The sequence below is a fragment of the Pinus tabuliformis genome, chromosome J, assembly GCF_031772625.1.
Source record: "Pinus tabuliformis cultivar Carrire ecotype Pingquan chromosome J, CPIR1, whole genome shotgun sequence".
Taxonomy (NCBI): Eukaryota; Viridiplantae; Streptophyta; class Pinopsida; order Pinales; family Pinaceae; genus Pinus; species Pinus tabuliformis.
In genome coordinates this window covers 15,246,659-15,318,747 of record NC_142295.1, presented here as the reverse complement: position 1 = coordinate 15,318,747, position 72,089 = coordinate 15,246,659, and positions in this window count along the sequence as shown.

Below are 72,089 nucleotides of genomic sequence, written 5' to 3'. Positions count from 1 at the left end.
CGCTGTATAATTGGATTTACACAGGGTCGAATTGTATCTTTATTCAGCCATTTCTGTAAACAGAGTGCTGGTATGAATGTTACTGTGATTGGATTTATGTGAAACAATATTTGTGGGATTTGAGAGTAGCATCATTCTGTTTAGAAACATAGTTATATCATCTAATATTCTCAGATTGCTATATTAGTGTAGAACATGTACATACAGGTGATGGTTGTTGTTTCGTAAATCATTAAGGATTACTGTTCCATTTGATTATTGCTGTTTCATTTTACTGCTGTTCCATTTACTGTTGTTCCATTTCTGTTTTGCTGTTCCATTTTACTTTCCGCTGATTTATTTACTTGCCTTTGTCGTTTTGGTGTGAGAGAAGGTCTAAGGCTGTAGTGAGCCTCAGCAAGACGCTGCTTAGCTCCCAGACCTATAAGTCCATGCTCTTATTTCCCTTCTTTAATCAGATTCTAGAGGGATGGGATATTGCTTCCGTACCCTTGACTGATCAACTGTTTTGTGGGTTAGTTTAGTTACAGCTTAGCATCTGTTTTCCTTTCGATCATCTGAACACTGTACTACTAAGCATTACTCGGACAAATAGCCTCGGATTGAGCTACTTCTTGCAATTATAACAAAACGTTCCTGGATTGACTTATTAATGTGGAATAATTAGCGGTGTGAGAGACCCTAGTTACAGCTCTACAGATGGGAGATCGCATAATAATTCTGTGAAAACTAGAGCTTTCTTTGATTTGGATTTTAAAAATTCCAAATCAAACTCTTGTAGGATTGCTATCCATTTTGAGTATTTTCCCCCCAGTAACTGTCGCGACAATATATAAGTCATGGGGTTGCAATATGACAGAATGGTAGTTTTCCGAAAGAGGACATAGTGTCGAAATCTCTGTATCGCTTGAACATCTGCAAGTGCTAGCTTTTCAACGTAAGAATATTTGCTTTCTGTATCGTTTAAGTTTTTACTTAAATAATATATAGGATGCTCAATTCCATCGACTTCCTGAACTAAAACCATTGCGATGGTTGTATCTGCTGCAGCCAGATACAGGTTAAAGTCTCTTTGATAATCAGGTGCGTACATTAATGATGCTTTCATCAGGGAATTTTTCAAATCATCAAAGGAAGCTTGTGCAACCTGATCCCAGACAAAGGGTACCTCCTTTTTCAAAAGATGTGTATAACCTTTAGCAAGTTCAGCGTAATTTGGAATGAACCTCCTCAGAAAGTTTGCTTTCCCTTGGAGTTTCTGAATCTAAAGCAAATTTGAAGGTGGAGGCAAATTTATGATTGCCTGGACCTTACATGGGTCGAGACGAATCCCATCCTTGGAGACTACAAAGCCAAGTAAACGACCAGAACTGACGCAAAATACACATTTGTGCGGATTGAGTCGTATCTTGTAGTGTCGGCAACGTAGAAATATCGCTCTTAAATGCTGCGGATGATCAGTCCGCTTTCGCGAATGAGCCGGAAGGTCGTCGAGGTATGGTTGAACGATGTTTTTGATGTCATGGAAGGCATAATTCATTTCCCTCTGAAACGTCGCCCCTGCGTTCTTTAAACCAAAGGGTAACTTTCGATATGCGAATGTGCCCCACGGACAAATAAATGCAGTCTTTGACTGGTCCTGTGGGCGGATATTTATTTGATTATACTCGGAGAATCCATCCATGAATGAAAATATTTCGCATCCGGTGCATTCATCAATTATCTGGTCAATGAAGGGCGTAGGGTAGTTGTCCTTTGGACAAGCTTGATTTACATCCCTATAATCGACGCACACTCTAATTGTTCCTTGTTTTTTCATAACAGGGACAATGTTCGATACCCAATCGGTTAGAGGAACCGGGTAGATGAAACCAGCATGGAGAAGTTTTTCAACTTCTACCTTAATGGCAATGGCTTTCTTGGGGTGCACCTGCCTTAGTCATTGTCATACTGGTTTGACATCTGGATACATCTTAATTTCATGTTCAACGATACTCGAGTCAATGCCTGGCATTTCACTGTATGACCAAGCAAAGACATCTCTGAATTCACGAAAAAGAGCGTTATATATTTCCAGTTCTGAAGGAGAACAACATTTGCCAACATAAATATTCTCTACAATATTTTTTTTGGTCGAGATATTTATGGCTATAGTCTCTTCAATGTTGGACAAGTTTCGCTCGGAATCCACCGTATTTATAGTATTTGATAGAAAATCAAAGACTGAAGGATGATAAAGGTCACTTTGAGTATCTTCTCCACAATCCGGAAGAAGAGAACGATGGTGGGAATCATTCCATGGTGCCCCTTCAATTACCATAGATTGGACAATTCCTTCGTCGGTGACATGCACTCGCGACCAAGGATCTGAAGGAGTACCATATTCTCTAGACCTATCTATCCAAACGCTTGATGAGCGTTGATTTGGGTTTGCCTCCCATGCTAGAAACATTGATTGCTATAATATTTCTATTGGGCTTGGGGGAAAAACCACTGCATGATCCATGTCGATATCGTTTTCTGAGATCTTTGTAGAAGATATCATGTTGCAGGTTCCTATCGACGCTACTTCCGCCAGATTGATTGGAGGTGGGAGAGCGAAAGTTCCCATTAATATAGGATCTTTCAGTAGGCCTACTCTGATATTCTGAAGCGAATGGGGGCTTCCATGGATCATGGGAATGCTTCCAGTAACTTGAGAACCATTGGGGAGGAAGTTTTGTTGATCGACGATTGTAATCCCTCCTTGAAAGGGAAATGCAATCTTTCTAAAATAGGTCGACACAACAGCTGCCATGGCATAAATCCATGGTCTTCCTAGTAGGATGTTGTAATCAAGATTCCCATCGATGACTTCAACATCTATTTCTACCGTTTTTCCCCCTCGTTAAACTTTCAAGTTATTTAGGATACCATATGGGGTATATGTCCTTCCGTCAAATGCTTTTAATGTCATCGAAGATCGCGACAAGGTTGGAGATCCTAAATTTTTCCAGCAACTCATCGACATAATGCATGTAGATGCCCCCTCATCAATAATTGTTCGATGAACAGTTTTGTTGAGGGCTTTCACTTGAATAAGGAAAGCTAGTTGAGCTGGTAACTGAGGATCGTATCCTTTATGATCGAAGGATACAAGATTGGAATCCTTTGGGTCAATCCCACCAATGGCTGATAATAAAGCCTGCCTTTGGGATGGGCAATTTTGTAGTACTTCAAGAGTCGACATAGCGGATGGCGATTGGGCCAAATCTTCCACTATGTTATAATGTTGTGCCGCTCTAGTGCGGGGATTAAATGTCGACTTGTGTACTACTCCCTTTGGCGGTTTTATCGTTAATTCAGGAATGGTGGGTGGCACAACTTCTGTCGAAGTTGTTGTCGAACTACTCGGTTGATCTTTATCCTTGTTGTTCGACAGCTGTGGATTCCCATAATCTTTGTTCCTTGTCGATATCAAAGCATCATTTTGCTGTTTTGAAACCGACAACATTAGCACTTGAGACGGGGAAGCATTTCCACTTTCAACCAGATTTGTTCCTGGATTTGGAAACGGATCAGTTAACACTGCGGAGGTTTTTGAATTCTTGAAGAATTTTTTAACCTCAGCTTTGTCCGATGATCCTCATCGCATATAAAGCATGGATATTTTGGTTTCTTATTTCCAGGAGGGTTTGAAGAATATTTTTCAGGCGATGATTCCTCCTGTTTCTTCTTCTTACCTTTGCCTTTCTTCTTGCTCCTTGGTTGTTTGGTTTCTTTGCCTTTATCTGTCGATACGGCATTTACTTCCGAAGCAAGAAGTTCGTCTTTTGCATTTTGACCTGAAATCTTACGGGCCTTTTTGGATGTAGCCTTTGTCGATTTCGTGTCTGTCGTGCCAATCACGCCATCGCCGGCATGAGAGTCATTGTTTGATTTAGGAGGAGGAGGAATTGAGAATTCCGGTCTAGGGGCGTCATGTATTTTGTCGTAGAGTGTGCCGGACTGAGTATAAATCAAGTCCAGATATTGTGCATGAGCGATAACTTGCTCTTCTGTTACGACTCCCCCCTTTGCCACATCTTTCGTGATGGAAGGTAGTAATGACTTGATAAACCATTCAGCTAATAGTTGATCGGGGACGTACGTTTTTACCATCCTACGACGACGTCGCCACTCATGTATATGATCAGATATGTGAGTGGCCGTTGTCTGTTTGAAGTTGGTAAGGAGTTCTGTTCCCGTTTCGTACCTTATCGGTAATTGAAAATGGGTTAAAAAGGTTGTGGCTAAGGTACTGAAGTTGTCGAAAGAAGCTCTAGGAAATTCAATGTACCATTTTGCCGCTGGACCCGTTAACGTCCTCTGGAAGAGGCGAAGTCTTATCGAATCATCATTTAGGGTGTTTGATGAACACCATAGATGAAATGTCATCACATGATTCGATGGATCTTCACCCGGATTTCCATTAAATTTAGGAATATCTGATGGAAGTTTATGCGGAATCGCTGGCCACCAAGGGGCGTAAGAAATTGGATCATTTGTTAACCGATTTAAATCAGGTAACTCTAAGGTTGCCACAAAGAGTAACTACTGATTCAGGTTAGGTGAAGCATACCCAGGATAAGATGGTATTGCCTGAGCAGTTGGTCTTTGCATACCAGCATAATGCATTTGATGCTGGTATGTTTGGTAAGGTTGGTGGACATGACCATTGTAAAATGGTTGATTTTGACCGTTTTGAATGTACGACTGTCCACTGTTCGCAAAGATTTGCTGCTCAGAACCTTGGTATACTTGTTGGAATTGTGGTTGTTGGTATTGCACCAGCCATGGTTGTGAAGCCATGTGCTGTTGCGCTATACTAACCGTTGGACCAAGGTGAGGGGTAATTGTACCCGTCTGGACCTGTGTCACCCCACTAGTCGGCGATTGTGGTTGAGTCGCAGGGTCAAGGGGTTGTTGCATTACAACCTGAGAAACCTAAGGTTGGCATACAATAGGCAACATTTGAACTTGTGACACCGTCACAATAGCTGGTGTAGTCAGGATATTCGACATAGGTGCGCATTGTTGCATCGAATACACAACTCTTGGTTGTTGAGGTAATATAGGTACCCAACCACTTGAGGTAATTCCAGTGTAACCTGAATGTTGTTGTGAACTCCCGTATGGATATCCTCCCGGAGGGGGTAATGAAAGGGCATACTCCCCCCCATACGGTGGTAATCCGGAACTCAAGGGGATTGTTTGCCCTTGGGGACCAGACTGCCCAAATTGACCTCCAAATGGATCAATTTGTTGAGACTCAACATAAGAGTTTCCTGATATTATTCCGGATGAACAAATAGGAACGGACCATACTGTCGTAATAGCCCCTGAGTGGGCTCCTTCTAGCGGCTGAGAGCTAGTCGGGATAGCTGGTATGCCGATGAACATTGTCGGAGTGATAGTAGGAAGTTCTGTCATCGCTGTGTCGGATGACACAGTCCTAGATGTTGACAGTTGTTCAGACATTTGTAGTCTATCCAAAAGATTACCTAGCGATTCTACAGGAGCTTCCGCTGGTGGTAGACTAACTTCCGATGAAGAAGGATATAGAGTGATCCCGACTCCAAAGTGCGTTGGAGTACTTGTTTGAGGATCTTCTACAATTTCTTCAATTGCAATCAGACCAGGTGGAAGGGGAAGACCGTCAGGTCCGTAAAATATTTCTGGTGCCGAAGAAGGTATGGAATCGACAGCGATAGATGTTTGAAGAGCAAGACTCTCCAAACCGATTGTAGATAGAACTGGTTTGGTAACACAAGTGTTTACTCTCAGACTAGGATCAGTATCACTGTCCCTCCGTGGCTGTTGAACTTCTTCTGTAGAGGCAGGGATTCCAGAAATGTTTGGAGTAACCGGAGTCTCTGATGTCGTTGGAACATCTGTTCTAACTTTAATAGGAGATTTGGAACCGGTTAAACGAGTTCACTTTGTCCATACTGGTTTCAATTCCGGAGACAAAGACGGTTGACTCGTAAGCCTCCGTGAACGACGGGGTTTCAATTGACTTTCTTCCACGATTGCGGATTACTCGATCAACTAAAATAAAAAGGGGAAGTATGTTTCCGAATTAAATGAATTTTAGACACTTTTGACACAAATTGTTTTTTCAGTTTTTAAGAGTCGAGAAAAAACAAAAGATAACTCTAGTCTCCTTCGATTTTTAATGAGCCTGAAGTGACAAGTGCTTAGATGGACCTTTTCCGTTAAGGAGTCTGAAAAGGAATGAAAGGGACTGCTCTGGAGATCTAGGTAGAGGGAGTACCAAACCAATCACAAAACTGCATAATACTTTTTACGGTACGGCAGTCAATCTTCCCGAATGCTGTGTTCAGTGCATTGCGATCGATAGGGCGGTCGACACGGCTTCCTATGGATAAAGGATTTAAGCCTATAGGGGTCTCCCAATATATACTCAACGGTACGTGGGAGCACAAGTCCGTACTGGCACTTATCGTCTCAAAGTGGAGGAATCACCCAACCATCACTGAGGACAACAGTTACCAGGCTTTACGACGCCGGAATATGTCTCTAGCCTAGACCTCTAAATGTTGTGCATTAAGTTCCAAAGCGTTGTTAGATTCATTGAATTTATTTTAAGTTGATCTTTCTTATGAAGTTTTCCTTTTGGGTTCACCACGAGATGTAGATGTAATTCCTAAAATGCAATCTAAAGATGATAAGCAAACTTTTATCTCTTTTCAGCAATGAAAATCCTAGCTACTAGGGGAAAAGAAAGACACAATCTTTTCACAAAGAGCAAAGAGCACACTGTAAATGCACTTTCCTAAATCAAGCCAAACAGAATGTCAATATGCAAATTCACATGTGCATGTATTTGTTTTCGACTCTCTTAATATTGATGCTAAAGAAAGTTGATGTACAAATCTGAATTTGCTTTCAAGCGTCAAACACAAACAAGCTTCTTTTCTAAATCAAAAGATAAAGACGATTACGACGCTTTACGATTTTGAAATAAACACTCGTTTTTGACACTATAAAAACACAAATTTAGACCAAAGGCAAAAGTAAAAGTATAGTCAACCATCAACAACAATCAAACTTTCTCCTATGATCGAAATCGACACTTGCGACAGATCTAAATCAAAGGACGACAGTACGACTATTCCACTTTTGCAATGGAAAACTGTAAACGACTCAACAAACACACAAAAACGTCTACAGTATTTTTGTACAAAGGAGGCGTAATTACATCAAGGAAAAGGGGTTTTTAAACAGACACATACACTAATCACAGGCTGCAAAAATCAGAGACAAAACTGGAAAGAATGAAGCACAAGAACCTCAGCTGCACAGGGCTAGTCTGATCAGCGCACCTGTAACACAGAGAAACTGGATTGCAGCGCAGGTTGCCCTCTCGGGAACTGCGCTGAAATGCAGGAACTCTTCACAGTACCTGCGCTGGGGCAAAAACAAGAATTCTATCCGGGTTCTGGGTCACGGTTTACAGTTTAGTCTTTGGTTTTTGGCCGAGTAAAAGCAATCAGTAATGCACAATCAGAGGGTAGATCTAAGGAGGGTCTAAGAGCTATCACAAAGGGAAATCAGATCATTTGTGAATCAGCTGTTCAAATCATAAACAGATCCAGTGAATGGATTGAAGTAGCAGATGTCTACTTTGCATTTGTTATGGAAAATGCAGTTCGAATGCTACTTATAAGTTTATGAAACAAACAACAAAAGATACACAAACAAACTAATTAGACAATCGTCCCCAGCAGAGTCGCCATTTTGTTACCGGGAAAAGTGTCTATTTAGAACTGCTCTATCCCACTAAGGTGTGACAGCTGCCTTAGAAACAAACAGAGAAAACTACTTTTGTATTTCCTTTACGAATTAAAGATAGAGGGGGATAGAAAGAACCGACATGTGTCCTGCGCTAATCCTTTGATACAATCCCTCTCTTCTTTGACAGCTTCCAGATACCTGCTCCCTTACTTGCCCAGCTTCACCAAGTTCCTGTAAGATCACAGAAGAAGAAAACTACACAAAGACATGGATCTATATTCATAAAAAGGTTAGGATCAGATTTAAGCTAAACATACAAATGTAACAAGCATCAATGATACACAAGCATGTAGGAGAAACTCAAATAGTTTTATTGATATAACAAGAAGATCTAGGAGGAGTTACAACCGATGATTCTTGATCCAGCATCAACCTCCCAGCAAAGAAGCCCCTTCTTCACCTCCAACAAAGCATAAATCACCCAATACTCTGATCTCTATCTCAAAACCAACAGCAATTCTTTGCAATGTACAAAATTCCAGCCTCTGGATCTCTGGGATGAGGGATCCGTATATAGATGTATGCAAGGAGGATGAGTCAGCTTATGATTTGACTAGTGTCTTCTCTCTGTCAGTTCTTGCTTCCACTTGGAGACTAAGAGCCTCTTACTCATCCTTGGTCAAACTTAGTGAGGCAAGTGTCATTGGAGAAGATTCTAGAAGCTTCCATTGTCTTTCCACCTCGCGGAATGGCACTGCCATTTGTCATTTCCCGCTCAACGCACCCTGATAGTGCATTTAGGTGCATTGCAACGCACCTAGCTAGTGTATTTAGGTGCTATGCAACGCAGCTAGCCAGTGGAGCAGCTGAAATGATCCTGATTTGACTGATTTTGAGCAGTTTCTGGTGGAGAACTTCTGGGAGAAGCTGTAATTTGTTGACCTTGTTTCTTTAGGGGTCGGAACAACACTTTTAGGGACTTAGGATCCCTTGGTTTATGGACATTTCATGCTTGGAGTTGCAAGGCACAAAAATGTCTATAACACACACTGATGTGGAACATCAAGCGTTCCAATGACCATCCAAATGTAGGGATTGCAGATATCCAAGCTGCGCTAAACATGGAATTTGGTAGACCAAAATCAGAGACACAATTGATTATCGAGTTCAAGGAAATCGCGATGCTTCTAGGCGAGACCCCCTGGGAGTTGGATTAGATACTGAAGGGTATGATTCGTGAAGCTAATATGACCTTAACAGTTGGGAAACACCGTGCATGGTTTGTAGCGTCACTAATGCCGCATCTAAGGACCGCACTGTCACAGCAGAAGCTATCTACTCAGGTTGAAGCTTTGGATATTGAAATGAGACTGCATGAGACCCCAATACAAGATCCTACCTTGGGAGTCCAACAGATCCACGTGCAATTGAAAGACCTATGTCTGGAGATGCACAGTTTGAAACAAGATAGGACAACTCATCGAGAGGCGCGCGAGGAGGTATGGTGCATAAAATGCAAAGGCCAGGGACATGACAAGGACTATTGCCTAGTCTTCGGGAACTACTTGGCAGGAGGAGGGCCAATGCCATTGAGACTAGAGGCACAAGAAGGACTGAGCGCGGTGCCTGCATTATGGTGCATGATTTGTTAGATAAGAGGGAAGCATGCTACAGATAACTTCCACCTATTATAGAAGTATACGCAGACGTCCCAACAGTTGTTCTATAATTTCTACAGGTCAGTAGGCCATGATGAGCGCACCTGTAGAAGTTACAAAATGATGATGTATCAGAATCCTACCTACAAAGTTCAGATCAAAACACGAGCCCTTGATAAAAATGTAGGGATGACCCGCACTGGATTTCAGGGTTGCAAACAAGGTCGAGGCAGAATGGGACCAGGAAGGGGTGATAGACAGCTGATTTTTTACAATTGTAAAGGGCCAGGGCATTACACCCACGATTGTACAAATTTGATGAGAGCATCATGTTTATATTATACCCATTTTGATCATGAAATGGAAGACTACCCCACACTGGTAACCAAGTTGCGTGATAAAGGAACACTCCAGCCTCCCCCAACTCAGAACATGCAAATGATAAGGTCTGAGCCACGTAAGGAGGACCTGAATGTAAACATCATGCTCCGAAGCAGTATCATGATAGGAGATGACAAGGGCAAGCAGCCCGAAGAAAGTGTCTGGGTTCGCAAGGCTCCAACAAAGGAACTAGAGTTCATTTTGGATCACATGAAGGAGACATTCATGGAAGCTAAGAAGAGCTTCACGGAGGTCTCCACTTCAGGTAGTAAAGACAAACTAGAACCAAAGATGGACCCATTAATGCTCACTACCAAACTGGAGACATGCATGAAGCTGTTGCACCATAGTAAAGTAGTGAAAGGGTTGCAAGAACTCATCATTAGATGTGCTGGAATAGGGGAACCACACGTAGTCTGAAAGCTCAGGAAACACACAACGCGAACAGGAAGGGAGATGAGATTGACTGTTCAAATCAAAGAATATGAAATGGGTCAAGTGATTTTGGATCTAGGATCAGACGTGAATGTCCTACCAATGTAGACATGGGAGCACATGGGCAGGCATGCATTGCAATGGTCTCTTATTCAATTGCGAATGGTGAACCAACAAAAGATCCTATCAATGGGAAGATTGCAGGGAATAACGATAGATATTGAAGGTGTGAGTGTGCTTGCATATTTCAAAGTGATAGAGATTGTTTATGACAGAAATCCCAATCCCGCGCTACTGGGAATATATTGGGCCACTAATATGAACAGAGTGATAAATCTAAAGAAGTGCAAAATGATTTTTGAGAAAAAGTCACTGCGCGTAGTGGTACCTTTAGACCTTGCAGAAGGATCACGCTACATAGTGCTAGTGTGCAACAACAAGAGCAACAACAATCTAGACTGTATCTACAAGATAACTGCTCAGGAATAGGATTGGGTGAATCCTATAGTTGATGGCAGGATTTTGTGGAAGCGCGAAATCTCATGCACATCAAATTCAGACGAGGAAAATGAACGATGGCAGAATTGGTTACACGAGGTAACCACGCTCAATTGCAACATGATGGTAAGATCACTATGCTGCATGACCACAGAAGTAAGGGATCTACCTATGTATGATGGGTTGATAGTGGTGGATGATTTCTTGAACAAATTTGAAAGAGAGGTGCCAGAATAGCAGCGATTCGATGCTTTGAAATGGGTACTGTGTGCTATGCCTAGAAGGTGGTGGGGTATGCACCAGCGGAATTTTAAGGATTGACGAGGATGCAGAAGGATGATGCACCTACGATTTGGGAAACCACAAATACAACTAATAGACAAGTATGACGTACGGGATGATCCACGTTCACACCTCATGAAATGGACCAAGGTCTACGGGAAGAGCCACAACCTGAATGGGTGCATTTGTTTTGTCATTCCCTAGATGTCATACCCATGAATTGGTATACTGAGATGGAGCTCCACCATGGCACGAGTGAATGGGATACCTTGCGCAAATGATTCTTGTTGACCTTCATGTTTGAAGATCGTTGGTGGGATATTGTTGATGATGCGCTACAAGCAGTAAAAGAAACTATCTTCAAAATACACCAGGAGCCAATGAAAGTGCTTTAGCCAGAATGGGCGTCATAGCTGAGCTACGCGCTGGAGTGTTACAATGTCAATATTGAGGAGGATGATGAGGATCTACGAAAAATTAACATCCCAGAAACAAAAGGCTGTCGCGAGGTTCGAGGACCATTGATTGAAGACCCTGACATCACAGTGCCACTAAAAACGAAGCAGGTAAGCATGGACCATAGGAAGCTAAATGACGCCTGTGTACATGACCCATTCCCGACATCGTTCACAGATGAAGTATTGGAAAATGTTGGCAGACAAGAAGCATACTCGTTCACGGATGGGTTCTCAGGGTACCACCATATCAAAATCGCACCAGAAGATAGGAGCAAGACGAACTTCACAACAGAATGGGGTTGCTTTAAATACATCGTTATGCCATTTAGATTGAAGAATGCGCCAGCCATCTTTTCGTGCATCATTGTTGCCGCATTCAAAGAATACATCCACAAGTTTCTGGAGGTCTATCTGGATGACTGGACTGTCTTCGGATTGGTTAAGCACCACATAGCAAGCTTATGCTTGATGTTGGATACTTGCCGACGACACCAAATTGCACTGAACCTCAAGAAGTGCACATTCCTCATTCCCTTTGGAAATCTGTTGGGACATGTGGTCTGCAAACAGGGACTAATGGTGGACCCTGTGAAGATTGTAGTGATTCTAAATTTGAAAGCACCACGAAGTGTTAAACAACTCTGCACTACCTTGGGACACACAGGGTACTATAGGAAGTTCATCAAAAACTATGCCCAAATCACTGCGCCGATGGAGAAACTATTGAAAAAAGATGTCACATTTTGCTGGAATGATGATTGTATGAAGAGCCTAGATGTCTGAAAGGGGAAGTTGGCCTTCGTGCCAATCCTGGTCTTCCCAAAATGGGATGTGGAGCTTCATGTCCATGTTGATGTATCGTGTATTGTGCTGGGAGCAGTGCTCACACAAGAGGTTGGAGAAGGCTTGGATAATCCTATCGCATTTACAATTCATAGATTGTCCAAAGCTAAGAAGAACTATTCCACAATCGAGTGCGAGGGGTTGGCAATGGTGTACGTGCTCCAAAAATACTAGCACTATTTGCTCAGAGGACATTTCAAGATGTATACAGACCATTTCGTGCTAAAGTACTTGGTCAATAAGTCTGTGTTGGGGGAGCGCATATGTAGGTGGCTCTTATTGTTCCAAGAATATGACTTTGAGGTCATGGTCAAACCTAGATGCCTGAATGTAGGATCGGATCACTTGTCGCGTATTTAGATGGGTGAGGAACCTACTAGTTTGGAGGAAGGATTACCTGACGCACATCTCTTTGCGGTGCACGTCACAAATGGGAAATTCAAAGATATAATCCACTTTCTGACAATAGGGACTGCGCTAAAGGAATACTCTATCTAACAGAAGAAAGAATTGGTGGTGCGCATGGCGGGTTTTTCTATCATCGCAGGGCACCTATAAAAAATGGGAAATGATGAGATATTGCAAAGATACGTACCTGAATTTGAACGGAGTCAGATCCTTGTGGAAGCACATGGGGGCACTCTAGGAGGACACTATGTAGGATGCGCGACCACACAAAAGATTCTTTGTGCAGGGTTGTGGTGGCCAACCCTTCACGAGAATTCAAAAGCACATTGTAAGGCTTGCGATATATGTCAAAGGACTGGAAAACCATCGCGGAGGGACGAGATGCCATTGAAGCCACAAATGACACTGCAACCATTCGAGAAATGGGAAATTGACTTCGTGGGACCTATCAAACCTTAGGAAAAACAGGGCGCATGCTAAATCATCACCGTGACGGAGCACCTGACACGATGGGCAGAAGCACAACCAGTCAAAGACTGTACGGCTGCTATGGTTGTGAAGTTTTTGTTTGAAAACATGTTGACCTGATTTGGCTATCTGAAAATCTTAATGAGTGATCACGGAACACATTTCCTGAACAAAACCATCAGTACCCTCACAAAAGAGTTCTAGGTGTATCATCAGAAAAGTACACTGTATCACCCATAAGCCAATGGAACTGTAGAAGCATTCAACAAAATACTAGAGACTACACTGACCAAAGTGTGCAATGCGCAGTGAAGCAATTGGGACTTGTGTGTACCTACAGTGCTATGGGCTTATAGGAAAACATGCAAGAAACTGACAGGACAAACACCTTTCTGGTTAGTTTATGGCGTGGAAGTTGTCATGCCGATGGAATATATCATACCTAATATGTGCATATCAGTGCTCACAGGGATGATGAACCATGAAGATTTGGAAGAAAGGCTCGTGCAATTAGAAGAACTTGAGGAGGAACGATTCTTGGCTGGATTTCATTAGCAGGTACAAAAGCAGCATGAAAAGGCCTGGCACGACCGCCATATCAAGTTTCACACCTTCAAGGAAAATGAGTTAGTGCTGTTGTACGACAGGAAGTTTGAAAAATTTATAGGAAAATTCAAAATGCATTGGCTGGGACCATACGTGGTTAAGGAGGTCACAAACGAAGGTGCGGTCCAGCTAGTCAAACTAAATGGAGAACCCTTCCCATGCAAAGTGAATGGCATCTGCTTGAAGCCCTACACGGGTGGGTCGACTATCTGACTAGCCGACAGAGGCATAGTATTCGCGCTCTGAGGAGCCAGACAAAGGCGTAGGACTATAAACATATGCAACTGATACCGGTAGACATGCAGAGAAGCACCCCAGACATGGAGGTCTCAGAACAGAGGATGCAACAGATTCAACAAGCAATGGCTCAGTGCGCTGCCGACATCAGCATAGTTCGAGGACAGTTGGAGGCACTCCATGCCAAGATTGCCACGCCGACTGAGTGACTCGAGGGCGAGTCACGATGTTTGTGTTGGGGGCCTATTGGGCATGGAATCCCCCCAAGGAATGTTTTGGGGCTCAAATCCCATGTTTTGACCAAATGATGTTGTAAAGCCCCGCGAATTGCGAGTGCGGAAGTATGTTGGAGTCATAGGGTTGTTTGCCCTAGTTTGTAATGTAATGTTGGCCTACCCATGGTCCGTATACCATGTGATTGTATAAATAGAGTGAGGCTCTAAGTGTAAAAAAATGAATGGAGAAAGAAGGGGAAAAGAGAAAGAATCTAAGTGTCTAAGTGTGTCTTGGGTCGTAGAGTAGGTGAAGGCTCTGCAGCTAAGTGCACAGAGGCCTAGTAGTCTACAGCTGAGTGCGCAAGGCAGAGTCGAGTCTGTAACCGAAGGAAGATAATAATAAAGAGAAGTTTTATCTTAATTCCGTGTATCTGTTCTTGGGTTGTTACCTGTTTGATATGATTTACAATTATACTATTTATTTACTGCGCACACTTGTATGAATTATTTATATGGCTAAGTATACTTTACGCATGCAAATAAGCTAAGTTAATCAAACAACAGTGGAAATACTAGTAAGGACTTGGGTAATAATAGCGTTTGGCCCCCCGAGTAGGGCTGTGCAAAAGCAACATCTCACGCTGCGAGGTATGGGTAAGTGCACATAGCGATGTGCGCACAGGGTCGAACCGTGGACCACTTTAAATAATCAGGCACCTCCACAATGCAGAAACTTGGTTCTAGCACCCTCCCATACTACTTCAGCTGAGACCTCAATCCGAGCTCCACAGACTGTTGCCGAAAGGGCCAGTAGTACTGGGATTTATTTGGCTAAATCACCTCTGAACCTGGGTCAGGCCCTAACAAGCCAACACATTCAATATGATGACTTGTCTAGGGCATGTAGCAACTGAAATAGGGTTTGATTAGCTCTATTTGTACTGATCTAATCATCAAGAATGATGTGCCCAAATAGACCTATAACACATACCCAAAAGCTTATTATACAATCCTAGTCGTAGTACATCCAAATGTGCTGTTGTAGGCGTACCATTTAACTCAAATGCACAAGCTCTTACCCAATGGTGAACACTCTTCTTTGTACCTGTAGCCAACTGAACCAACCAAAATTATTTATGCACTTCTTTTCTCAAACCACACTTATCCACCAGGTTAGGACTAATATAACTATAGTTAGATCCTAGATCAATCAAAATAGAAACAACTTGATCATAAAGCTTACTATCCATCTCAATTATAGATTCCTAATGATCTGCCTGCATATTGTCCATAGGTGCATAAATCCGAGGACTGTTATGACCAACATCACCAACTGTATGCACCTCCTAAGAATTATATATCTGGGGCATACCACCTTGATACCGTGGACAATCCCTCTTATGATGATCCTTTCCATATATCCAACACTGCAATGGTTCTCTACCACCACCTCTAACCTACTGCTCTCCATATCTCTTATCAGTTGTATTGAAAATCTAATAAGGGACTACATTTTCTTTCTCACTCACATCTTGAGGTATTCCTCACTTTGGTGGCCATTTTCCTTTAGCTTTCTCATTTCCTTTCAAGTCACGCTTATGCTCAACTTTGTGCTTCGACTACTCATAACAATTTTTCATCTTTCGAATGGCCTCCTCCAACGATCTAGGCTCATTGAACTGAATTCGGTCTCTGTATGATACTGGCACTCCATTGATGAATCTTTGAACCTTAACCTTCTCCTCCTTGAGGTAAGGCACATATCTCAACAACTCTAAGAACCTAATAGTATATTGATCATCTGTCATGGAACCCATCCTCAACTCATAAAACTCCTTAGCTTTGTCATCAAAGTATCTCTCTGACAAATACTTCTTCTTGAAGAGACTCTCAAACTCATGCTAAGTCAAATCATCCTCATGTATACCTTTAATATTCTTCACATATTTCCACCAAATTTTTTCTTTACCTTTTAGACTGAAAGTGGCTATCTTTTCTTTCATGTTTTCTTAATACTCAAGCAATCTGAAGAACTTCCCCACACCAAGAAACCTTGCCTCTGCATCCTGAGATTTCTTCATCTCTCCATCAAATGTAGGTGTCTTTTCTTTCTTAAAATCATCCGGAAAGTATCCCCTATCACTCCTCTTATAAGGATGATAATGATCATGATGCCTGTCCGAACCAAAACTAGGATAGTACATGTGTCCATCACCTCTCCTATCCGGAGTGTCTAGCAACTTGCCATCTTTGATCATGTCATCTTTGTTTGACCTATGACCGCCATAAGACCTGCTTCCATATGCTCCATTAGTTATTTCCTCCTCATGGCTGATCTAAAGTGGTCCATGTCGCTGCAATTCTAGAAAAATATGAAGTAGTATTGCATTAACCTCTGCTTGATTCTCCTGTGGCTGCATGATTTTTTCATTGTCTTCCTCACAACTCCTTATTTCTTCCTTCAAGCTTCTCAATGTATCTGTCAAATTAGAAGAATTCCCAACACCACGCTGCTCATCTGATTCATAGGGAGAGTCTTTGTAGTCTACCATATTACTAGCCATTTTGATCTCTTTCCTGCAAGTCATACTATGTCACCCAAAACCAAATCACAATAATTCAATGTACCTTAGTATACTTCGGGGAGGATACCTTGTTTGCAAGATTAAAAAATCAGCGTGATACATGTACGATATAATCATGACATCATATAAAATATAACACAAGCATGAAACCATATGTCCATCATTCTAGCTAGATTATAGTCATTAATGCATGACCATATCAACTACACATGCCATGACCTCATTTGTGACAACAGAAACCATATCACTATATATTGATCGTACACAAACATAAAAATCACGTACCTAATCATACACCCATGAAAACACACTTCACACAATGACATCCTTATTCCCATGGCGAAATCATTATGACCATGACCAACACCATGCATATGCAACAAGAATTCAAGGATGAATGAAACATGTGCAAATGACATGAGTGCATGACCAACACACATCCCATCTAGTTCGAGGGGTGAACCATGCTCTAATACCAATCTGTAACCAACCTCCTCCCACATCTACCCAAGTAACTAGCCAACTAGGGTAAACATGTGATGATAGGCTACTATGATAGGATTCAACCTCCTTAATGACCTTAGAAAAATGGAATCGATGGAAACACATCAACCATACCTTCCACTTCAACACAAACACACCCAAGAGGCAACCCATCCACTCGGCATCTTTCCCCTAGGTCCTGTTATCACCTAGTAATTTCCCAAGGTTAAAGAAAGAGATCACCGGGGTAACCACAAACCACTTTTGGAGATCATAACCTAGCCTTCTTGATGCTCAGAGAGGGCTCTCTCTATATGATTTAGCTTTGTTTGATGGGATTTTAGGCTAGTTATGAAAGTTCAAGGGGTTTTTTATTTGTATTGAAGATTGGGTGGTGGGGTTCTTTAAACAGATGGATAGAATGATGTCTCTAGACCATTGGGCTATGGAGTCAAAAGAAGGGCAGCATAACTGGATGAACTCACTAAAGGGAATGTTCAAAGCAAAAGATAACAGAGTAGAGTGTAGGTCTTTAGGCCATAGGGGTGAAATGGTTTAAACTAGGGTGAGAGAGCAATTAAGAATTCTCAGACTGGGATCCAAATGAGGAATAAAGGGTAATCATAAACAAAGGGCAATTAAGAATACTTTGCTATAGATTATAAAGAAACAACCCAAACTAAGGAGCAATTAAGAATTCCTTAACTTAGATTCTCAGTAGAAAACATGTATTTTCCTAACTATTATAACATAGTGTAATTAAACAAATTATTAGATAATACTTCAGTTATGGCATTCAGATTCAGATAAACATTATGGAAACTTTAATAAAGATAACAACAATGTGATAAAATACTTGTCTGCACTTCACTCTACACATGAATCCTTTGAAATATCTGGTCTTTATTCATCAATCCATCTTTCTGGCTCAATCAATGCTCCAATGGCTTTTCAGTCTTTTGATCAAGAAGTCTATAGAAATGTCTAAGAATCCACCCTACATACTTCGAATTGTGAAGTATTTATACTAAGGTTTTATTACAAATATCTTAAACTAACTTGAGATTTAATCTAGGAAATACAAATATCTTCTCGCAGGAAGATAGAGACAACTAGTGAACTTCTTTCATGTTGTCCCTTTTATTGTGGTATTGCTGGCTTTTATGGTTTGATTTTAGCTCTTTATGCTCTTTTCTATTTGAATTATCACGCTGGAAGTTTTATTTACTTCTAGCTTCCATCTGATACTCTTTGACTCTGATACTCTTTCACTCTGATGACCTATCTTTATCCTTCACTGTGTTTTTCCCTTTTACAGTATAATTTAGCTTTTTACTGTGTGTTTCAACAGTAAATTATTTTGTTTTATGTGTATCAACATCGGGAAGTGGATATTGATCAAGTCTCAGTATGTTTTATTTGTTTGTCTTCTAACTACATCTTCGGTCTGGTTCCTTTGTTCTGACTGTCAATGCTCTGTATGAGTGTTTTCCTCTCGGCTCTGTGTGTAATTGTCTTCACCTTTGTTCCTTGTATAATGGTCTTCTTCTTCTGAATATAGGATTTTAACAGTTTTCTTGTCGAGTCTTGGAGTAAACAAGTTCTACAACTAGTATCAGAACTGTTTATCCAAGCTCTAGTCTTCAGCTAATTACCTGTAAAATTAAACAATTATTAAGAAAACTCAATTAGCTAGACAGGCACTTGATGGCTTTATTTGCACAGGGATGCTTGGGGAAGGGGTCATGGTAGTGTTTTGGACGTGAATGGAGGTGGAATTACATCGCAAAGGTTCAGGGTGGCACTGAAGGGTTTTAACGAGTTTATACTGTGAAACGGGCAAAAGGAAAGAAAACAAGGTTTTCAGGGTTTAAAGTCTTAACGGGAAACTTTTTGAATATGGCACGAATTTTATATTTACGAATAATATGCAGTTTATCGGGTTGGTGGGGAGGTGGTATTGGGGGTCGTTGCACCAATTATGAGGAAAAGGCGATTTATCAGAGGGGTCACCTGATCTAATTTAGAGCGGGACACATAACATTCAGGGGGTCGGGGAAAATTGCCTTATTGGATGGGTAAAGGTCAACTATCAGGCTCAACCTATATCGATGTCATCCATTAGATTTGGGCACTTATGATCTGATGGTAGTCGGGCAGAGAAGATGCACAGAGGAAATGAACAGGAGTTGAGGGGGGGCCCAGGGGTTTTAATCACAACAGTTTGGGATTAATTTAGGAATTAATCCCGGGTTAAGCGATCGGGCGGGGCTTAATTGCGGGATTAGGGAATCAGGTGAGGTTAATGACGGGATTAACTTAGGTTTATTGGGATTAGGTAAATTAAGTAAGGTTGTATCGGGATATGGGCAATTTATATAGTTTTTATTAAAACTAAGGGTTGGGATATTTAATTTAGGGGTTTAATTAATATACGGGAAAAGGTTTATATCGAGAATTATATAATAAAATTAATAATTAGTATGAAAGAAATGGGCAGAGTGGGTTTTTCCTAAGTAAATAGGTAAAATGTAACATTTTCGCACTTAGCTTTATACGTAGGATAAAAGGCTTTTTGTGGGTTTTTGAGTGAAAAGGGATTTAGATGGGGGGTTTTCACTTTTCCTAGTTAAATGGTGTTTAACTATAGGAAAAGGGGTTTTCTTAGGGTGATGAGGGGAAATGGATTGTATGAAGGGGGATTCTAGCACTTGTGTCCATAAGTCATTAAGCCAAGGGTCTAGTCCCACCAAAAATCAGAGAAATGCTCTGAGCCTCTTTGACTTATAGGATTTAAAAGTACTAGAACATACTTGTAGATAGGATATTAGTAAGTAAAGGGGAAAAGTGAATGAGGAGGAGTTAATCACATGAACTTTTCAACCTTTGTCTTTGCTTCCATAGTTGACCATACATGTTGAAAGATGTATCTAAGCATGATGCATGTGTTTCGATCCAATTAACTTTGTAGTTCAATAGCCTTTCTTCTACTTACCCATTTCTTACCTCTAACATGTTTTCTTTATTTCTTTGGGTGCATGTAGGCTAGCAAACCCTTATTCATCTATTTTTCTTTTGAAAAGTAATCTATCTAATTCTAACCTTATATCATCCAAGGGCTCAGATTAAGCTTATGAGCTCCCTTTATTTTCTCTACCTATCTAATAATCTGCCTAGATTTAACTGCTTGGTTAGATTTTATTTTCTATCTATAAACATAAAATTCAAAGCATGAAGTAACCAAGATTAAATAGTTTGATTACCATCGATTGTGGCATGAATAACAAGTTGCACACAATCATTAGTATGCATAAGAGTAAATAGTAGTGGCATTTATACTTTCACACTTTCATGGTCTCTTTTGTTTTTGGGATTCATATATTTTCAATTTTTTTTTTACCTTCTCTTATTCTTTTTGTCCTTTGATTTTTCTTTTAGGACATACCCTCTTCACATTTTTTATTTTTTATAATATGGAAGACATTTGCAGAAAGCAAACGTATGTACAATATTACAATGCTTAACCTTAGTCATTCAAAATTACGATTCCTATTTGTATAGGAACCTAACAATGGCTCCACATGGGGATGGCATCTCCTTGTGAGATGTCAAGAACACCGTCGACTAGTAGCCTGATCCATTGGGCCAATCCCAAACATGTATATGCTCTGTTGCATAATCTTTGTGAATGAAACTCTTGAATTGAAAATACACGCTTTTCTGCAAACTGAAATCTGATCTAACATAAACTTGATGTTGAAAAACTGAATTTATTCAAACTGAAATCCTACCTACTTACTCTAATCAATTGTGCAACTGCTGGTTAGGTAAAATGAAACAACCAATGCAACTGTTAGCACCTAAATCTGTCTTAGGCTGAAGAAGGCAAAAATTAGGGTAACCACAAACCACCCTCAGTCTGGTAGCTAGCCCTACTAGAGCAGGAGAGGGCTCTGTCCGAGTCACACTCAGCGAATGGATAAGAAAAATGGTCTGAGATGACTTACAATATGATGTTTACCTTAGGCTAGTAAGTGAAAAAGGATTTTGCAAAAGATTTTTGAAAGTGACTGAACTTTTGAGATGAATATGGGACTGGCGCTTAGCAAAGAAGAGAGAATTGAGAATGAAGGCGCAGATTATTCCGTGAGGCAAGGTAGGCGGGAAGTGCAGCAATTCTAACTTAAGGTGACGCGGAATGGAAAGATCACCAAAGATAGTGAAAAGGGCATGGTCACATGAATCCTTTTCAATAGAAGAATAACACTACACATGAAATTTTCCCACAGGCAGAGAAATATAAATTGAATTCTACCTAATCTCACTTAGAAAATTTCACTGAAATGAAACATGAAATGAATTATGAAACATAACAAGATACATATGGAACATAAGAACACATTTTCTACACTCACAACCACAAGAATCTCATGAAACATAGCCGCTGCCTTTCATTAAACTCTCTGTCAAAAATACAGAGTGCAGAAACAAAGTTTCTTTCCCACAGTCTCTCAGAAGTTACAAGCCAGCCAACCCTTTGCAAATAAAATGTATAAAATATATAGAATATGTGGAGAAGAGATGGAATGCCCAGGGGTTGGGAAGTTACTCAAATCATTTCGAAATGGAGATGGAGAGCCAACCATCAGCTACAGGTGTAGCGCTCTCAAGCGTGACATTTGGCTGTGGTGACCCTTTACATTCTTCGCTACTTGGATAGATGCCCACCTGGAGAGAAAACTATTTAAAAACCACCTTTGGTGCCGAAAAACCAAAGAGTGGATGACCGGGCCCACTTGGAGAGGTCGCGACCCGAAATTTCGCGAAACGGGAGCAAACTGGGTAAAATTTCCTCTGTGCGCCGCACGCTTTTCTCTATGCGTCGTGCTACTTTGGGGCCTATTTTGGGGCACATGTTGGTGTCCAAAATGTGCCCAAGTGGGCTTGTTGGAAAGCGTGGCCTGTCCACTTTCCAACCCAACTAGAATTTCTGAATTTAAAGCTCATTTGCCCCTCCAAAACTTCATTTTCCCAAGACTGCTTTCTATGTGTCCAAAAATTGGCAGAGAGGCCATTTTTGGGTTTTTTTGACCTTTAGGAGACCCAAAACTTATCAAAATTTCTTGCCCGAACATCAGTAGACGTATTTTTCGATGCTGAATCCAAATATGCAAACCTTTTCTCGATTGGAGTGCTAGAATTTTAGCGCCGCGTGGGGTGCGCGACGCATGGGGAGAAAAGCCCTGTTTTTGACCAAAAAATTTCCAAAAACACAAAATTGCCTAAATTTTTTTGAAATTTGGGCTGGGGGCTCTCTATGGAGTGCCATGCTGAGCCAAGGAAGCCTCAGCCAAGATTTTAAGCCTATATTTCTCTTTTTCCCGTTTTTCCCTTCTTGTGGCTTTCCTCAATTTTGCTTTCAAACTCCTTATTCGGGCTCTCAAACTCAAGTTCTGTGCCCTGTAATGACGAGCCATGTGTCACAGTAGTGTGTTGTCCTCGTCAGCCTTGTTCAACATGTTGTCCAGGTGCATGTTAACTCTCTCGAGAATAGACTCACGATCATCAATAACATGTTGCTCCATTGAAGTGAATTCAATCCTCCTCTGCTGGGCAGTTAGGCGATCCTCACAGATGTTCTGCAGCTCCATGATCACATGTTGGTCTTCCAGCTATTTGTTCCTCTGCTCCAAATACCTGATGTTCCAATTGGCCATCTCCAACTTAAGTGTCAAGGATTGAATCTCTGTCTCTTGCTCCTGGAAGATCTCTTTCAGGTGTGCATTTTGTGGACGTGTGTTTGCATCATCATCATCATGAAGGAGAATGAATCCGGTCTCTCGTTTACTTGGTGGCACACCTGAAGGCCCCTCCTCATGCTTGGGCTTCTTGCCCTTGTCCCATACCTATATTGCCGAAGTAAGAAGCGAGGCCCCTTCCACCCTGGTTGGAGATAACACTCGCTTTGCTGCTGCAAACAAAGACTTGGTGCCTTTCGGATAGCCTCTCTGATATGTGATGGAAAATGGCACCACAGTGGTCTCATGGCACTCATGCTAATGAGAAGGACCACCTATCTCATGCTTTACCTCTGATACTACCTGTGGGGCGCTGAAGAAGTCACGGGAGATGAAGTCCTCCCAAGCAATGCCCTGTAATCCCAATTGATGGTCCACTAAAATCTGGATAAGAGCAAAGTGATAAATACTGTTGAGCTGCTGCCGAGGGGTCTTGTGCTGCATGAACTTTCTCATCCTCTCTATGTTCCCGCAAATGAAAAATGGGAGGTTCATCATATGCACCCTGGTAAAGTGCATGAGCAACCTGATGTGATATGCATAAAGGCGAGAAAACCTCCCCTCACAACTGAAGTATTTCATGATCAATTTCATGAGCGGAGCATACTCATCTCTCAGAAACCTGAATGGGAAAACTCTAGTGAGATGACTCAAACAACTGGCCTTAATGTAAGGCTCATAAAGTTCCCTCTCCACCTTCATCTTCTTGTGCCACTTTTCTCCAACATTTGGTATGCCTGTTGCCACTGATATGGTTTCGGGTGTCAATGTGAAAGTGACCCCTGCCAAGATAGACTGACCTCCATGTAGGTGAAGTGCAAAAAGACGGGCCAACTCATGATGAATTCTGACATTTTCCACCCTCTGACAAAATTCGAAACATGCTAAGTGGTGGAAGCAAGACATAGCGAGAGGGAATGCCTGCAACTCAGTGGGGTGTTTGGTTCATCCCTGACATGTCTGCCACTCCTTGGTCTCCGGGGAGCCCGTTCTCCTGAAGCTGTGTCACTGTGGGTCTCCCCGTCATATTCTGAGGAATTTTCTGATGCCATTTATGCTGCTTGTACCCTAAATTTCTTTGCTGCTCTCTGAACCCACTGAACTGGTAGATGCTCTGCAAATCTGTCACCAAGGGGACAATAAAATAGGGAGTATCAGGAGGGGAATGATGAAATAGGGATAGGGTTTTAAAGGGGAAATTTATCAGGGATTTGGGAGTGTTTGGGGTGCGGTTTTTTGATGGGGTAGGGTTAAGGACATTTTGAGCTATAGGAGTAAAGGGGACAAAGGGATATGTTTACAATGCAGCTAGGGTAGCTATTAGGAAAACTTACCCTAGGAGAATTTAGAAAATAGAGATAGGATAGGAGCATATCAAGCCATCATGTTACTGTAGCAAAACCCTAGCTCTTTGTCCCTCTTTGTGTCTTTTTTGTGTTTGCTTAAAAAAAAATTGTTTTTGGTCTCATGGTCACCAACATCATATTTTTCTTTAAGCTTAGGATCAGTGGTGAAAATATTTATGGGCACTTTAGCAATTTTAAGAGCTAATTCCAAAATTTATGGGCGATTCAGTGCATTGTTGGGCTTTTAAGTTTGTGCGCCACGCGCATTGCCCAGTGCGCCGTGCGCCAGGTATGTGTCGCGCCAGTATAAAGTTAACACTGTGGCCGGGCTCCCAGTGCGCCGCGCGCCCTGAGTGCATCGCGCTCCAGGTATGCACCGCGCCAGTATAAAGTTAACATTGTGGCCGGGCTCCCAGTGCGCCGCGCGCCCTGAGTGCATCGCGCCACATTGTGTGTGCGCCGCGCGCGGTCAAACGACACAATCTTTGTTTGAAAAATAGGGGAGGGAGTTTAGGGGGATTTTAGGTTGGTTTGCTTGGGAGACAAGGTGGAATGGGGGTGGAAATGATGAGAAGTGAGGGGACAAGGGGTAGGGGAAACAAAACCTTGGTGGTGTCTTTGAATTTGCAACCCTGTTTATCTTTTGTTTTGATGAGTATTTTCATGGATGGCCAAGCATTCTTTGGATATCATTCAACATCTTACAAACCCCAAAGCATAGACAAAATTGATGAAGAAGAAGTTTCAACTGAGCCTACCTCTTGTTTGCCCGCCTCCACTGAGATTTTGAAGTAGTTTGCAAGGTTTTTTATCCTCCTAGCTCTGTGCATTGCACACCAAACTCAGTGCGCCGCACGCCTTATATGCACCGCGCCTATGGTGATTTTACACTGCGGGTTAGCTGCCAGTGCGTAGCACGCTGTATGTGCACCGCGCGACCTGGTGTATGCGCCGCGCTCCTTGAAACCGGCTCTCACTCACTCAAATTCTCACAATACCAACTTCACACCTTTGCAAATGTATTCTCCAAGTCATGCAAGAGCTCAATGCCATTTGATTTGGGCAAAAACAAGTATATATAGGCTTGGAGGAGATGGATTTGATTTTTGTCTCTTTGAAAACCCACTTTCTAATGTTTTAGTTTTGCACTTTTCATTGACTTTTAAAACACTTTGTTTTTCCTTTTTCTTCGAAATTTGGGCTCAAATAATGAAATTTTCGGCATTTTCTTGCAGGGACTGTATGACAGGGCACCTGGCTTTGAAATCCATGACTGCATCTGAAAATGTCAACTGGCGTTTTTTGGAAAATTTTGTCATAGTTGACCTTGTTTGACTTTTCTTCAAAACAGAGTTTTGAAGAAGAGTCGATGTCTCTTCAGGCGATGATGAAGCTTTCTGAACTATCGTTGTATAAGGTCTCCCTCTAGCATGCATGGATTGTTTCTGGACATGTTTTTCAGAGACCAAACGGATGAATTTCTAGACCCAAACCATAAAAAATGACTTTGTCCTGAAATAGGACCAGACCTTGACTATCATGAATTCCATTGATTTTGGACCAAGACCTGAATCATCAGAGGCCAGACATGAGGGAAAATGAGTAGCATGACTTTCTCCATCAGATCATGACATGTCCCTAGCGAAATGCAGCTGAGTGGATGAAGCGGGACACCTAAAATTGAAATGCACAAAGAGCTTTGATCTCTGACGGAGGGCTGACCAGACCGACTCTAACATTGGCTCCAATGGGGGATGGTAGCTCCCATGGAGGTGCCAAGAACAACAGATCTCTGGAGGAGCTAGACAGTGCCTCTTGGTCCATTGGGCTATGGAGTCATCATTTTGATAAACAGCACAAGACTCTGACTTATTTACAAAACTGGAGTAACCAAGAAATTGACTCAAACTTGACAATTGGAATAACTCAAAAACTGACTGTACATACTGAAACCAAACTGAAATAAAAATGGTATTTACAATGACAGTGGAAGCAGCGTTAATAGATCAACAATGATACCGCTTGAGCAGCCAACCATTGATCGGCCCTCCAGGACAGTCTTCCCCGTTCATTTCTTTTAGAAGAAAGGCATTTTGACCTGTATATGCTGTGATTTTGAAAGGACCCTTCCACAGATTTTCAAACTTTCCATTCTTGCCTTTCTCTTCATTCCTTGCATCCCACTTCAACACCACATCATCCAACTGAAATTTGTCCGCTTTAGCTTTTCTGTCATAAATTTTCTTTATCTTCTCCTGAAACTTGGATGTGTTTTGGAAAACTTCTTCTCTTGTTTGCTACAAGTGGATTATTTGATTTAGCCTTCTCTGCATGGGATCTTCTTCTCTGCCGGCCTCCTGAAGAATTTTGACCACCAGGGCAGCAAGGGAAGCGGGAAATACTGTGTTCACCCCATAAACCAGCTCAAACGGTGACATACCAATAGACTTTTTTTGACTGATCCGATCTGCCCAAAGTGCATGGACTAGCCTCTTGTTCCAGCTCTTCTTATTTATTTCCAGCAGCTTCTTGATGATGTTGACCAAGGATTTATTCGAAGATTCCGCCAATCCATTTCCTTGCAGATGATAGGCAGTTGAATGACCCAAAATTATATGATATCTATGACAAAATTCTACCATCCTTTTTGATTTAAAAGCTGCTGCATTATCAGTGATTATTTTGTTTGGACAACCAAAGCGAGACAAGATGTTATTTTCAAGAAATGAAATGATTACCGTGTCCGTCGCTTGTCTGGTAGGGGCTACCTCAATCCATTTTGTGAAGTAGTCCGTCGCTGTAAGGATCCACCTATGCTATCCGGAAGAGGCGGGATGAATTTCCCCAATGAAATCCAACCCCCACTGCTGGAATGGAGCGCTCACTTCGATAGGTTTGAGTGGCAAAGGCTGTAGTTTCTGTTTTCCTTCAAAAATTTGACACTTATGACAGTGCTTTACCATCTTATGCACATCAGCAAACAAAGTAGGCCAGTAGTACCCCGCTCTCAAGATTTTGTTCGCTGTTGACTTCCAAAAAAGATGTCCACCACACTCTCCTCCGTGGAAGTCCTCCATGACTTTCTTTGCCTCCTCTTCCACCAGACAATTTAGCAAAATTCCACCGGGATCTTTCCAATACAGTGCAAAATTCAAGATACAAAACTTGGTAGCTTTCAATTTAAGTGTTCTCACTTTGTTTCTAGCCATGCCGGGCGGTGGTGATAGATTTTTCAGCACATATATTATATCAGAATACCATGGGGACAAAGCAAACATTTCGGATACCTGAACTGAAGTTCCTTCATCATTCTCATCAGACATGGCAGCGATCAGATTTATGTCCAATGCATGCAAATTTGAATCAGCCATTAGGTTCACCAAGCCCTGTCCTTTGACCAGCTTCGTAGGCTTTATCTCCACATCGTATTCTAGCAAGGCTATGATCCATTTGCCTCTTCTCCCTTCCGGATCGGTCTGCACTAAAACATCTTTCACAGTAGTGTTGGGAACATAGGCTAGAATGTGAGAATGTAAGATATACACCCGGAAATCCTTCAGTGCCTTTACCAATGCAAGGGCTTGCTTTTCAATAATGTTGTACTTCAAATATGCATCCCTTATAGCCCTACTGAAGAATGCAATTTGTCTTTCATGATCACCCCTCTTCTGCAATAGTACCGCTACCATAGTATGCTCCAAAGCAAATGAAAACAATATGAAATCTTGAGTGTAATCTGGGCTGACTAGAACTGGAGCTGAAGAAAGGGCCAATTTGACCAAGTTGAAAGATTTTACAGCCTCATCCATCCATTTCACTTGGCTGTCCTTCTTAAGCATGTTGGTCATTTCTTTCAAGTGTTCTGCAAGATTGGGCACAAAGCGACGCAGAAAATTCATCTTACCATTAAATGACTGTATCTCCTTTTTGTTCCTAGGCAGATCGATTTGCTGAATTTCTTGGACACGTGCTGGGTCTATGCGGATGCCATCTTTTGAAATGATATGCCCAAGTAATTTTCCTTCCTCCATGGCAAACAAGCTCTTCTTAGGATTCAGCGATAAACCATATTTCCTGCATTTTTGAAAGACAATTTTTAGGTGATGCATATGTTCTTCATCAGATTTTGAAAACACCGTCAAGTCATCCAAGTACACCACCAAAAACACATCCTTCTCATTTGCAAATGCCAAGTCCATTGCACGCTGAAATGTGGCACCTGCATTCTTCAAACCAAATGGCATTTTGGCATAGTGAAATGTTCCCCATGGAGTTGTGAATGCTGTCTTATCCCTATCATCTTTATGGACTGAAATTTGGTTATATCCAGAATAACCATCAAGCAGTGACATACGAGATGCCCCCACTACTCGCTGAAGTATATGGTCCATCTTGGGCAGCGGATAGTTGTCCTTCAATGAGACCTTGTTTAGATTTCTGAAATCAATGCATAGGCGGATCTCACCGGTCTTCTTTCGTACAGGCACTAAGTTAGATATCCAATCTGAAAATCTGATAGGCACAATGATACCTGACTTGTACAACCTATTTACCTCTTTTTCGATGGATGGCAGCAACTTTGGATTGATCCTTCTCAGCTTTTGTCTAAATGGTTTTTGATTGGGCTTGATAGGTATGGTGTGCTGAATGATGTTCATATCATAGGTCTTTAAATCTGAATAATCCCAAGAAAATACATCTGCAAATGAAGCCATCAAACTGATATATTTGTCCTTGATCTTTGGCGGTAATGCTTTGGACAATTTCACCAATTTCGGATTTGCAGCTGTACCGATGTTGACTTCTTCCACACCTTTTTCCGTTGGCTGCAATGTTGGCTTGCGGGCTACATCATCCTGATCAAAAAGTTCCTCTAGGGGTATCAAGCCTTTAGGAATGATGTTATTCTTCAGCTGTAATACGTCCATTTGATTGATCTGCACTTCTTCTATACCATTCCCTTTGTTCTCATCGTTTTCCACATCAATTAAGGTTTCTTTGAACTTGCCTTGGTTGAGCAGAAAATCCTTAATCTCCTCATCGTCTTGGAACACTTGCCAATGTCACTGATTGTCTGGAATGGTTGGACGGTGCTTGACATGGATTTCAAATTTGTTGCTGGAGTTCATGGGGATCTTCAAGCTGCTCGCTGCCTTGGCAAGAGCATCAGCAATATTGTTTTGTATTCGTGGCACACATGTCAAGGTGTATTCAGAAAATAGCTTCAAGATGTCCAAAACTGCATTTCGATAGGCCCGCATCCTAGGATGTTTTGCTTGATATTCACCTCTGACCTGTTTTATTACCAACTCGGAGTCGCCATATATTGAAATCCTCTTTGCATTCAGCTTTCTAAGAATCTTCAGGCCAGCAATCAGTGCTTCATATTCAGCCTCATTATTGGAACATTCGAAGGCTAGCTTGTAGGAGAAAACTCTCACGCTGCTAGGTACTTTGTTTGGGGCGGAGAAAGGACTGCGTACCCAAATACCAATACCAGCTCCATCATTCCCTACTGCTCCATCAAAATCCATGGTCCATAAGCCTTCTTCTTCTTCTTGCAAGTGCTGAAAATCTTTTTGTTGTCCATTGCTTGTTTGTTGTCCATTGTTTTCAACTGATTTCCCAATCTTTTGTTGCTTTTCTTGTCTTTCTTTCTTCAAAATCTCTCTAAAATTTTCTGTTATCTCTGGAATGTCGTCTGCTTCTACTATCTGACTATCTATTTCATTTAAACTATCTGAAAACAAAACAAAAGACTCTAAATCTGTATGTACATAGTTTACAGGATGATTGATCGGTTTCTCCTTGCTTGTGATCATGTACTTCATCTTTTGTTCCCGATATAATTTCCTCATTTGTCCAAACACCAGGATTGTTGCATAGGAGAAATCCAGTTGTAATGTCCCCTTCAATTTCGCTACCCAAGACCTGGAAAGAAGCATGCCAAACCTTGGAGGAATGTCTGTTACCACTACATCCATTAGAACGTTTTTCATAGGAAGCTGATCTAAACTCACAACTAAGTCTTTGATGAGCCCTATGCACCTTACTCTGCTAGAATCAAATGAATAAAGATCATGATATTGCTAGGTGATGTCCATACCAAGCTTATCCATGATAGACTTGGGCATGAGATTGTGAGAGACTCCCAAATCGAACATGGCATTGTGTAGCACAAAGTCAAGCAAGCGTAAACTGATATAGAAGGGTGGCACTTCACTCTCGAGAGACTCACCATTTGTTGCTGGCCCAAAAATCATTTCAGGCTGATCATCTTCCACGTTTACCATGTCGGACATTGGGTCCAAATTCAACATTTTAGAAATCTGTCCTCTATAACTGTTGTTTTTCATGATTTCAGTCAAAGGGATTGATACCTTTAGCTTAGAAATCTCATTCTCTAGGCTGAAAGCAGGAGTTCTTTCTACCTCTTTGACTGGGATCTCTTTCCTTTCCTTGTCCTTTGAGGTGGCCGGTTGTTGTGATTGTTCTGCTGATTTTGATTTGCTGCTCTCTGGAACAACCGCCTCCTTTCCCTTTCTTTGTGCAGCTGATAGATCTTTCTTTGTTGTTTCATCCTCCTTCTTTTTCTGAATTGATTTGGCCGGTACATCTCTGTTTCAAAGGGAATATCGTTGTTGTTGTGTGGACAAAGCATTCATATACCCTCTTTGATATTCTTCTGACTCTTCTTCCAACACAGTTTCGTTAGCTAGGATATAATCGGTGTCTTGGTGTGTAGCTGAATTCACTGCACATTCTTCTTCTTCGGTGATGTAAGTAGGCTGCTCATCTGGAGTAAAGAGATGGTTTTCTTCGCCTATTACATTCCCTTCCTCATCTGATTCCGGTCCATGTACAAAATTCTGCTGCAAAGGTGTTTGTATCGGCTGTTGTGCTGTCTGCTCTTGAGTCCGCTGATCTCTTTGTCTAATTCTATATTGTGGCTGCTGTTGGCCACGAAAGTTAGGATTCCTAACTTGTGGCTCTGGCTTGTCAAGTTTTACCCTTTCGAGCATCTGTTCTACCTTCTTTAGTAGCTGGTCCATTGAAGAAGATTCTTCTTTCACCATGGTTTTCTTCTCCGCTTTCGCTCTTGCTCTTTTGGACAGCAGGTTAGCCTCAACGCTGACTGCAATTTTCTGCATATCTTCCATTGTAGCCGGTTCTCTCTCTCTCAATTGGTACGCCATGTCAGCATCGAAACCATCCGGAAACTTCATCATTGCTAGTCCCACCGGTGGCTTTAGATGGTCTGGGATATCATTGTAGACTGCATTAAATCTAACACAATAATCTTGGACCGACTCACCGGCATTCCGCTTAATTTGTTCATACTCGGCCAGAATTTGAAGGGGATTCTTTTTTACTTCCCACCTGTTCAAAAATTGTCTTTGTAGCTCAGCCAAGGTAGTGATACTTGCAGCTGTCAAACCTCTGAACCATTTCCTCACATCACCTGCAAATGTTTGTACAAAGAGCCTCATTGCCACGTTCTCCGCATCGATCTCATGAAGTTCATAGAAATCTGCCATTTTATCCACATGTTGTTGAGCTGTAATACTGTTAGGAGTGCCATCAAAAAACAGGATTTTACTTTGATAATCATTGGGCATGTCATCTAGGACTTGGGGCAGAACAAGGGGAGCGAAACGGGCAGCCATCATTCTAGGTGGATTTGGCCTTGGAGGTGTTGGAGGAGTACGCACAGTTTGCAAGGGGCGTGCAATTGGAGTTTGGGGCTGTGTGGCAATGTAGTTATCAATTAATCTATTAGCTCTTTCCGTCTCAAGGTCTACAAGAAATTGCGGATCATGGACAGTGTAATCAATAGCCTTTTCGGATTTAGATTCAAACAGTGATATCTCAAATCATTCGTCAAACTCAAGCTCTTCAAGGTATTCAAAAATGTCGGTACATGAAGGGGATTTGAACACGGGAGTTATGGTGCTTTCTTGATGAAGGAGTCTTGGGATCAAATTTGGATTTTCGTAAATGTGAGGAGGATCCGGGTCCGGATTCACTCTGGTATATCGTCTTGAAGCCAGCGTGCTATTGAGAGGAATTACGGGACACAAACAACTTACTCAGCCTTTCCAATCCTAAGCCCATCATCCGGGAGCCTAGAATTCTTATGAAACAAGGGGATTTGATTTTCAACTTAACTTCCCCAGTATGGTCGCCACTATGTTAGCACCTAAATCTGCCTTAGGCTGAAGAAGGCAAAAATCAGGGTAACCACAAACCACGCTCAGTCTGGTAGCTAGCCCTACCAGAGCAGGAGAGGGCTCTCTTCGAGTCACACTCAATGAATGGATAAGAAAAATGGTATGAGATGACTTACAATACGATGTTTACCTTAGGCTAGTAAGTGAAAAATGATTTTGGAAAATATTTTTGAAAGTGACTGAACTTCTGAGATGTATATGGGACTGACGCTTAGCAAAGAACAGAGAATTGAGAATGAAGGCGCAGATTATTCCGTGAGGCAAGGTAGGCGGGAAGCGCAGAAATTCTAACTTAAGGTGACGCGGAATGGAAAGATCGCCGAAGATAGTGAAAAGGGCATGGTCGCATGAATCCTTTTCAACAGAAGAATAACACTACACATGAAATTTTCCCACAGGCAGAGCAATATAAATTGAATTCTACCTAATCTCACTTAGAAAATTTCACTGAAATGAAACATGAAATGAATTATGAAACATAACAAGATACATATGGAACATAAGAACACATTTGCTACACTCACAACCAGAAGAATATCATGAAACAGAGCCACTGCCTTTCATTAAACTCTCTGTCAAAAATACATAGTGCAGAAACAGAGTTTCTTTCCCACAGTCTCTCAGAAGTTACAAGCCAGCCAACCCTTTGCAAATAAAATGTATACAATATATAGAATATGTGGAGAAGAGATGGAACACCCAGGGGTTGGGAAGTTACTCAAATCATTTCAAAATGGAGATGGAGAACTAACCATCAGCTATAGGTGTAGCACTCTCAAGCGTGACATTTGGCTATGGTGACCCTTTGCATTCTTCGCTACTTAGATAGATGCCCACCTGGAGAGAAAACTCTTTAAAATCCGCCTTTGGTGCCAAAAAACTGAAGAGTGGATGACTCGGCCCACTTGGAGAAGTCGCGACCCGAAATTTCGCAAAACGGGAGCAAACTAGGCAAAATTTCCTCTGTGCGCCGCATGCTTTTCTCTGTGCGTCGCACTACTTTGGGGCCTGTTTTGGGGCACTTTCAGGTGTCCAAAATGTGCCTAAGTGGGCTTGTTCGAAAGCTTGGCCTGTCTACTTTCCAACCCAACTAGAATTTCTGAATTTGAAGCTCATTTTCCCCTCCAAAACTTCATTTTCCCAAGACTGCTTTCTGTGTGTCCAAAAAGTGGCAGAGAGGCCATTTTTGGGTGTTTTTTGACCTTTAGGAGACCCAAAACTTATCAAAATTTCTTGCCCGGACACCAGTAGACGTATTTTTTGATGTTGAACCAAATATGCAAACCCATAAGTGCAGCCTGAGTTTTCCCTCAAAATTTTTGAAATTTGGGCTGGGGGCTCTCTATGGAGTGCCATGCTGAGCCAAGGAAGCCTCAGCCAAGATTCTAAGCCTGTCTTGCTCTTTTTCCCGTTTTTCCCTTCTTGTGGCTTTCCTCAATTTTGCTTTCAAACTCCTTATTCGGGCTCTCAAACTCAAGTTCCGTGCCCTGTAATGACGAGCCATGTGTCGCAACAGTGTGTTGTCTTTGTCGGCCTTGTTCAACATGTTGTCTAGGTGCATGTTAACTCTCTCGAGAACAGACTCACGATCATCAATAACCTGTTGCTCCAATGAAGTGAATTCAATCCTCCTCTGCTGGGCAGTTAGGCGATCCTCACAGATGTTCTACAGCTCCATGATCACATGCTGGTCTTCCAGCTGTTTGTTCCTCTACTCCAAATACTTGATGTTCCATTTGGCCATCTCCAACTTAAGTGTCAAGGATTGAATCTCTGTCTCTTGCTCCTTGTTATAGCTCCAAATCTCTTGAGTTAAACACGTGTATACGCGGGTCTGTGTATATCCTTTAGGGTCCAAACCCTTCTTGGAGTTCCCTTCTTCTCTTTTGTCCTGCAAAACAAACAATTCAAAGAACACGACAGTACATGGACAAAAACTTATAAAGAAACCATCTTTATGTTACAAAGAAAGGTAGTTAGTTATGAAATCCAAACAACCATTTACACATGAATTCAAAACATGAATATCATTAACATAAATAAGATTCAATTCGGGAACCAAGACATGTGTTTCTTTTATTATAGACAAATAAAGTACATAAAAAGGAAAATGTTCACCTGAGTCACCTTCAGCAGGCTCCAAGCAAAGCTTCCTTCCGGATCCGTTCCAGCCTCAAGCCTCTAACAAAACTCCTTCCATGACTCTCTCCATGATGTCATAAATGGTGGATGAACATCAACACACAAGGAAACAAAGGTTTCCTGTACAAAATGGGGGAAGTGCAGAAGGCACAAGGGACTTCAGACCTGGTCAAGGGGAAAATCTCAGCATAATAACCTTTCTCTCTATTCTCTCCTCCCTTAGGCCTTCCCTTTGAGGTTGTTAACACCCAGGTTGTTCCCTATGACTCCCAAGGGAATACGGCCGGGGTAACCACTAACCAATCTTTGGATCACAGTTCCTAGCCAAACTGTAATCAGAGAGGGCTCTCTCTTTATAATTTGTCTCTGTTTTGATGGTGTTGTAGGCTAGTTATTATGCTCAGGTTTTTTGGTTTATATTTTGGTTGAAGGATTTCTTTCAGGGCTTAAGGTGTAGTGTTCAGAGAATAGTATATCATTGGGCAATGGAGTCTAGAGTTGTGAAATGCTTTGAAATACAGGATTGGTGATGTTCGGACTGCAGGGCCTATTGTGTATCTTTAAACAAACAAATTTAAACTTAAGTGGTGAAGCATGGTCAGCCAACAGAAAGCAATTAAGAATTCTCTATTGAGCTGGTGATATGAAAGTGAAACATGTTGCACAGGAGCAAACTTGAATTCTTGAAACAAAGCTCACTGTGAAAGATATATTCTGAAAGTGCAGCAATTAAGAATTACACTTATCAAGATTACAGCTGAAGAAAAACATTCATTAACAACACAGATTGAACTCAGGGTATTCCTTGAATAAGTCCTGAAGGTTATTCTTTTTCCTTGTTGCTAAACACTTAGAAATTGGAAACATATATGGGTTGTAAAAGATTAAAGCACATAACAAAGAGAGTTACAGAAACTTATTGTATTGTGAAGTACACAGGAATCCAGCAGTTTTCAACAGACACCAGAACGTATTCAACACTTCAGAAATCCGAGAAATTCCATCACTTTCTTTATTAAACTCTGAAAGGATTACAGCATAAGAACTTCTTCAGGAGAAATCAACAACAACCCTTTGCAAACTCATGCGAAGGGGACTTTATAGAAATGTTTATACAAAATATCTCAGGCATTGAGTCATCTGAGAGAGAAATATCTTCATTACTTCGTACAGAAAAGTAGAAAAGAAGTTATTACAGCTTTGAATACAACATAACTGCTCTTTAAGTCTGTCAGAGGATATTTTGACCTTTGGAGGTCACTGAGTCGGTTGGAACGCTTTGCTTTAATGCTGGAAAATGTGCCTTTATGTTTGCTGCGTTGTATCTTCTCGGCCCTGCCACCTGTGACTGTGCTTGCTGCTGTGGTGACCGAATGGCCCTGCTGAGTTGGCTCAGCCTTTCATCTTTCCTTTGTATGCTGATTTTATTAAACTGTGCTTTGCATGACAATTCATATTTTTATGAACAAAATTTGGTGAATGGCTCACTGTTTACAAAATCTTTTGTATTGCCTTGGTCCACCAGTCCTGTGTAGGTAATTGATGCCTGAGGATTGCATCCATAGTCTCCTCTGCCTCTGTATACTTATAAAAATTGGGAGGGGCCTCAAACAGGTGTTTGATTTCATTCATTATAAAAAATAAATTCTCTACTCTGTTATAGAGAGTCTGTCCTGTGGCTGGCCCTGTTTCCTCTGAGGTGTTGGGCTTCTCATTGATCTGACTAGTGGCAAATGTGTTGACCCTTTTGGCATACTGGTCATGCGTGAACAATCTCCCTGCGCTGTTCAGTAAGCTAGGGAGCCCTCTGTTTTCTAACACTTGAAACTTCTCCAAAAATCTGTTCACCTCAGTCTGCATATCCTGTGTTCTTCTTTCCAATGTCTGCACTAAGTTTCTCAGTGTGAGAACCCTTTTGATCAACTGAATGTGCTCAGTTCTGTTTGGAATTCCCATGGCAGCCAACTGAGTGCTTGTCCTATTGTTAAGCACATTGATCATCCTGGTGGCTATCTCAGGCATGTTGCTTAGAGCAGCTCTTGCTCTCTGAATTTCAGTCTGTGCTTTTGGAATGAGGTCCAACTGCTCATGGATTGTTTCAATATATTGCCATTGCTCATTGATAGATTGGCCAATGTTAGCCCACAACACTATTTTAAGCTCAGCCACAACTTTATCTAATTTGAGCTCATTTTCTAGCTCTTTGATCCTGTCTTTAAGGGCTTTTATCTCCCTGCCCTTTTCTGCCACAGACTGCTTGGATTTATCATATCTGTCATTCACTTTGGCCAATTTATCCCTGGTCTCATTCAGCTCTGTCATTTGAGCTTCCAGGGCCTGGATCTCATTCCTCAGCTTTTGCATGTCCAGGCTTGGGGCCTGCTCTGTTGCTGGTGGTGCTGCTGAGGTGGATGTTGCTGCTTGTTCTGGCTGTCGAGGAGGAGGAACAGTAGGTGGAGCAGTTTCCTCAAGATTTATTACTTCAGGAGGAGGCTGGGAGGTCTGTCCTTCTTCTCTTTGTTTCAAAGCTGTCTGTAATGCTGCCTGTGCAGCCTCTGATTCTCCCAACTTTTCTTGTGCCTGGATGAGCTGTTTATAGAGAGACACCAGTAAATCTGTGGCTTCCTTATCATGCCTCTGCTAGGCAACCTCATATGTTTGAGGGTGAATTGTGGCTGGCACTTTTATCTTTTTCTTCAAAGCAGCCATGTCTGCATCCCTTAACTTCAATATCTCCTGGATGCCCTTGATATCTTTGGGATCATGCCCAATCTCGATAATTATATCTTCTAAGGACCTAATTCTGTTGTCCTTAGCCTGTGATGATGCCCTTTCCAACTCAAGTTGGGCAGCTGTATTATTAAGGCTATTTTCCAGCCTATAATTGTCCAAGGTTTTGTCTGCCAAGGAGGCATAGACCATCTCACCTGTTTGTTTGTGCAACTCAATTTTATCCATTGGGTGGATGTCTTTGGCAAGGACCTCAAGATTGGTCCTTATATAATCTGCATGAGTTTGGGGCTGTGCTACAGCTGGTAAGAAATGACTCATGATCATCTTGCCTTCACTGACATCAAAAGCAGACATCAGTCTTTGCTGGTTGGTGGGAGCCATCTTCAGCAAATGATTATACAGTTGTATTTTTATGGGTTCACTCCTTTTCTTTATGTCTATGAACTGCTGTTTGATGCTCAGTTCACCCTCCCTCTGCTGGCTAGAGGAGCTGACTTCTCCTCCCACAGTTCTGTTCTGTTCCCCTTGGAAGGAACTTGCAGATACTTCCCTGCTAGGTGGGCCCATGCCCAGAGACTGCCCTGTTGGCATTTCCTCATCAGAGAAAGGGTTCATTCTCTGTCTTTTCTCACCATGACTTTCTGATGTGGTCAAGGGAGTCTCTCTGTCCCTTTTTCGGCTAGTATCCTCCTTTTGTGGAGTTTGGAGGATTGATGCATCAACTGATGTTTCTTGCCTAGGAGGCACTGTATTTTGTGCCTGCTGTTCTGTGGAAATTGGGGCTTCAACTGCCCTTTCTTGCTGTGGGGGCTGCTCTTTATTATGCTGCCCTTCTTCTTGCTGCACTTGCTGTTGTTGTTGTTGTTGTACCTGTTGCTGCTGTTGCTGCACCTTCTCATGCGGTGGCTGTTCAGTATCCATCTCTTTTTGCTTGCCCTTGCCAGATATATCTTCAGTGGCTTTGGGTGCTTGCTGATTTGCAGTCGAGGAGGATGCAACTGCTCCTACTTGTGTGCTCGGCAGTGAAAACACCTGTGAACAAAGTTCAAGGTCAGCCATCTTTTTAAGATTCCTCACTGCTCTTTGATTCAGCTCTTCTTGTGTAACCGGCTCTTCTAGGGTTCCTCTTCTCCATTTTGCTTGGTTAGCATGTTTTTCAATGTGAGGGATTTTTACATGATCATAGCCAGAGAGCCTATATCTGAGCCTTCTCAAAGTGATGAAGTGGTTGGGGTCATAAGGTTTCCAGAGGAAACTAGTTTGAAGGCCAAGGGACTCAAGCATCCTGACTGCTTCTTTCCAACCTTCCTCCCTTTGGTTATAGACAAAGTGGCCCAGTTGGTTCCTGACTTTCAACTGTGCTTTCTTGCCTTTGCCTGAAAAGTGAAGCACATCAACATTGCCAAACTGCCTGAAGTATTCTAGGGAAAATAGCCTCATAGGCACATATTTGGGTAGTCTGTAGGGAGGCAGTTCACACCCATACATCCTGATGACGGTGTGGTGCTGGTAAAAGTACCAGTCCCCAATGCTGTATGATTTGGATAGCTGCAGGATCCTTTGCATTTCATCTGTGAGGCTTGGTGGAGGTGAGCCCATCAACATTGACATAGCTGGGTGGATGAACTGATCTATGAACTCATAATAAGTATAAGGAGTTTCACCTCTACAGTGGAAAACTGATGACCAATAGACCACTGATCTTGGATTGCCTTGGGCATCCTCTCTTTTGATTGGAAAAGAGAATTTCTGATGTTGATGATATAATATCAAGTGGTAAATGTAAGAGGTATACCTGAACACTCTTTCTCTTGCCAGGTTCATTAGTTGCTCATGTATTTTGTCTGCTATATAGGTGGCATAGTCATAGCAGATAGGAGACTTTCCAGGAGCAAACATGAGCATGATTATCAGCATAGTTTGATCAACAAACTCAATGGAGTTGTAGCCCAAAATGGGACTAATCATGTCTACTAGATCTCTGCCCAGTTGGTTGAGGTATACCTGATTGATAGGAGGATACTTCACATAGTCAGAGCCAATGTATAGCTGGTTTAGTTTGGTGACCTGAGCATCTGTCATTCTGGCTCCTCGATTTATCAGGTCTACAAGTGATAGAGGGACCAGTTTCTTCTCAGTCCTGAAGCAGAGCATATCCTTGATAGCTTCTGGGGTGACATAAAACACAGCTGATCCTGAAGGGTCAAGAACTGCCCTCTGAGTGGGGTCATAATTTTCAGCACACAGATGGATCAAATCAGGGAATTGGTTAACTTGAGGGAGCTTGAAAATAGGGAGGAATGAGCCCCATATGCCCAGCACATCTGTTCCAGCCTCATGCTTGGCCTTCAGTTCATTGAGCAGGTGGATGTGGAACTTAGTACCCATCAGCATTTCCTCTGAAATCTGATAGTCCATGTCTGCCAGAGACTGCCACTCCAATTGTCTCTGAGGGGCATTTAATGGAGCAATGTTTAATGCTATTGGAGCCACTGGTGGATCCATGACTTCTCCTAGGATTATGGATAGAGTTGCTATGCAGAGCAACCCAAAGAGTTTTCTTTGAGGGAGAAATGTGAAGTGTATGGAACAGAGGGTGAGTGAGACAGTTGCAGCAATTGAAATACTGCTTAAAGGACTGACCAAACAGTAGCAGGACTGAGCAAAGTGTTTTCTGTGGTGAATTTGGTCAGTTAAGGTTCCTAGTTCACGACTGCGCGAACTAGCTGTGAATTTCAACTCAATTTGTCAAATGCGGCCCTGCAGGAGTTTAATGGCTTCACTGGCTGGATATAAGTGTAGGTCACACTGTGTTTAATGGTGAAAACAGAGTTTTAAAGTCTGTTAACAGTTTATTTGCGGAATTATGGATAAAACCAGGTTTATGGGATGATTTTGAAGAATACCTGGTGAATTCGTCGGCAAGAGTTGTGAATGCAGGTGCAAATGGAGGCTCTGGCGGTCTCGGAATCGACTTTAGCAGGCTGGTGCTAGTTTGGACGTGAGCAGCATGCAGAAATAACAGTAGTGTCTTTTGCCAAAAGTGGAAAAAACACGAAATTTTGGCCTAAAAATGGATTTTTGGCAATATTGGCGTGTTTTTGGGATGACGTCAGCATGACGTCATCGGGTGGGGTCGGAGTCGGATGACGTGAGCATGATGTCATTGGGTGAGGTGGCGAGCTGCTATTGGTCCACGGAGATGATGCGGTGGCAGACACATTGGCACGGGGGGGGACAAAAAGGTTGACGCGGTGGCGGGGTGGCAATGACGTGGGGATGACGTTGGATGAGCGGATTGACCGAAACCGGAAACGGTTAGCGGTTTTATATCGCACCGCTATAGCTACGGAGGTGGAATGTGTCAGGCGTACCTCCGATGCGTTGTGGGGAAGGTGCGTGGCGGGCACTTGACGTCACCTTCTGACAGATATCGGAAGGTATCTGTCGGACGTCGGGGCCGCTCCGATATGAACGAGGGTCGTCGGATCACATGGGTCTGATCCGACGGTTGACAGAATGGTGATGTGATCGGACAATACGGATGGGGGGGCGGGTTTAATTTATTATTTGTTTTGGAAATTGCGCCCGGCGGAAAACGTTAGGATATGGTGTTTTGTAAAGTTTTTTCAATGTATTTTGAAAAATCAAACATATGCGCCGAAACTTTGGATAAGCGGCAAAAGGTGGGTTTTTGGGTTATTTCACAATTTGAAAGGGGTTTATGGGTAGGAGGGGGTTTTTATAAGGTTTTTTCTTTACAAACGAAGGTTTAATGGGTGGAATGACTTTAAAGAAGGGAGAGGGGTGAGGTTTAGGTTCATCAAAGTGACCAGATGCCAATTTGATCCCTGACAGAGGATTTATTGGCTATAATGCCAAGGGGAGGGATATTTATACAAAATTTGGGGTTTATACACCATGGTGTTTATAATACTAGGGAAAGGGTAATATAGGGGAATTATATAATAGAGTTAGAGTTAATATGGGGGAAAATGTGAATGAGGGGGGAAATCACTAAGTTCATTTGAAACTTACTTAGTTTAGGGAGTAGATCAAAATGAAAAGAATTTTAGACAAGAAATGTGGCTTCTCAAAAGATTAAGAACCACCATGAAACCATAATTTCTTCCATGAATCTCAACTGGTGAGGGAGTGTTAGTAATGAAATGGAAAAGGGGGAAGAAGGGAGGTTAGACATGTTTCTTTGCTTGCTGCAACTTGATGAAGAATAACACCTTCTCAATTTATTGATTTTGCTTTGGTAAACAAAGTTAGCACACATGCAACTTATAAGAAATGACCTTTCTGCAACCCCTACTGCCTACCCATCTATTTGCCTAGCATTTTTTATTTCTCCTTGGAGGGTGCACTTAGGCTTGCAGACCCTTACTTGCCTTTTCTTTTCCTTGGCCTTTTCTTTTGTTTTTCTATCTACTTCTACCCTTATTTCTTCCAAGGTCCCAGATTAAGCTGTTGGGAGCCTTCTCTTCTCTACCTGAACTACTTGTCTGCCAAGATTAAACAGTTTGGACAGACTTCTTTCTCTATTCTACAACTGAAAATTCAAAACATGGCATGATCCAGATTAGACTGTTGGACCATCCATCAAAATTGAGTCCACATCAAGCTACAAGCACAGATTGTATTCTCTTGGAAATATGTGATCTTTGAATCATCAAAGCAGAGCATATTTGGACATTTTCATTGCCAATCATGAAATATGAAACCTATTGGTATAGGTAGCTAACAGAGGTCTTTTTATACCATCTCCAAAGTAGTTTTTTAGTTAGGAGTTGGTTGGGAACAGTTGGGCCACGGGTACTAATAGGTGATCAGCAGGTAAAACCCACGATCTCCGCTCGAAAAGAAGGAATTTTATATTTTTTTAAGTGTTTTAATACATACACGCGGGTTGGATATACACAGACCCGCGTATACACGCGTTTAACTCAAGGCAATGTCACGTATAAGGGATAAAACACTTTTTTTAAATTTTAGGACCAGGTCTGGAAGGAGGGGTTGCCCTAGGCCATGAGTACAACATCACAAACCATAAGAGTGAGATTTGGAGCTATAACAGTCCTGGAAGATCTCTTTCAGCTGTGCATTTTGTGGACGTGTGTTTGCATCATCATCATCATGAAGGAGAATGAATCCAGTCTCTCGTTTACCTGGTGGCACACCTGAAGGCCCCTCTTCATGCTTGGGCTTCCTTGTCTCGTACCTGTATTGCCGAAGTAGGAAGCGAGGCCCCTTCCACCTGGGGTGGATATTACACTCGCTTTTCTGCTGCAAACAAAGGCCTGGTGCCTTTCGGATAGCCTCTCTGATATGTGATGGAAAATGGCACCACAGTGGTCTCATGGCACTCATGCTGATGAGAAGGACCACCTATCTCATGCTTTACCTCTGATACTACCTGTGGGGTGCTGAAGAAGTCACGGGAGATGAAGTCCTCCCAAGCAATGCCCTGCAATCCCAACTGATGGTCCACCAAAATCTGGATAAGAGCAAAGTGATAAACACTGTTGAGCTGCTGCCTAGGGGTCTTGTGTTGCATGAAATTTCTCATCCTCTCTATGTTCCCACAAATGAAAAATGGCAGGTTCATCATACGCACCCTGGTAAAGTGCATGAACAACCTGATGTGATATGCATAAAGGCGAGAAAACCTCCCCTCACCACTGAAGTATTTCATGATCAATTTCATGAGCGGAGCATACTCATCTCTCAGAAACTGGAATGGGAAAACTCTAGTGAGATGACTCAAACAACTGGCCTTAATGTAAGGCTCATAAAGTTCCCTCTCCACCTTCATCTTCTTGTGCCACTGTTCTCCAAAATTTGGTATGCCTGTTGCCACTGATATGGTTTCGGGTGTCAATGTGAAAGTGACCCCTGCCAAGATAGACTGACCTCCATGTAGGTGAAGTGCAAAAAGATGGGCCAACTCATGATAAATTCTTATATTTGCCACCCTCTCACAAAATTTGAAACATGCTAAGTGGTGGAAGCAAGACATAGCGAGAGGGCATGCCTGCAACTCAGTGGGGTGTTTGGTTCATCCCTAACATGTCTACCACTCCTTGGTCTCCGGGGAGCCTGTTCTCCTGAAGTTGTGTCACTGTGGGTCTCCCCCTCATATTCTGATGAATTTTCTAATGCCATTTCTGCTGCTTGTACCCTGAATTTCTTTGCTGCCCTTTGAACCCACTGAACTGGTAGATGCTCTGCAAATCTGTCACCAAGGGGACAATAAAATAGGGAGTATCAGGAGGGGAATGATGAAATAGGGATAGGGGTTTAAAGGGGAAATTTATCAGGGATTTGGGAGTGTTTGGGGTGTGGTTTTTTGATGGGGTAGGGTTAAGGACATTTTGAGCTATAGGAGTAAAGGGGACAAAGGGATATGTTTACAATGCAGCTAGGGTAGCTATTAGGAAAACTTTCCCCAGGAGAATTTAGCAGATAGAGATAGGATAGGAGCATATCAAGCCATCATGTTACTGTAGCAAAACCCTAGCTCTTTGTCCCTCTTTGTGTCTTTTTTGTGTTTGCTTAAAAAAAAATTGTTTTTGGTCTCACGGTCACCAACATCATATTTTTCTTTAAGCTTAGGATCAGTGGTGAAAAGATTTATGGGCACTTTAGCAATTTTAAGAGCTAATTCCAAAATTTATGGGCGATTTGGTGCATTGTTGGGCTTTTAAGTCTGTGTGCCGTGCACATTGCCCAGTGCACCGTGCGCCGGGTATGCACTGTGCCAGTGTAAAGTTAACACTGTGGCCGGGCTCCCAGTGCACCGCACCACATTGTGTGTGCACTACGCGCGGTCAAACGACACAATCTTTGTTTGAAAAATAGGGGAGGGAGTTTAGGGGGATTCAGGTTGGTTTGCTTGGGAGACAAGGTGGAATGGGGGTGGAAATGATGAGGAGTGAGGGGACAAGGGGGAGGGGAAACAAAACCTTGGTGGTGTCTTCGAATTTGCAACCCCGTTTATCTTTTGTTTTGATGAGTATTTTCATGGATGGCCAAGCATGCTTTGGATATCATTCAACATCTTACAAACCCCAAAGCATAGACAAAATTGATGAAGAAGAAGTTTCAACTGAGCCTACCTCTTGTTTGCCCGCCTCCACCAAGATTTTGAAGTAGTTTGCAAGGTTTTTTATCCTCCTGGCTCTGTGCGTCGCACGCCAAACTCAGTGCGCCGCGCGCCTTATATGCGCCGCGCCTGTGGTGATTTTACACTGCGGGTTAGTTCCCAGTGCACCGCGTGCTGTATGTGTGCCGCGCGACCTGGTGTATGCGCCGCGCTCCTTGAAACCTTCTCTCACTCACTCAAATTCTCACAATACCAACTTCACACCTTTTCAAATGTATTCTCCAAGTCATGCAAGAGCTCAATGCCATTTGATTTGGGCAAAAACAAGTATATATAGGCTTGGAGGAGATGGATTTGATTTTTGTCTCTTTGAAAACCCACTTTCTAATGTTTTAGTTTTTCACTTTTCATTGACTTTTAAAACACTATGTTTTTCCTTTTTCTTCGAAATTTGGGCTCAAATAATGAAATTTTCTGCATTTGCTTGCAGGGACTATATGACAGGGCACCTGGCTTTGAAATCCATGACTGCATCTAAAAATGTCAACTGGCGATTTTTGGAAAATTTTGTCATAGTTGACCTTGTTTGACTTTTCTTCAAAACAGAGTTTTGAAGAAGAGTCGATGTCTCTTCAGGCGATGATGAAGCTTTCTGAACTATAGCTGTATAAGGTCTCCCTCTGGCCTGCATGGCTTGTTTCTGGACATGTTTTTCAGAGACCAAACTGATGAATTTCTAGACCCAAACCATAAAAAATGACTCTGTCCTGAAATAGGACCAGACCTTGACTATCATGAATTCCATTGATTTTGGACCAAGACCTGAACCATCAGAGGCCAAACATGAGGGAAAATGAGTAGCATGACTTTCTCCATTAGATCATGACATGTCCCTAGTGAAATGCAGCTGAGTGGATGAAGCGGGACACCTAAAATTGAAATGCACAAAGAGCTTTGATCTCTGACGGAGGGCTGACCAGACCGACTCTAACAGAAACCATTCAAGCATCATATACATTGGTGGATTTTGCTTCTTGGGCTTGTTTGTGATTAAAATTAAGATTCTAAAGCCAAATATAACCTTGTCAACCAATGAGAAGGTAAGGAAATACTTGATTTCCTTTGTAGACTCTAAAAACTATACAAAAGGATCTTCCAAAATATATACACTATTGTTCAACTGATTTAAGAAACTGCACAATTGTTCTGAGTGGCCTCCATCCCATGAAACTGGAATATCACTTTTATCTTTAACGCCCTGCAGACTTTCAGATAAGTTTTGTGATGATATTTCTACTGATTGAAATGTTTGTCTAGTGAAGCCTTTATCATCTTGATTTTGACTCTCATAATCGGTTAATGGAGAAAAAATATGATTACATTCATTACCCAACCTATCAGCTATTGGATTATAAACAACTTAAAAGGATTGCTGCAACTTATTGCATATAGGTTCGAATGGAACTTCATAGATTTCTACAAGCTGCTCATCCTTTTCCTTAGAGATTTTATACCACATTTCCTTTAAAAACTGAAATGATTTAAAACAAAGAGTCATATAAGCTTCACTTATTCCCAAATTTTCTACACTTTCTTGCTCACTTTCAAAGCTGATATGAATGAGATGATCACTGCTTTCAAACTACTAAAACTTAATTTCTTTATTTCCCAAACTAGTTTCTGATTGCTCTGTAAAGTTAGTTTGGAGTTGGAGAACATAATTATCATCATCTTGATCAAATTTAGGGAAATCATTAAAATAAGTAATGTCATCAAACATACACATTAGATCATGAGATTTCTCCTCTACATATTGCTCCATGAATCTATCTTCTAAACTATGGTAGTTGGAATTGGTAGGAATTTGTTCATGGCTGTCAACCTCTTCTTTTTGTGAAATAAATGTGTCATGCTGATTTTGAGAAAAAAAAAATTATCTTTCATGGTGATATTCTACATCCTTTATTCTATTTTCTTGATCAAAATGTCGAGTTTTTCCTCTGCAATGTTGTTTTCCTCTGCTTTTGCTTTCATTTTTTCTCTTCTAATTTGCAGATTAACTTCTACATCTACTACAATGTTCTGCATCTGTTCCAGTGTTGAGGGGTTTCTTTCTCTTAGCTGAAATTATATCTCTGGATCAAATGCTCTTGGATTATGCAAAAGAGATGAATCAAGGGGATGTCTTATATTTGATGGCATTGAATAACAGACTTGATTAAATCTGTCAGAAAATTGTTCTATTGTTTCATTTGGCTATCTTCTTAACTGATTATATTCTTCTATGATCACCAAAAGATTGACTCTGATTATCCATCTATCAAGGAAAATTTGACAAACTATTGGAAATTTGAGATGCTTGCAATAGGTAAATTCTTGAACCAACTCTTTACTCTACTTTGCAAAGGAAGAGAAAAAAGCCTAATAACAACATCATCTTCATCAATTTCAAATAAGTCCAGGTAATTCTCAAAACCTTGAATATGTTTTTGTGTAGTGATATGATTCTCTCCATCAAACCTAGGGAGATACTTGTAATAATTGTTAGGGAAAGCATGGAGTGTAGGAGGTAAAATGAGTGGCTTATATCTATCAGGAACTTTATTAGGTATTGGAATATGTACATGGATTGTATGATTAGTCTTGATTGTTTGATGCTCCTCAATTGGAAAATGATCTTCATAAGAGCTAGAAGAATGCTGCTCAAATGTGTAAGGAGACTTTATATCTACAACTTTCAAAGGTAAATAATAAAAAAATTAATCTAAAATCTTCTCTAGAATACAATATACATTGAAAAAATTTATTGATGAGAAAGAACATAATGTCTTGGATAAAAATCCAAGTTAAAAGCCTAATCTTTTCATATAGTGCTTTCAGGTTCATTCCTCCAGTGGAGTCTTATTTGTGAAATTGATTTGGAGTCGCCACGTGGATGATTTTAACCTTTGTGTGTTTGATCACTATCCACCATCATAGATCAAATCTAAACTTCTAAAACATTTCTGAAGAAAATGTTAGTCTTCCCCAATGGATTCGCCATTATGTTATCACCCAATAATTTCCCAACGTTAAAGAAAGAGTTCACCGGGGTAACCAAAAACCGCTTTTGGAGATCACGACCTAGCCTTCCTGATGCTCAGAGAGGTCTCTCTCTATATTATTTAGCTTTGTTTGATGGGATTTTAGGCTAGTTATGAAAGTTCAAGGGGTTTTTGATTTGTATTGAAGATTGGGTGGTGGGGTTCTTTAAACAGATGGATAGAATGATGTATCTAGACCATTGGGCTATGGAGATAAAAGAAGTGCAGCAGAACTGGATCAACTCATTAAAGGGAATGTTAAAAGGGAAAGATAGCAGAATAGAGTGTAGGTCTTTAGGCCATAGGGGTGAAATGGTTTAAACCAGGGTGAGAAAGCAATTAAGAATTCTCAAACCGGGATCCAAACGAGGAATAAAGGGTAATCGGAAACAAAGGGCAATTAGGAATCCTTTGCTATAGATTATAAAGAAACAACCTAAACTAAGGAGAAATTAAGAATTCCTTAACTTAGATTATCAGTAGAAAACATGTATTTGCCTAACTGTTATAACAGAGTGTAATTAAACAAATTCTGAGATAATACTTCAGTTATGGCATTCAAATTTAGATAAAAATTATGGAAAATTTAAGAAATATAACAACAACATGAGAAAATACTTGTCTACACTTCGCTCTACACATGAATCCTTTGAAATATCTGGTCTTTATTCATCAATCCAGCTTTCTGGCTCAATCAATGCTCCAATGGATTTTCAGTCTTTTGATCAAGAAGTCTATAGAAATGTCTAAGAATCCACCCTAAATACTTCAAATTGTGAAGTATTTATACTAAGGTTTTATTACAAATATCTCAAACTAACTTGAGATTTAATCTAGGAAATACAAATATCTTCTCATAGGAAGATAGAGACAGCTAGTGAACTGCTTTTATGCGCTTGTCCCTTTTATTGTGGTACTGTTGGCTTTTATGGTTTGATTTTAGCTCTTTATGCTCTTTGTTGTTTTAATTATCACACTGGAAGTCTTACTTACTTCTGGCTTCCATATGATACTCTCTGACTTTGATACTCTTTCACTCCGATGACTTGTCTTTATCTTTCACTGTGTTTTTCCCTTTTACAGTATAATTTAACCTTTTACTGTGTGTTTCAACAGTAAATTATTTTGTTTTTATGTGTATCAACATCAGGAAGTGGATATTGCTCAAGTCTCAGTATGTTTTATTTGTTTGTCTTCTAACTACATCTTCGGTCTGGATCCTCTGTTTTGACTGTCAATGCTCTGTATGAGTGTTTTCCTCTCGGCTCTGTGTGTAATTGTCTTCACCTCTGTTCCTTGTATAATGGTCTTCTTCTTCTGAATATAGGAATTTAACAATTTTCTTGTCGATTCTTGGAGTAAACAGGTTTTGTGACTAGCATTAGAACTATTTATCCAAGCTCTGGTCTTCGACTAATTACCTGTAAAATTAAACAATTATTAAGAAAACTCAATCGGCTGGACAGGCACTTGATGGCTTTATTTGCATAGGGATGCATGGGGAAGGGGTCATGGTAGTGTTTTGGACATGAATGGAGGTGGAATTGCATCACAGAGGTTTAGGGTGGTGTTAAAGGGTTTTAACAGGTTTATACTGTGAAACGGGCAAAAGGCAAGAAAACAAGGTTTTCAAGGTTTAAAGTCTTAATGGGCAACTTGAATATGGTGTGAAATTTAATATTTACAAATAACAGACGATTTATCTAGTTGGCAGGGAGGCAATATTGGGGGTCGTCGCACCGCTTATGAGGCAAAGGCGGTTTATCAGAGGGGTCACCCTATCTACTTTAGAGCGTGACACATAGCATTTGGGGGATCGGGGAAAACCGCCTTATCGGGTGGGTAAAGGTCGGCTATCGGGCTCGGCCAATATGGCTGTGGTCCATTAGATTTGGACACTTGTGATCTGATGGTAGTCGGGTGGAGAATATGCATGGAGGAAATGAATGGGAGTTGAGGGGGGCCTAGGGGTTTTAATCACAATGGTTTGGGATTAATTTAGGAATTAATCTTGGGTTAAGCGATCGGGCAGGGCTTAATCACAAGATTAGGGAATCGAGTGAGGTTAATGATGGGATTAACTTAGGTTTACCAGGATTAGGTAAATTAAGTAAGGTTGTATCGGGATATGGGTAATTTATATAGCTTTTATTAAAACTAAGGGTTGGGATATTTACTTTAGGGGTTTAATTAATATATGGGAAAAGGGTTTTATTGGGAATTATGTAATAAAATTAATAATTAATATGAAAGTGATGGGTAGAGTGGGTTTTTCCTAAGTAAAGAGGTAAAATGTAACATTTGTGCACTTAGATTTATACTTAGGATAAAAGGTGTTTTGTGGGTTTTTGAGCGAAAAGGGATTTACATGGGGGTTTTCACTTTTCCTAGGTAAATGGTGTTTAACTATAGGAAAAGGGGTTTTCTTAGGGTGATGAGGGGAAATGGATTGTATGAAGGGAGATTCTAGCACTTGTGTCCATAAGTCATTAAGTCGAGTTTTCGGTCCCACCAAAAGTCAGAGAAATGCTCTGAGCCTGTTTGACATATAGGATTTAAAAGTACTAGAACATACTTGTAGATAGGAGATTAGTAAGTAAAGGGGAAAAGTGAATAAGAGGGAGTTAATCAAATGAAATCGTAAACCTTTGTGTTTGCTTCCATAATTGATCATACATGTTGAAAGATGTATCTAAGCATGATGCCTGTGTTTCGATCCAATTAACTTTGTAGTTCAACAACCTTTCTTCTACTTACCCATTTCTTACCTCTAACATGTTTTCTTCATTTCTTTGGGTGCATTTAGACTAGGAAACCCTTATTCATATATTTTTTTTTTTGAAAGGTAATCTATCTAATTCTAACCTTATACCATCCAAGAGCTTAGATTAAGATTATGAGCTCCTTTTATTTTCTCTACCTATCTAATGATCTGCCTAGATTAAACTGTTTGGTTAGATTTTATTCTCTAACTATAAACATAAAATTCACAGCATTAAATAACCAAGATTAAACGGTTTGATTACCATGGATTGTGACATGAATAACAAGTTGTACACAATCATTATTATGCATAAGAGTAAATAGTAGTGGCATTTAGACTTGCACACTTTCATGGTCTCTTTTGTTTTTGGGGTTTGAATATTTTCAAATTTTTTTTTACCTTCTCTTATTATTTTTGTCCATTGATTTTTCTTTTAGGACATACCCTCTTCACATCTTTTAATTTTTATAATATGGAAAACATTTGCAGAAAGAAAATGTATGTACAATATTACAAGGCTTAACCTTAGTCATTCAAAATTATGACTCCTATTGGTATAGGAACCTAATAGGTCCCACTGATTTTTTAGACCTCTTGACCTCTTAAATATCTCATGCTATGGGCATCCCAATGTCCAGGGACCTCTGGATGCTCCCACAAGCCTGAATTCTAGTGTTGAGGGACTTTTCCTAACAGACATGTGCCAACATCCGCAAAATTTAAGGTACTTTTCTAGCCCATAATTCCAGCCACTGCCCATAACTTTTTGTAACTTCCAAAATCCATTAAACATGCGATGACAAGACTTATACACCAAAAATCAACTTCAGGACTAGGAATAACCATCCCAACCCAGATTGACATTTTGTCAAACACTTGGCATCAATGCAATCTATAGGTTTAGGATACAAGACAGAATTTGAATGACTGAAAACTCTTATGAAACATGACAAGAAGGATTACCACCTTCTCCCTTGAACTGTTATGACATCAATTAGGTCTTGCATCCATCATGCTAACCATTACAAGTAAATACATGAAGTAACCATGACATGAGCCAGTGAATGAACCATGCTTATAACCTGAATAAAACCATGGAAATAACAATGAGATAACAGTCATTAAATATACATATAAATAAGTGAAAAATAAAGAGAACTTATATTTTATTAACCATAGGTAAATCTGACTAGGTTCGAGACTTCCACGTACCACCCGACCATAGACATGGCTGAACCAAAGATTTATTTCAGCCAGACACACTCCATGTCATATTCCAAGCATGAATGTGGGATCTCATGGATAAACCTATCCAGAAAAAACCAAGGGAATCTAGAGGTTAAGCCATATCCACCCTCACCAAACCATGATCACACCAAAATTGGTGCTATGATCACAAAACCAAACCAAACTTGGAATGCCATCTAGAATCCATCACTATCCTTGAGGATTTTTCTGCCTCCTTGTCTCTTAGGCTTTACTGCAATCTAATCCTAGATCACTAGGCCCTAAACTGAGACACCCGCCTCTCAGGCTTTACCGAAATCCACACCGGATCACTAGGTCCTAAATTGAGACTCCTCCCTTAGGTTAAATATCCTAAAGTACAAAGTTACAGTCATTTCAAGATCGAGCTCCTAAAATCAAGAAAAAAACAAGATGAAGAAGTTTGATGGCAAGGATCCAATAAATTGGATACTACAGATGTAGAAATATTTTGATCTACATGGTCTACCACTATTACAAAAGGTATGTATTACATCTAGTTATTTAGAACCGAATCAATTTTATGGTATAAAGGGCTTTTTTCTCATAAACCACTTGTCACGTGGTTAATTTTCATGGAGGAAATGATAGCACATTATGAGGATACAAAGAGAAACACCTTATTTAGCCAATTGATAAATCTCAAACAAAAGTGTTCAATGGTAGAGCACATTAAGGACTTCCAAAAATTGAATATAAGGGTAAATGATATTCCAGAGAAGAAATTGTTTGATGTCTTCATAGGGGCTTTAAAGGATAACATGCAACACGAGGTTCGTCTTTGGGAACCTGATTCATCGCAGAAGGCATTCAGGTTATCAAGAAAAATTTAAAGCCAAATTATGGAAACAAGGATTCCCACCACTCACGACTATAATTATGGAAGTTTTTTTTCTCCTATCCTTCCACAACCTACAAGGTTTACACCACAGCAATTGGAAGAAAAAAGAGAAAAAGGGCTTTGTTACAATTGTGATAGCAAATACACTAAAGGTCATAAGTGTGCTGAGAATAAATTATTTTACATAGATTATGAAGAGGGGGAAGAAAAGGATCAAGGAACATCAAAAGAAGAGGATATACACCAAGAACCCACCCCAGAGAAAGAAGAAATGAATCTGACCATATCTTGTAAAGCATTGGAAAAAATACCACTCCTCAAACTCTCAAGATAGAAGGACATATCAAGAAGAAAAAGGTTCAAGAAGTGAAAGATCACATCAATAAAAAAGAAATGAATCCGACCATACCTTGTAATGCATTGTACAGAATTACCACTCCTTAAACTATCAATATAGAAGGACATATCAAGAAGAAAAATGTTCAAGAAGTGAAAGATCACATCCAGCATCAAGAAATGAATCCGACCATATCTTTTAATGCATTGGAAGAAATTACCACTCCTCAAACTCTTAAGATAGAAGGACATATCAAGAAGAAAAAGATTCAAGCAGTGAAACATCACATTGAGCATCAACAAAAAGTTCTCCAAATTTTAAAGGATAACACCACTTTGGTGCATAATTGAATTAAACAACAGGCATATTAACATCACAGTGAAAGAAGATTTGATGTAGGCAATTGGGTATTTTTATGGCTACATCTCAAGCAAACTATTTATGAGAAGGAAATGTTGGCAATACTACATGCACTTAAGAAATGGCTACCTTACCTAATGAGAAGACACTTCAAGGTAAAAATGGAACATGATAGTCTTAAATACTTTTTAGAATAAAGATTATCTTTAGAAGAACAGAAAAAATGGGTCACAAATATGTTGGGTTATGACTTTGAAATCATCTACAAAAAAGGGAAGCAAAATGTTGTTGCAGATGCACTCTCAAGAAAGGATGAGGATGTGGAAGCATTGTGTTGTGCTATTTCTATTATCCAACTAGACTGGATAAACAAAGCAAGGGATGAATGGAAGAAGGATGAAGAAGTGTGGCCACTCATTCAAATTTGCAGAAGATCCCAGTTCAAACAATATTGCCAGAACTTGACGACGAAGGAAAAATCTTATTGGACCCCGGAGCAGTCATAGAAAGAAGAACTCGACAGCTACGAAATTGATCAATTTCAGAGTATCTCATCAAGTGGAAGAACTTACTTGCTGAAGATTCCACATGGGAGGACAAGAATTTTATACAGAAGCATCAATAACTACTCAAGCGTTGAGGACAACACTTTTTGAAGGAGAGGGGCATGTTAGGTCCCTATACTACTAGTGTAACCCCTTATTATTATTAGTACAAACCCCTTATGATATTGTTATGCCCACGTAGTCCCTATATTGTTATTATTGTGCCCTAGAGAAGCCCACTATTATTATTATTTCACCCTTACATTATTATTGTTATGTCGGCTTTGATTATATTATGACCACTTAGACTCCTATATATAGAAAGGAGGTCTTGTCATTTGTATCATCCAAGAATTGTTCATTTGTATAATGTAAAGGAGGTTGGCCCCTCAAAGAGGCTGAATTATAAGGCATTCATCTATCTTTTCTATCTTTTTGTGAGCTGGTTTCATAATAGTATCCCGCCAAAACCGATCAAGGCCGGATTCCTAGGCCTTTGGGAAGGAACCTTGAGACCACCTCCGCCCCAGATTTTGAAACCCATCCAGCAATTCCAAAGCTCAAAACTGAGATAAACTTCCCAACACACCATGGCATCTAGAAAAGGGAAGGCTAGGCTGAAAACCAATGTCATAACCCGTAAAAACCATGTCGCCGACAACAAGAGAACCATACACCAAAATGAAAATCCATGCATGTCAAAACAAACTAGGAAATCACACATGCAATATGCTACCTACAAGTATTCCTATTGAAGTTGCTTGATCCCGCTCTTCGTTCCTTGATCTTTGATTTCCTTCCTTCCCCTTTTCTTGTTTTTCCTTCCTTGCTCCAAGCTAGAGTGCTCCAAGAAAACTCTAAGTGTCCAAGAATGAGTGAGAGAGAAAGAGAATAATGAGAGAGCTCCAAAACTGAACTGACAAAATTTTAAAAATTGATCCTCATAAGCCTCATTTATTAATGAGGCCTCTATTTTCTTCATTTTCCATTATTTTCCTTCATTTTCTTCCTCACGTGCAACTTGTGACCCTTCACCTTACTTTTCTCCTAATTTCCTTTATTTTCATAAATAAATGTGAAAAAATGCATTTTTGCCTTTTTATGCCTTTGCATTTTCCTTTGCCAATTTCCTTTAGCCATAAATACATCCAAAGATGCCCACTAGGATATCTTTGCCCAACCTTCAACTTGGAATACATGTCCCTTACTCATGGTCTTATTGTTTTTCCTTTATTTACTTTTATTACATGGAATTTTCACGAGGTCTATTGCAATGAGTACATAAACATTAATAAATAAGAAAATACATAATCACAAATAATTGTCATGTAAAGAGAAATCAAGTTAACAAATGGTCTAATGCTTCTCTAAGTATTTGTCAACAGTAATGACCCTATTGAATCAACGAAAAAGACTCTAGTTAATATCTTAAAGAAAATAGTGGCAGGAAATTAGAAGAATTGGCATAAGAAACTGATGAATGTTTTATGGGTCTTCAAAGTCACTCCAAAAGTAAGCACTTGCAAACAACCTTTCTTTTAGTATATGGAAATAACACAAGGTTACTTATACATATGGAAATCAATGCACTAAGTATAGGAGAAAAGGCATAATATGAAGACATAAATAACCCTGATGTTGATTACAACTTTTGGTACATTATGTGTCATGTTCGTTGAAATGCCCAATGTTTCAGCTGAGCACTTCAACCATCTTCAAGTACATATAGCTAAATGATGATGTGAAGAGTGCTAAACCAAGATAAATAGAGGATGGAGTTAGAATATAACCATTAGAGTAGGGGAAATGATGAGACCATTGATATTATTAAATAATTAAGGAAATACAAAAACATAATATCAAATAATAAAATAGTTAGAATCAAATTCGAATTAAAAGAACTAATTTAAATGGTTATTAATGAGCTCAAATTGGGTAAAATAATTAAACTAGTCAAATATGGTAAAAATGAAAGCATGTCAAATAATCTAATTGATAATAGGTCAAATAAGTGAATTAAATTAGTATTACGAATTGGAAATTTTTATTATTAATAATAGGTTAAATAATTGATTAAGAATTAATTTGTCTGAATAAAAAATATTATCATTTTATTGAAATAAAAATTATGGGATACGATATGAGATAGGAAATGGAAAATCTAAAATTAAAGGAAATTTGAATAAAATATTATAATTATATAGTTACAATGAGATTAATTTTGGTTAAATTAGAATTAATATAAAATTAATGTAGTGTTTATGAATTAAATTATATTAAGATTTAAAAGGATTGATTTAAAGTAAGGAGATTAAATATTAAATGATTTGGTATAAAATTAAAATATAGAAAACAAAAACAAATGAGATTAAATAAGTAATATAGAATGAAATTTAGAATTAGATAAAAGGAAATTGATTAATTACATTAGAAGTAAAGGTAAAGAAGTTATTACTATGAAAATTAATACAATAATAAGTTAGTAAAGGGGAATTGTAAACTAATATTTATTGGACAGAAAGGAACAAATAAATGAACATGAGGGACAAGAAGAAAGAAAGAAAGGGATAGGAAAAGAGGCGAAGAGGAAGAAGAGCAGGGGCAGGGGGTTGGCTGGTTTAAGAGGGTTAGAACTAATATTAGTGTAAGGTGAACTGAGTTTAGAGGATAAGAAATTAATTGTTGGCTTCTAAGAATGGATTAACTGATATCCATATTCCCAAATAAAGTTATTGGGGTGCTTTTCAATTTCTAGGGCTTCCATAATGACACAGTTGGAGTGGAAGGGAGTAGAGGCTAAGATTTTATTTTTATCAAAATAAATTAGATGCTTGGTATTGTGGGAATGTTTAACAATGGAAGATTTAACAATGCAATTATGGTGGGTGTCATCCATATGTTCTTTGAGCTGAGCTTTGAAGGTTCTACTCATTTTCCCTAAGTAAGACATTCCACAAGAGCAAGGGATTTCATAGACTTTGGGGCATAACATAGGTTCATTCTTGTCCTTGGCTGATCTAAAAAGATAGTTGAGGGTTTTTTGGGGTTTGAAAAATGTATTTATGTTCGTTTTAGAAATAATTTTGGATATATAATCAACAACCTTTGAATGTAAGGCAAGGTTACTTTGGCTAAGGGTGGGTTACTGGAAATGTTTTTAGGGTGGGCGTGGAGAAAATATTGAAAGGACTTGTGGATATGGGATTTGGAGTAACCATTGGCTTTGAGGGAATTTGTAAGATGGGGTTTTTCATTGGGAAAGTATTGAGAAGAGGAGATCCAATGGCTCAGGTAACAAGGATTTTAAGAATGATACACTTTTTGGTTGGATGATAGTGGGAGTTGGCATGAAGATACCTATCAGTATGAGCCTTCTAAGGGAGGGAATGGTTATCTTTGAGTTCCATAGTGAATTTGATGTGAGGGTGAATGTGATTGAGATGAGAAAGGAAAGCTTGGAGTTCAAGTAAACCATGGGACCAAATAACAGAAGTGTCATCAAAAAACTACTTCCCAAATTTAGATTTTAAGTGGAAGGTGTCAAGGGCTAAGGTTTCAAAGTGCTCCATGAAAATGTTAGCCATAATAGGGGAAAGGGATGAACCTATGGTTGTTCCCTCTCTATGCTCGTAGCATACTTCGTCAAAAGTGAAAAAGGTGGTGGTAAGGAAATTTTGATAAGGTTGAAGGTTTTAGAGTCTACAAGCTTAGAAATAAGATCAATGGCTTCGGCGATATGAATTTTGGTAAATACAAAAACAACATCAAAGCTAAATACAATGTCATTTTCATCAAGCTTAAGGTGCTTAGTTTGATGAATGAAATGTGAGGAGGCTTTAATGAATGGGGAAGAGTAACTAAAAAAGGGATGAAGCTTCTTGGAAAGGAATTTGGAGAGGGCATGGGTGGGACCTCCAATACTGTTAACTATAGGTCTAAGGAGAATATCATTCTTTTGGATTTTAGGTTGACTATAGATATTAGGGGTAATGGGATTAAGGGGGATAATAATATTTTTGATGGAGGGGTTGAGAGATGAATATTTAATTGCTGTGGTGACCTTGTTGGTCATAGATTGGAGGGGGGTCTTCTTTAACAGTTTGTATGAGGAGGAAAGAAGATCAAAAATATTATAATGGTAATTAGAGGAATTCATAATAATTGATGCATTGCCTTATCAACTTTTAGAATGAGAATGTTAGGGTTGGAATGGAGCTGGAGAAGGGATATACATTCCTCTTTTGTAAGGTTAGGTTTGGAGAGTTTGGAGCCCTGAAGAATGCATCTATGCACTTGCCAAAAATCGTCTGCCACATGGGAGGGAAGGTGGTGGGAGATGGGTTCAATGAAACATATAATATCCTCATAGGGAATGGTACAGGGAACAAAAGAATATTTGAATCCTTTTTCTAAAATTCTTAAGGATGGATCTTCAAGCTCAACAGAGGATAGGTTAACCAATTTAGCATTAAGAGTATGAGGAGGAGGAGAATAGGTTGAAGGGGTGTAAGAGAGGAGGAGGAAGAATTATTATTACAATTGGAATTAACGTTAGGAATAAATATGGGTTTAGAACTAGGGTTATAATTGGGATGAGGTATGGAATTAAGGGGGGGAGTTTTGGAATTAGATTAGAATTGGAATTTTGACCAACATTGAGATAAGAATTAATATTGATGTTAATTTTGGAGTTAAGATTAAAAAGGGGCTTAACATTAGGAGGCATGGAATTAGATTTGGAATTATGATTAAATTTAGAATTAAGATCAACCTTGAGATTAGAATTAAAATTAAAAATACCATTGGAACTATCTTTAAAATTAAGATTAAAAATAAAATTACAATTATTTTTTAAATTTAAAATAAAACTAACCTTGGTAATATTTTTAAAATTTAAATGAAAACCTGTCTTATAATTAGAATGAGCACATGAGTTATTACGTTTATTTATATCCATGAGGATATTGGATTGATTGGAACTATGGGAAGGACTGGGGGAATTTTGCAAAGAAGGTGAAGGAGTAGCGCAGGAAATTATAGGAAATTTAATGATAGAGGGAGGGACAAAAGCGATTGGTTCAGCTAGAGGCTCAACACAAGTCATGGAGGGGATGATGAAGTAGGCTTTGAGGTAGGGGATGATGAATATGAAGCTTTATGAGGTAGAAGGAGATTCCAAAGTGAATTTTGAAGTGATAGAATCAAAGGAAGGATGGTTAGGGGAACTAGGGTGAATCTAGTAGCATTGGGGAAGATGCAAGAGCCCTAGGGATGGATGGAATAAAGGAAACATATAGGTATGAGTTAATTGGAGGGACATGATTCAAGGAAGGTGACAGAGGGGTCATGTTGTTTGAAATATTGGTGTGGGACGATGTATTCAAGGGGTGTAAAGTGAAGTAACCTTCACAAGAAGAGTGGATGGGGTCAACAGGAGAGGGTGAGGGCACGACTACAAAAGAATAAAATGATAGAGAAATCAGGGAGGGACTTGGGTCATAATTAGGAGGAGAGGAATGAGGTTGTAACGAAATCTGAGACAATTGGGATGGGAGAGAAGAGTAAGAGGATTCATGGAGGCTTGAAGAAAAAATGAAAGAGCACAAAATAGAGGTAGCATTAGATTTTGGAAGGTGAAGATTTAGAGATGAAGAAGAAATATTAAAATTAGAAAAAATATGAAGTTTCTTATGATATAAAGAATGAAATTTATTAATTTTGTTCCTATTAGCTGATTCAAGAGAATTAGAAGCATATATATTAGATCTACAGTCTAGAATAAACCAAAGATCATATTTAATATTAAAATATAGTTTCAAATGCATATTATATAATTTAGATGATAAAAATTATAGAATGAACCTGATCTGATGAATTTCAACTCAAAGAATAGCGAAAATTGTCTAGGATAAGATCCAATTGAGATTATGTCTACACGCTTAAGGAGAAAATCGAGTAAATATTGGAAAAATCCATGCACTCTGATCACCAGGTTTAACGATGGGACCCCCTACACAAAATTTCAAAAACCTTTTCATTTACTTTGATTGCATACACATGATAATAATTGTCGCACCATGATAGATGATAGACTCATAAGCTTCATGCTACCTCTAACTACCTGAAAAGAAGTAACATTAGATTTGATCAAACCTCCGAATTAGGCCTCATATAGGCTATAGAGAAGCTCGCTATTAGTGAAAAAAGAACAACTAAAAATAAAACAATTTTTCTCAAACTATCTTTGAAACTTAACTTCCTTCCTTTTGATTTGCAAGACTACATAGGCTAGACAAAATGTAAGAGAAAAATTGATGAATTGATGTATATTAGGAGGCCAGTTGAATGTCCTATATATGTATATGTATGTGTGTATATATATATATATATATATATATATATATATATATATGTATATATATATATGTATATGTATATATATATGTATATGTATATATGTATATGTATATATATATATATATGTATATATATATATATATATATATATATATATGTATATATATATATACATATATATATATATATATATATATATATATATATATATATATATATATATATATACAGATATATATATATATATATATATATATATATATATATATATATATATATATACAGATATATATATATATATATATATATATATATATATATATATATATATATATATATATATATATATATATATATATATATATATATATACAGATATATATATATATATATATATAGGGAGCTTACTAGCCCTTAAACCCTGAGCTGACCAACAAATAACACATAAATTTTAATTTTTTGAAAGTCAATTTGAATATCAATAGAAAATATTTTAGGGAGCCCACATGAAACTTTAGTTGAGGCAATATTTATAATGGAAGCACCATATTTAACTTGGACAACTCAATAACTAATACAAAATATCCAATATTCTCCCACTTTGGCATTATTGGCAATACACTTACTCCCCCTGAATTCATACTTTTGATCTTCCTCTCATAATTTCTCTCCCCCTTTGACATTAACGGTAAAGGATAACTCCCCCTATCAAAATATCTTCCTCTGTCTTCTTGCAATATGCTTTTCTCCCCCTATCTTCTTCTAGGGCTTCTTATCCATTAGTACTCCACTTAATGCAATTCACTGACATATATTAAAAGCGTTCAAGTCATGAATTCCTTTATTTAATTCATTACTTATAAAGAGGATTCACTCTCATGATTGATTTTACATCAATGAAAACACCATTCAATCATCTCCCTTGACAACTTCACTCCCTGTCATGCTTTCCTATCAAATTCCATTTGAACCTTACCCTTGGATGATAATGAGTCTTGCAACCTACTATCATCAAGCCACTACCATTCTAAATAAAACTTCCCAAAGGATATATCTTCAAATTTGTAACTATTGCTACATAGAATCCCCTTCTTCATCATTCATAGGGCTAGGAGTCTCCAAACTATATTTCTTAGAACAATATATGAACCTGCTCTATTGCAGGATCATTTTAAACCTTGACATATTCCTTCTCATCGATAGATTCATCATGGTTTTTCAACTTCACAAATCCTCAACACGTCTACTAATATTTATTCATTCACCTAATATTATTGCTTTTGTTTTCTTCTCTAGTCCTTCTTCTTGTACCCGATATTATATTTTCCCTTCATGGAAGATTCCATCATTTCCATCATGTATCTGCAATCACGAGCTATGTGTCCATAGTTATGACATTTCAAGCATTTTATATGATCCCTAAAAGGCTAAGGAATTGACATATACTTTTTATTGATAAATCCATTTGGATATATGTCTTGTGATCCTACGAGCTTGATTCCAGGGTTTTGATAGTTACCTTGATAATCTTCCTTGTCATAAGTTTTTCAATTCCTAACCTTATTCCCAAAGTTAGTATTTGCAAAAAAATAACCAAAAAATATACTAGGTTACCTGGATGAAACGACTTGCCTTGATGTTGTTGATCTTCCAGAGACATTATTCCATGGAGGAGGTTTAGTTCTTTATTGGTCCTTGTCCTTGATAATCTCAACATAACTTCTTGGAGCAACAACATTTTCAATATTCTTCTATTTTTCACTTTGTTTTAGCTAGGGAATTTTTTAAGTATTTAATATTTTTCCTATATATAGTATTGTAGGCAATTATTCTAGTTTGAAATTTCATACATATAGAATGTAGGCAAATATTCAATATAAAACATGTAATTTACTATTAAAATTGGTAATGTTTTTGCGAATAGCATCCATTTAATCATATATATGTAAAAGGTACATGATTTTTTAACAAAATTAGCGAATATATTTTTCAGAAAATGTCCAAAATATAGCCCATTTGCAAAATTTCGCCTTTAAAATTTTCCCTAGATTCGGCTTTTGAGGGATCTTGTTATCAGGGTTATCTTCAATTTTCCTTTGTAGGGGTTTGGAACTTGTTCCTTCATTTCATGGAGCATCACCTGGTTTTTTTGCATTCATATTTAAGCAAGTAATTTCTTGATCCTTTTCATTGATGGCATGATTCTTTCAACATCCTCCAAATGATCCTTTTGTCATTCCTTGAGCCTATTTACTTTAGCTAGAGATGCATCAAGTTCCTTTTGCTTTTGACTAACTTTTTCCTCGAAATTCTAAACAAGTTACTCTAATTGTCTTGATGATATTTTATCTTTATTTTAATCTTCCTTCACTTGAAGTATTAGGAGAGCTACTGCTTCTTCGAGCATGTGATTTTTCTTCTCAATTTTTCTAAGATCTCTTAATTCATTGATCAATTCTCACTCCATTTCCACTTATTATTCTTTGTCTTCTTCATATGAGCTACTATTCCTTTTATTTTGATGATCATGCCTTAGCTTGTCATATATAGGAAGATGTTTCTCATAAATCTCATATAGCTTGTTCCAAATACTTTTAGCGGATGAACATTTACCCACTTTGTCCTTTATTGAATCTGACAATCCACTCAAGATGATATTCATAGCCATTGCATCATATTATATTAATTTTGTGGATATGATTTCATCAAAAACTAAATCCCATACTCCATGACCAAATTTCATCAAATCCTTCCTCATATTAATACACCAAGGCACATATCCTATCCCATCAAAGAAAGGAGTCACACCAATCTAACTTTCTTCATCAATTGTAAAAAAACTTGAAACTAATGCAATACTAAAGATTTCCTTAAATCATTTATATGCCTTCTTCTTGACTTTTCCATATTGAGATCTACCTTCTAGTTGTTAGGTTGCAACTGAAGGAACTAGTTCTGATTCTAATTATTGGAAATCTTGAGAGGGGGGTGAATCAATATTTCACTTAAATTAGTTAGTTTTAAATTTAGAGAATTAATTATCATTAGCATCAAATAAAAACATAAACAAAATCACTTCAAATGAACAATACACAATTTTTTTTTGGGTAGAAACCATTCTAGGAGAAAAACCACTAAACATTTTTAATATATGTCTTGAAAAATTACTTCAATGGGATAGACCAAATTCCAAGATTTACAACACCAACTAGAGGAGGAACCAACCCCCTGGTTTATAGGTTCCAATATAAAGGAATCTCCAACTCCCTAATTTATCAGCTCCAACTGAAAGGATGCTCCAACACCTTGGCTTTATCATCTCCAACTGAAAGGATGCTCCAACACCTTGGCTTTATCGGCTCCAACTGGAAGGATGCTACAACACCCTGCATAGGAACCAACCTACCTTAGCAACACCTTGCCACCCCGATGTTTCTGGGGCTCCAACATGAAGGAGAATCCACTCATCTCCTTGCACCACCTTGCCACCCTTATTCAACAAACCACCACTTACTTTGATAGTTCCAACCTTCACCATGGACTATGTTTCATATTTTTTCAAATTGGATCCACCCTTAGATCAGTAACTCACCATCATACTCTCAATCATAGATGACTCTTTCCAAAACAAACCCTATCTCAATAACTCTACTCAAGATATATACATGCATTTGCTATCACTTTTGTACTGTGAAATCATGTCACTGTTAGCTCTTTCCCACATGCACAATCCAATGTGCCAAAAATTTGTCCTATTCCCAACCTTAAGTTTTCTCAATTGCCACCATAAAACCATTGCAAGCTCTCTCTACTGTCTCAAACCTTAGGTGCTCAGATCAACAATACACACTTGAACTACCAAAACACAATCACCCTGTAATGTCATTATCACAATTAGCAAACAATGTCATCAACCATTTTGACAAGGTTTGTCTTCAAACCATTATCTTAGTGTTTCTTCTAGTTTTTAATATATAATTCTCTCAAAAACCCATAAAAAGCATAATAAACTTTGTATAAAATTAAACGTTCAACAAAATGCATGTTTCTGAGTGCATTATCCAATTTGGTCTTTTTTCTAGTATCAATACGATAAATTCAAGATCAACACATACCCTTTACCAGCCCAGTTACTTTGTGATGCTTGTAAAAACGATTCACTTGCACTCCTTTATTGTTATAATTTCAACCTTAATGGAGCCATGCACATGGTTGGTCCTTATTATATCAACATGTTGCTTATCAACCAACATACTCTAAGGCGACGATTTTTTCCGTCACCAAATAGGCCAGACCATATATCAAGTCCCCTGGTCAAACTAAATTAGATTTTTCCATCGGACCTCCATTAAACCAAGACTCCACCAAACTTCTGTCAAGATAATTTGAACATAGTTGGTTTACACCATAGAAAAATGGTAAAACAACTTATGTTGGGCCTTCACCAAAAAATCTATTCCTACCTTCGTTAGCCTTAGAATTCAGACTTCATTGCGAGACATCGACTTCCACTATGTTTCTACCAAATTTACTAGTTTTAATTAATCTCTCACTAGAGACATGTTGGGTGTAGTATATGGTGAATTAATGAACCAACATTTAATTGTCAATTCAGGATCTATGGCTTCAAGGCATAGTTCGAGGCATAGTACTAGAAATTCCTTGAAATATTTCAGGGACATGCAAAATAAAAACCCCAATTTGTCTAGAAATTGCTGACACCTTGACTTCCTACACTAGTCAATCTCTTGTTCTAATGTTGCAATCAAAGGCATGCATTAGAGGAAAAAACCTACCTACTGCAAACACTAATCCTGCAGTCTATCAAAAATTGAAGGGAATCCCTAACTATTTGCAATTAAAGAGAAAACCCTAACTATTGAGAATTGAAAGACAAATGCAAACCCTAACTACTAATTAACTGGATACCTAACCATTGACAAATGTAAAGTAGAAAGACAATTAAAATTCTGGGTAAACCAACTACTACCGAATTCCAAGCCTATCATAATTTTGCACTCAGTTCGATTAAAAACTCTATGTGTGAAATCAAAGTTAATGAAAGAAAGATTACAAATCTTCTCATGGCACCGCTAATCTAATGCAATATGCTAGTTATGTAAACCAAGCATCAAATTCATGAATCACAATGTTCTATTCAAATCTAATAATATTATTTTAAAGACTATATAGATATATATATATATATATATATATATACACGTTATTCAACAAACCAAGTTCAAGTTCTGGAAATATTTAGTTACCTCAACTCAACAACAAAGAACTCAAAATGCTTCACAACCATAAGAGCATAAAGAATACTATTTTTATGACCATAAAAAAACACAGCTTAATAATTCAATGCCATAAGGAAATCCAAAATCAAATCCAAGTGTTCATTAAAAAAATTAGGCAATACCATGCATATGTTAAAGAATTACTTCGCAAGTCTTGTAAATCAAGTAATATATTTTGGAGTCGTCTAACGAGGCAGAGGAATCGCCCAGATGACCAAAAGTGGCCGGAATCCGGGCAAAAAAATTTCAAAAAATCTTGTAGAGGTAGTGTTTGAATCATGTTTTTGATGGTGGAAATAGATTTAGCACCATCAAAAGCTTCTAGGACACCTAAAATTTTGAAGTTTAACAACTAAAACTTGGATTTACAAAAGTCCTTGTCGGATTTTCTCTAAATATGACTGGAATTTCCAGAACTTTCAGGGCAACTCCTCCGCCACGTTAGACTATGCAATATATTTTAAGCTTTGTTTCGAAAGTAATGTCACATGCCTGGAACACATGTTTTAGTCTGGATCACGTTATAACTTGTGTTGCAATTCATATTATAAATAACAAGGGATATTGCACAATACAATATAGATATATATTAAAATATTAATGATCAATACAATATATATAACCTTGTTTCACTGCGCAGACAAGAATTGAGGACAATCACAATACGACTTAAGTTATAAATCAACGATGGATTTTAGATCATGCTTTATATTACTAGAAACATTCTAGATCAACCCCAAGAAATAATCTTATGAGGCAAAGTATTTGTTTACCATAATATGTACAAAGTGAACTTGATATTGCCTAAGAGTGACCTATGAATATATTGCCTCCCATAAAAACCAACCATGCTTATAATTGAAATATTTCTGGATATGAGAATATAGAACACACATGAAATAAGAAAACATGTGTCAAAAAAAAAGTGTAGTACATAGTATTTGCACAAGAAACCTTTAAATTTGAGGTCAATCAATGCACCAGCTAGCACACCAAATGGAAAAATATCAAGCATCAATCAATTGAGCTAAATGAATGCACAAGAAGGAGAGTAATGAGCTAGATTGGTGGGCCCATCTAACCATCTAATAATCTCGTGCCTCCTTTAGAAAATTTAAATTATAGTGAAGCGATTAAACACATTAAATTGAAATATAGAACCTCTCACAAGATTTGTATATTAAATATTGCTCATTCCTTTACATCGTGAACCAAATGATCAGGATCCAACACCCATAAGAGAGATTCCTTGGAGTCTAAACCAACAACTCCACTCCAATAGTCTCACTACTAGCACAGGGCTATGAATTTCCTTTTTTGATTTTTACAAAACATTACTTAGATTCAAACCAACCAATCTAGTACAAATGAATTGGAAAGAAAATCATAACAATTTTCCATCAAAAGGTCTGACACAACCACTAACTAATAATACATTTGATGCATGTAGAAATCCACTCCTTATGTTGATTTTTTCAATTTCTTCAAATTTGGGCGTGAATTTGGAAATCTCAAAATTTGTGTATATTTTGACAAGTTTGTCTCAAAGAAACTTTCATATCTTCTCAAGCATGGAAAATTTTGGAAAATGACCAATATTGTACTCAAATTTTCATATTGGGAACAAAAATCATGTTCTAGAATTTTTATATTCGACCTCATCTATGCGTAAATTGAGGAGGAAGTTGATTGTTTTTAAAACTACTATAAAATTGAGATGAAGAATTAATTATCTTCTAGAAATACATTCATATGATGTGGGTGTGTTTTGACTCACATGGGAGCATGAAAAAGTCCCTACGGACAAAAACTGTGTTCATGATTTTCTCCTGGAAGTGTGCCAATATGTCAAACTATAAATGGGTGCAGGAACTATACTACTAGTGCAGGATCAAGCCATAAATTTGTTACATGCTACAATATGATCATGTCTGGTCCTTTCTCAACTTGTTTGTGCACTAGTGATCAGTTATTAATGTTCACCTTCCACGTGGTGAACCATTAGTAATAGAAATCTTGCATAATTCCTCTTAAGTTATTGAAAAACAAGGGAAATTAAACAAGTTACCTTGTCATTCTTGAATTTAAGATAGTTAGCCCAACAATGTCCAAAAATATATTAATAATGATAGGAATTAGATAAATTCATGAGTAATCATAGAGAAAAATGGTGTATTAAATATGACAATTTTGGGGCCCGATAAGACCTTTAATGAGAGGCCTTAAATCGGTTACACCCTCGATCATAATCATTATTTCGTAGAGTTGGTTAGGTTGTAATAAATATAATGCGTTTATAAAAACAAGTCAAGAGCCAACATTTCAACATAAGAAATCGTGGCTCGTTCTTAATAAATCCACGTCATTTAATCTCATCATGACTCCCTTGATAAATAGTGTCAATAAACAATGAACCAACAATGAATGTACAGTAGACCACACATTCATCGCTCCATGCTCAGGCATACATTGGTGAATTGCACTTTTTCATACTATAGCACCATGCACTATGATTGTCAAGTTTAATGATGGGACCCCCTGCACCATACTAGTTGCACCATGATAATACTAGTTGCACCATGATAGATGTTAGACTCATAAGTTTTTCATTGCCTCATACTGCTTGTGAAGAAGTAGCATTGGATTTGAACAAAGTAGCATTAGATTTGAACTCGATTTGTATATTAAATATTGTTCATTCCTTTACATATACTAGACGCCCTAATAATCATGATTTCATAGAGTTGGTTAGGTTATAATCAATATAATGCATTTATAAAAACAAGTCAAGAGAAAGAAATTCAACATAAGCAATCGTGGCTCATTCTTAATAGATCCATGTCATTTAATATCATCATGCCTTCCTTGATAAATAGTATCAACATATAATGAACCAACACTGAATGTACAATAGACCACACATTCATTGCTCTAGCTGTACATTGGTGAATTGCATTTTTTCACACTATAGCACCATGCACTATGATCATCAAGTTTAATGATGGGACCCCTTACACAGAATTTCAAAAACATTTTCATTTACTTTGATTGCTTACACATGATAATACTAGTCGCACCATGATAGATGTTAGACTAATAAGTTTTGCATTGCCTCATATAGCTTGTGAAGAAGTAGCATTGGATTTGAAAAAAGTAGCATTGGATTTGAACTCGATTTGTATATTAAATATTGCTCATTCCTTTAGATATATGAGACCCCCTAATAATCATGATTTTGTAGAGTTGGTTAGGTTGTAATCAATATAATGTGTTTATAAAAACAAGTCAAGAGCCAACATTTCAACATAAGCAATCGTGGCTCGTTCTTAATAGATTCATGTCATTTAATCTCATCATGACTTCCTTGATAAATAGTGTTAATAGACAATGAACCAACAATGAATGTATAATAGACCACACATTCATCACTCCATGCTCAGGTGTACATTGGTGAATTTCACTTTTTCATACTATAGCACCATGCACTACGATCATCAACTTTAATGATGGGACCCCCTATGCATAATGTCAAAAACCTTTTCATTTACTTTGATTTCTTACACATGATAATACTAGCCACACCATGATAGATGTTAGACTCATAGTTTTTCATTGCCAGATACTGCTTGTGAAGAAATACCATTGGATTTGAACAAAGTAGCATTGGACTTGAACTCGATTTGTATATTAAATATTTCTCATTCATTCCTTTAATATACGAGATTTGTATATTAAATATTGCTCATTCCTTTACATCATGAGCCAAATTCTCAGAGTCCAACACCCAAAAGAGAGTTTCATCAAAGTCTAAACCAACAACCCCGCCCCAATAGTCTCACTGCTAGCATAAGGCCATGACTTGCCCTTTTTTAATTTTTACAAAACATTACCAGGCTTCAAACCAACCAATCAAGTACAAATGAATTAGAAATAAAATCATAACAATTTTCCATTGAAAGGTCTGACACAACCACTAACTAATAATACATCTGGTGCATGTATAAATCCACTCCTTATGATGATTTTTTCATTTTCTTCAAATTTGGGCATGATTTTGGAAATCTCGAAATTTGTGTATTTTTTAACAAATTTGTCTCAAATAACCTTTCATATCTTCCAAAACATGGATAATTTTGGAAAACGACCAAAACAGTACTCAATTTTTCATATTTTGAACAAAACCCATGTTTTATAAATTTTATATTCGACCTCATCTATGCGTAAATTGAGGAGGAAGTTAAAATTTTTAAAACTACTACAAATTTGGTTTGAGACATTATTTATCTTCTAGAAATACATTCATACGATGTGGGTGTGTTTTGGCTCACATGGGAGCATGAAAAAGTCACTACGGACAAAACCATGTTCATGATTTTCTCTTGGAAGTGCGCCAATATGTCGAAATATAAATGGGTGCAGGAACTATACTACTAGTGTAGGATCAAGCTATAAATTTGTTACATGCTACAATATGATCATGTCCAGTCCTTTCTCAACTTGTTGGTGCACAAGTGACCAATTATTGATGTTCATCTACCACATGGTGAACCATTAGTAATAGAAATCTCGCATAACTCCTCTTAAGTTACTGAAAAACAAAGGAAATTAAACAAGTTACCTTGTCATTCTTGAATTTAAGATAGTTAGCCCAACGATATCCAAAAAAATAGTAATAATGATAAGAATTAGATAAATTCATGAGTAATCATAGAGAAAAATGGTGTATTAAATATGAGAATTTTGGGCCCTGATAAGACCTTTAACGAGAGGCCTTAAACTGGTTACACCCTTGATCATAATCATGATTTCATAGAGTTGGTTAGGTTGTAATCAATATAATTCGTTTATAAAGACAAGTCAAGAGGCAATTTCAACATAGCAATCATGGCTCATTCTTAATAGATCCACGCCATTTAATCTCATCATGACTCCCTTGATAAATAGTGTCAATAGATAATGAACCAACAATGAATGTATAGTAGACCACACATTCATCGCTCCATGCTCAGGTGTACATTGGTGAATTACACTTTTTCATACTATAGCACCATACACTAAGATCATCAATTTTAATGGTGGGACCCCCTGTGCAAAATGTCAAAAACCTTTTCATTTAATTTGATTACTTACACATGATAATACTAGTCGCACCATGATAGATGTTAGACTCATAAGTTTTGCATTGCCTCATACTGCTTGTGAAGAAGTAGCATTGGATTTGAACTCGATTTGTATATTAAATATTGTTCATTCCTTTACATATACGAGACCCCCTAATAATCGTGATTTCATAGAATTGGTTAGGTCGTAATCAATATAATGCGTTTATAAAAACAATTGAAGAGCCAACATTTAATCTCATCATGACTTCCTTGATAAATAGTGTCAATAAACAATGAACCAACAGTGAATGTACAATAGACCACACATTCATTGCTCCATGCTCAGGTGTACACTGGTGAATTGCATTTATTCATACTATAGCACCATGCACTATGATCATCAAGTTTAATTATGGGACCCCCTGCGCAAAATGTCAAAAACCTTTTCATTTACTTTTATTTCTTACACATGATAATACTAGTCGCACCATGATAGATGTTAGACTCATAAGTTTTGCATTGCCTCGTACTGCTTTTGAAGAAGTAGCATTGGATTTGAAGAAACCTCTGAAATTAGGCCATAGAGATGCTCACTAGAAGAGAAAAATTATCAACTAAAGATAAAAAGATTTGGCCCAAACTCTCTTTGAACCTCATCCTCCTTCCTTCTGATTTGCAAGAATACACAGGCTAAACAAAATGAAAGAGAAAATTTGATGAATTGGTGTATCTTAGGAGGCCAACCGAATTTCCTATATATAGAAAATAAGGGTTCTTGTAAAGGGGGCCGACTAACCCTTAAACCTTGAGCCAACCAAAAAATAACACATAAATTTTATTTTTTTTAAAGCCGACTTGAATACCAATGGAAAATACTTTAGGGAGCCAACATGAAACTTTCTTTGAGTCTAAATTTATAATGGAAGCACCATATTTATCTTAGACAACTCAATAACCAATAAAAAATAACCAAGTTTCTCCTAATTGAACCAATCATCGAGTTTCCTTTAACATCTCTTTTTGGCACCATAACCACACAATCGGGGCATCCAACTTTGATGAGGCATATCTCCTCAACCGTGAGGAGTTATGTGGCATGCCACCTACCGTTAGAAATGGTACGATGGGGCTATCAAATGATGATGGTCTCGCTAGAAATTTCACTGATATTCCCATACATTTTCCTTGTCAAAAACGGTACTTCTAGCTACTGCTTGGGTTGACATTAATGACATCCAATTCCCAACAAATCTCTTCTAATTCATGAAAAAAAAAAAAAAATCATATATTCTCCTTTGATGTGGTCTCCGAAAATAAAAACAAAAATTCTTAGACAAGAAACAATAGGGGTAATAATATTTTCACTTGAAGGAAAGAGTGTCACCATTTTCTCTTGTTCAAAAATGAAGTAGAACCCTAACTTAACTCTCTTCTAAT